This window comes from Sylvia atricapilla, chromosome 6 (assembly GCF_009819655.1).
Source record: "Sylvia atricapilla isolate bSylAtr1 chromosome 6, bSylAtr1.pri, whole genome shotgun sequence".
Lineage (NCBI taxonomy): Eukaryota > Metazoa > Chordata > Aves > Passeriformes > Sylviidae > Sylvia > Sylvia atricapilla.
In genome coordinates, this window is record NC_089145.1 from 42,605,915 (window position 1) to 42,676,993 (window position 71,079).

Sequence of the window (71,079 nt, forward strand, 5' to 3'; positions counted from 1 at the left end):
GCAAGCTATAATGCACAGCCAGCCAGAAACCCCTTTAAAAGCATGGGTCCTTTCCCTTTGTCCTTTTTGAAACTTGCTCTGAAAGGCTTTCTGTTCGCCTAAGTCCACAAATCAAATGTGTTTCATCCGCCTAATTAAAATAACCAGATAGAGAGCAGCACTTTGTCTACACCTGTGTTGAGTCTCCCAACACACTCTTTTCAACCCGTGTGAGAAGAGGCAGATTGTCGCTGGGATGGACTTCCCACCACTCTGCCTTGAAATATCATTGACCTAGATGCAGCGAAGGGTGTGGGATCCAGTCAGCTTTGCTTTAGCAGTGCAAGTGTTTCAAGCACACAAATGCACTGAAGTTCACCAGAATGACATGTTAATAGATACCTCCTGGTCTTCAGGCAGCAGTTTAAGTAGTGTTTCAGTATCTCAGCATCCAGTTTGGATCTATCCCCTTTCTGAATCATGGCAGCAATCTCTTCATTGGAGCGAAAGAAGGAGAGAAATGCTGTGGAGCATGGTGGAGTAACATGGCAAAAAAGACTTCAATCTCTGCTGGCACTCCAGGAGCAACTGAATAATTAATACTATACTTGACCCCATTACAGTTTGGATCTTAGTCCTCAAAAGTACAGTGAAGATATGAAAATGCAGAGGTTTTTCTTTTAAGCCTAAAGCGTATTCCTTAATTTAGGTGTGCTTTTGGCCTTTGTTCATATTTACAGAACAAAACCCAAAGCTCTGCTTTTACTGTGGGTGCCCAGTGTCCACTGAGAAGGTATTACATTTGAATTCCTTCACCATTTGCAGAAAAGACAAGGATAAAACCAGTGGCACCCAGGAGGTTTTAACTCGACCCTTGCCTGAAACTTTGGCAGGCAACATGTATTTGAAATGATTCCAGATTGCTGTGGTTTGGGCTCTGGAGAGCTGGGTCCTCAGCCAGCAGCCACTAAACAGAGGCAGCACCCAGCTCCAGAGCAGCCTCTTCCTCATCAGTGCAGTAGGGCTCAGCTCTTTGATCCCACAGCCACCAGCTGCTCTAGGAGAGCTCAACACTGTCCAGGGAGAGGAAATAGCATCTGCATTAGGCTACGCACCATTCTCCCCACTGAGAGAAGCTGTTTGTCATGGAAAAATATAATATTTAAAACATCCCTCTGACTGATTCTGATTTATTCTTAATGAAAAGGGACTTCCTGGCTGAGTTTCTTTTTGAAACCTTTAACTGGGCCATAAACAAAGGGCAGAGAGCACAACATCCATCATCATCTGCCGTAGTTTCAAGGAATCTAAGAGTAAAGATATTTTCCCAAAGCTAGTACAATTCCTTTCCTTCCCACCCTCCATGAGGGCTGTGGACTTGGTAAATTTCATTGTAATTATTCAAACTCTTCCTGTTATAGAAAAACTGCACATAAAACTATGTATGATTTCGAACCTGAACTCCTGGAGATGCCTCTTTAAAAGCAATGAAGTGACTTGAAACTTCCATCAACAATCTCCACTAACAGTTCTGCCAGAATTTGATATTTATGATGATAATACCAAAGAAAAACATGTGTTCTACATGATTGTACTGTATTTATGATATTGTCCTTAGGAATTAGTAGGCCATTCTAGATTTAATACCAGTTGAAAAATGATATTGTTTGGAAAAGACTTCACCTCTCATCATACAAAAAAAAAAAAAACAAAAAAAACAAAAAAAAAAAAAAACAAAAAAAAAAAAAAAAAAAAAAAAAAAAAAAAAAAAAGTTGACTTCTTGTAAAAGAAATATAGACTTGAAAAGTATTTCTGCTAAATCAATTTAATTTAACATCTGAATAAACCCACACATCAAATCAGTAAATTAGATGTTACTCTCCAAATCTTACCACTTAAATTGCTTCAGAAATATACTCAGAAGGAGGCTTTTCTTTGGACTTATAAATGTGATCTGAAAAAAGGTAAAAAACATCAATCAGCTAGAAATACATTTACCTTGAGTTTAAGAGATTTCCTAGAGCTTTTGTTTGTTTATTGGGTGAGATAATTTTTTTTTTGTAATGATATTATCAATAACCTTCACTGCTCAAAAATTATCAATCAAGTAATTGATAATAATTGCTATTGCCTATTTCAGATCTGTTTCAGAAGGAAAAAGAGGCAAAGGCATAGAGGAGGGACTTGATTTGTTTATTCCAGTTTATAAGAATGAATATTGAAATTCCCATGTCCTCCCTGTCTCAGATGGAGACTTATCCCTATCTATCCCTCAGCAGGGTTACTTCAACTTATTTCATTCTAAACCTCCCCTCTGTTTTTTTTAAGGCAGCCTCAGGCAGTGGATCTCAAGATCTTTCAAACTTCCTTATTATAAATGATTGACAATAAGGAATGAATAACTTTTCACTTCCAAGAACTTTGCCACTGTCTACAAAAAGTGGGCAGTCCAAGTACCTCTTTTGTTTTCTTTATTTCGGCCCTGTTTTCTCTCTAGGTGTTGTTGGTGGGACAGAGAAAAGAAGCTCCAAGCTTGTGTAGTCAGGTTCCACAAGCTCCTTGCTGCTGCTCGGCACAGCCCATATGGAGTTGCTTTCTGGAGAGAGAATAAAGCTCAAGATGGACCATAGAGATTGAGGAACACTTTCAAGTGTGATTTGTAAAAGGGAAAACACTTTTGAGGATGAATGAAATATGGTGCTCATTAGCCGTGGACTAATGTGAATTATTTAAGTGTGACAGCTCCCACAGAGGCATCCCAAAGGTTTGAAGCCAATTAAACCTGGAAGACTACTGCCACATTCAATTCACGGAGCTGAAGGCAGCAGATGAACTTAATGTGCTGCTCCAAATTGTTTTTGCTACTGCTGACCAGCTACACATTGGAGGATTGTGGTATCAAAACAGGGGATGCTGCAATCCAATTAGGTAAACATCTCTTTTTGCAAGAGATAAAGACTCCTAAGCCAAACATTGTTACCAGAATTGTCACAGGGACCTATCCAAATACAAACAGAAATTCGAAACCTGATCTTGTGCAACACAGGAACCTTTAAGACAGGATCTCACCTACTTTTGCTCTAGGAGAGATTGCAACAGTGATACTGAATGCATTGGGGATGAATCTCAGCTTGTGTCCCTGCACAAGAAAGCAGTCCATGGCTCGGATTTTTTACATCTGTGTTTATATATTTTATCACAGCAGCAAGTTCTTGCCCATGATGTCCCTTGTCTTGAAGATAAGCAAGGAAGAACAACTGAGATCTGAGTGTGAACTGATATTAAAAACTGCAGCAAAACTGGAGATACGTTTCCAGCCTTTTTGCTGGAACAAGACTTTAAAGCCCCTTTGGCACACAGTAACCACAGACTCTTAGGGTTGTATTTTTGTGTGTCTGTGTATGTGTGTGAAACACCACACAAATCACGTGGCTGTGATCAGTATGAAATGAACTTGGGGGCTTCCCTGAGGATACACATTCCCCAGCCCTACTGACAGAGTTTTCAGCCTCAGATCTTGCCTGATGAATCTTCTGGCTGTGCAAGAACATAAAAAACAAAGCAAAAGCTTCAGCTGAGACTTTACTCACTGATGATGTGCCAGCAGTTCATTAAGAAGAACCCACAGAACAAGACCATTCAAAGGATCTTTCCACTCCACACACTCAGTGTTTTGCAAACCTTAATCAGTGCAGACTCACAACACCCCTTTAACAAGTAACAAACAGACATTGAGAGGTTAACACAAGGTAACTTCAGAGCTTCAGCTCAAGCTTCTCCCAAACTTACTATTTCCTCCACTACCTGGCAGAGGACTGCCTTTCAGTATTTATTTTGTGATTATGATTAAGAGCAAGCAATGGGATCACGTGTGTGACCGACTTACGAGTGAAAGTTTAGTTCCCTAAGACCAGTGCTTTCCTTTGGCTGCAACAATGCATGAAGCCATCAGCCCAGTGTTACAAACAAGCACGTACGTCTCACCACATCAGAGGGGAGCTTCTGCCAGTGAAGCACCTTCATCCTCAGCATTGGTGTCTTCTTAGCGTGGGGCTGCTCCCCACATTCACAGGTGGCATGACTGCACTCAGGATTGCTGCATGGCTGAGGAGATGGGAGTGATGGGGCATTTATGCCAGGCATGGAAACAGGGGGAAGAGGCACCTTGCTCCCAGGAGGTAGTGGTGGTGGTGCAGGAGGCTGTGGAAGCAGAGATGGCATGACAGACATTCTTGGAAGCAAGAGGAAACATCTTTCTGAGAAGGTGATGTATTCCCTGGACAATGCTCTGACTTCCAGAAAGGCCAGTTGTAGGAGAAAGACTCAGGTCTGCACTGGGGTTCTCCTCTTCCGAGTCCCATATTAACTTGAATGCATTTGTTCACCTTTGGAAGAGATCTTCTAGACACTGTTTTGTGGCGATTTGAGCAGTGCATGGTTGATAGCAGACTCTCAATGGCTTGCCCCGGTCCCATTTTCCTGCTCTACAAGCAACAAAGAGGTGCATGGATTAGCAAAGTCACTCATGACTGCTCTCTACTCATAATTCCTACAGAGACACAGAAATAGCAGTGACCTTCACATTAGGGTAAGCGACAGGAATATTTCTAACTGCTTTAGAGGTGGCAGTTTGTAGCAGTTTCACTTTGGAGATTCAGGAGCAAGGCAGTCCTGTCCATAAGGCTCATTTTTGACTTCTCTTGATCCTTCTACATTCTTCTCATAATATATAAAAAAAGACAAAGCAAATGCTATCAGCATAGTAAGCCCCTACCTGGTTGTTTTTTCCCCCGTGTTGATCAGCCATTCAGTGGGATGAATGGAGGGGTAAAAGATGCCCCCCTACAGTTACTCTATAGAGGGGACATCACAAACAGCAGCGACACAGTCACTTAATCCTGAAATCCATGGTGCCACAATTTGTCTTGAGTGCAGAAGGGTGGAGGGGATTTAAGGAGAAACTCTCAAAATAGCCTAATAAAGTAAACAAGCTCAGCTGAAGAGGGTTCAGGGTGAGCTTATGTTTTTGTGACTACACATGGAAATAACTGGTAGGCATTTAAATTAATAAGATTATCCTTCCTATTTTGCCCTAAAACCAAATTTAATCTAGGAAAAATCTTTATATTTGTCTTGAGACTATACAGTTCTCTCAGAGCTTCTTGCAAAAGACTGCAGAAGTCCATATCTTGTATGTATGCCCAGTTTTAAACACGGAGACAGCCCTACCAAAGTTAGTAGAGCATTCGCTGGCTCAATTCTTGGCTTTGTTTGCTTGACTGAGCAAACATTTCTTTTGCAAACAATTGCATTTCTTGTGGATGAGCAGTGTCTTAGGACACAATCTCAGTAGCTGGAGCTGCTGTGTGATTTCTCTTTATAACCTCTACAGCAATGACCATCAAAAATGGCAGAAGCAGCACATGGTAAAAGGGGAGCAGTGAGCAAACTATCAGTGCTCCAGAAATAACACAGTAGGTGCAGCATTTTAGGGACTATATGTAGGCAGAAACAAAGCCCTCTGTCATCCCACTCTGAGTAAAGCACACAAGAATAGCATTAGCAGTGTTAACCAGGTGGGCAATTTCCTTACCAGTGTAGCATGAGACATTTTTTTGGTACATGCACCACATTATATTCTCAAAGAGCTAGGTTAATAATTATAAATGACCATTTTCCTCCTGACACAGCAATTTTGTGCAGCTACTAACACAGAAAAAACTCATTAAGGGATTTGCATTAAAACCTGCAATCAATGCATCTCTAGTCCATAGTATACTCATAAAGCATCTCCTATAATTTGGAACAGTTTGTCTTTGAAACCTAGCAGTTCATAATGATGATAGTCTCAGGTCTTACAGCCCCAGCAAAATTGTGAACCAATGCATCTAAGGCAAAAGAAAGCAATAAATGTTGATTTTTTTTTTCTAGTCCTAATTTAGTAAGAATGGCTTACATTTAAAACATTAAATGGTAAATCAGCCAGTAAATAACATTTGATTTACATACTAAGTGGTACCAGTTAAAATAGCTAAGCCAAAGGCCTATAATAGAAAACTAATATTCACCGTATTTGCCATTTATGTGAATTGATTTGTTGTTGGTTTCCATATATTTTTTTTTCCACGAATAAGCAGTTTCCCCAAAGGTAAAGCAGGCTTACATTTAATTTAAGTAAACAACTCAATGTACCCCCTTTAGGACTTCACAATCTTTGTGGTAAACTTGTACATATGCTTGTAATTACCGTAACAGGACAAGTGAAGGATTCAGCCCTATGAAAAAGCCTAATGAGAAATGAGAAAGCCTAATGTGAAATAAGCCATTTTCTCCTAGAAGTATTAGGAGCAAAATGAGCTGATTAAAAAAAAACTTATTAGAAATGCTCATGTTAAAATTCTGCTGCTTGTTTATTTTAATTAAGCTATAGGGAGAATCAGTAAGACTATTAATTAGGAAGTTCTTTTTTCTTTTAATCAGAGTGCTCATCTAAATTGCTACAGGGTTTGTGTAAGGAAAAGTCTTATTTTTAAAAATTCTACTAACAAGTAGTACTATACAAGAAACAGCTAATATGCTTTGAATGATAAATAGGCTTATAATAATGTATCTCCAAAGATTATACATTAGAGACTATGTAGAGAAATCCATGCTTTTAAAAAGATTAAAGCCTTGGTGTAATTTCAAGGCAGCTGTAACTTACATTGCTGATAATGTTCAAATGAGCTTCTGGGTGTATTTTAAAAAGAAATCTCTGTGTGAAATTTCTTCTTAGAAAGTGCAGCCTCCCCTCCCCGGTGAATACAAACTTAAATGCACACACATCTCAGTGCAGCCAGACAAGCACTGGCAATGGCACCACTTAGGCAGGGCAGGAAACAGAGATTGACTCAATACATCAGCCCAATTCTGATGATCCTGTTGAGTCAGTTAACTTGCAATTAACTGTGAAGCTGTTTTCAGTGCTCTCACCTTATGTTTTATGTGGGAAGCTGATGATGCTTGAGGACCACCACAATACAGGCTTTCATTTCCACTTTTTTATCAGACGACTGACATGCTAAAAAAATGGCACATTTCTTATTAGCCTTGAAAGAGGAGCTCTAATTTGACAGCATGGGGTTTAGAATTTTAAGTCAGATTAAAAAAATATCTTACTTCTGTGTTTTGGATCATGTAAACACTCCCAATTTTTCACTGCTTGTGTTGCTAATGGGGCTACCTTGTTTTGTAAAACTTGATTTTCTTTGTAATGGGATTTTCATTTATTGATCATTATTATACTATAAACAGGGATTTCAGTGAATGTTTCAGAAGACCTGATATTTCCCCTTGTGTGCTATAAATACCTAAAAAGTTTCTCTTGAGGGGGAAGTTGTTTAAAAGCTGTACTCCATGCACATTCAAGGTAACCACCAAAAGTGTAAGCAGAGAGTTAATATCAGCAGCATAGGATAGTTATGAGGGTATAAAGATGTTCTTCTTACCTAATGGCTGGAGTTGAGCAGCAGGATGTATAACCCAACTGGGGAGAGGGTTAGTCACTTGTTTATGCAGACAGCTACTCCCTAACCAGAACAAAGCTGCTGTTCATTAGCTCCCAATGGGTTCCACTTGCTCTGCTTTGGATTCAGGCACTGACTTGCATTAAGATGCTCCTGGTGTGATATTCCTCACTGTGGACTTTGCAGCTCTCCTAATTTATTCTTGATGATTGTGATTCTTACAAGGATAAAATAGGAAGTAGGAGAAAATAGAAATCTTAATCCTTTCTTGCACAAGCAATCTTCTCGCTATAAGAGTCACTCTTTTCCTTTCAGATACATTCCTAGGGAATTTCAAGGTTTCTCTGCAACCTAGGGTAAGAGAGGCCTTTGGGGAACAGTAATTCTTTGCTAGTTCCCCTCTTCCTTTTGTTTTGACTCTAGTATGGCTGCAAACAGTAAAGAGAAAAAGAGATTTTTTTTTTCTTTCTTACTAACAATATTTCGGTTGTGGTATTTTTCATGAATGTTTGTCACAGTGTTTCAAAGGAAGCCATTACATCCATTTTAGAGATGGGGAAACTGAGGCACAGGTTGTGGGCTTGGCCACAGCCTCTTAGGAAGCCAGTGGCAGAAAGTGGGTAATCTCAGTAGCTGAAGTGGCTGCCATTTCATTTCAGTGCTCTTCTGTCAAAACCCTCTTTAGTCTTTGCAGTCCACCTCTCATGAAGATCCAGCCACTGCTCTGCCTCCATTTTCTCATATCAAAAAGCTGGAAGCTATTGGAAATCGGAAGCAGTTGGAAGAGGTTGGAAACAAAGCGAAAGCACTCCCTTTTCGTTCTAACTGCCCCTGCTGCTGGCAGGAATGTGGCTGTGATGTGTGTGTGTTTAATGCCTATGGACTCTGTCCTAGGGACGGAGTTAATGAAAAAGTCCTGTAAGGGAGCTGGCTCCACTTTTTGGCAGCTGGTGGTAAGGCAGGAACCTTAGGATCTGCTGCAGGAGGAACCTGGGCCAGCAGCAGCAGCTATGGGTGGCAGATATTAGGAGGCACTGCTGCTGAGACCACTTTTCTGGTTTCTGGGCCCTGCAGCAGAGAGATGAGGCAGTTCAAGGAACCATGGAAAGGGGTTTGTAGAGTATGGGAATAGACTGTGAAAAGCAGGAGGCTGGGAGAAGATGTGTTGTAGAATCAGCAGGGGAATTTTTAGAGAATAGGGATGAACTCTTCAAAATTGAAATAAATGTCAACAGTTACTCCAGTTGGTTATACTCTTTGACTAGCTGAAGGGATTAAGGATGGGACATAATAGCTTTAATCTTTGGATATTTGCTAGGTTTGAGATAGGTCATGGTTTGAAGGGATTGCTGTGTTGGCTCTCATTTGATTTACACACAGCTGTGCTATGGTTTCCACCCAGGCCTCTGCAGGCAGCTATGCGTGTCACAGAACATGCCTTGTGGAGATGAGGGTCTCTTCTCTGTCCTCTAGAGCTCTAGCAAGGTAGAGCAGTTGAGAATACTTGGAGAGAGAAAACCTCTTTCTTGTGCTCTTCTCCCTGAGGTCTCTCCAATTAAGGAGGTATTTTAGAAAGACCATTTATCTGTGACTCAGGATGGGTTTGTAGACTGCTGATATGGTGAATGCAGTCACTTACCCGTGGGGCATATTCTTCTGTGTATGACACTGGTTCACCAAAGAGGATTAACAGACAGACCTGAAAGAGTTTCTGGACTCTTATTACTCCTATCTTTTCTACTTCTCTTCTATCTGCTTGTTGCTGAACAGAGAAACATAAAAAACATTGGTTGGAAAAGGACCCTGGAAATGGTTTTGTCCAAACTCCCTTTCAGTGGATCATCATCACTGCTCTGGTTTTGTCTAACTGAGCTGTGAAAATCTGAACAAGTGGAGGTACAAAACATGAAAAAGTGTATAGAAAAACCTGTTGGTCTCAAAGGATGAGTCCTGGAAAATGTGTGCTCCTGAGGGTTTAATTTTAATTACAAAATCAAGTTCTGGGTTTCAAAGGATGACAGGACCAGATTTCAAAGACCCGTTACCCTTTTTGCATGTGCTGCCTCTGCTTCTCCTCTTCCTTCATCTATTCTGACTGATTGACCTGGTCATTAATTGTCACTAATTCATCACTAAACTTACAGCAGATTATGCTGTATGAAGCATAATTGCCACATAAGTACCAGACAAACACATCAGGTTCTGCATGCCCTGAGCAGGGCAAACCAACCATAACTGTAATAATGTAGGTGTCATCAGAAAAGACTGCTGATCCTAGAAAAAAACTACTTTGACAGGCTGGGAGTGTATCTAAACTGACTTGATGGAAGCTGACTGCCACGGAGTGATTCTTGTCCTCTGACTTTGAGTAATGCAAGTTGAGCCTGCTTAAAGTCTCCATTAGGGAAGCACAGAGCTCCTGCTAATTCCTACCGACACCTGGCTCTGTGTGAATTGTCACACACAGCTCTTGCAGGAGTTGTTTATGCTGCAGCAAAGAGAGCATTAGAGAGTTCCTAATATGAATTAAGTGTTAGCACAGCATGGATGAAGGGGTGAGTTACTTCCAGAGCTGACTGAATATGCTGATTAACTTGCAGTGATCAAAATCTCCCCTGGTATTTAAGGTCTAGTACCTGCTCTGAACTAAGGAATTGGAAATATTTTTCTTTACTATGAACCTCATTTCCATTGCAAATCCTGCAAATCATCTGGTTATTTTGCAATAACACCATGCAGTAATTGCAAACATCTAGAGAGGTCCTGTCACTATCACTGCCTCCTTTTAACACTCTGTAGTCTCACTTCTAGTAATGGGGATGCTGTTTATCATATGCTGCCCAGTTTTGATTGACCAAACAATATGTGGTTTCTGATGGAGTTGGTTCATGTTCTCTCAGACACATTATGTGGACATAACCTCATGACTAACATGTTCACCCATATTTCAGGGGTGTTACCCATGTCCGTTACCACACAGACAGAATGAGCCAGGATTCCTACAGTGCTGATCTTTAGGATTGGTAAGCTTGCATGTTGTACTTGGTTGATCACTGTGTACCAGAAATATGAAGGTGTAGATCCAGGTTTTATGTTTAGACAAATGGAAACTGGTTAATTTTGCTGAAACAGGCTTATGCATTTTTTCTTTTATTTCAATTTATCCTGCCTCTTTCTGACTGGAACAGAAGGTGTTTATCAGCCCCCTTGGCTGTATGGAATGTAGGAGAGGACCAAATGGCACACTCAGCCCAAAAGACTGGCATAGCTTTGAGATATCAGCCATGCTCAAATACAGCGCAAAGCTGTGATGGTGCTCGTGAACTAGGTATAGCCCCATTCATATATCTTTTTTTTTTTTTTCCATAGAATCATTAACATTGGAGAAGGGCCTCAAAGTTCCTTAGGTCCAACCTTTGACCAAACACTGCTGTGCCAACTTAACCACAGCACTAAGTGTCACATCGAGTCATTTCTTGAACACTTACAGGGATGGTGAGATGTCATGTAGAGAAAAAATTAGGAAAGCAAAAGTTCAGCTAGAACTCAATCTGGCCACTGCTGTGAGAGATGATAAAAAGTGGTTTTATAAATATACTGCCAGCAAAAGACGGACAAGGAAAACCCCCATCCTTTATGGGATGTGGAGGGGAACATTATCCCCGAGAGACGAGGAAAAAGCTGCCTTCTTTGGCTCAGTCTCTAACAGTAAGACTGGTTATCCTCAGGGCATCCAGCCCCCCTGAGCTGGCAGTCAGGGAAAGAGAGCAGAAGAGGCCTCCCACATTCCAGGAAGGAATGGTCAGTGACCTGCTGTGCCACTTCAGCATTCATAAATCCATGGGGCTGGATGGGATCCTCCCAAGGGTACTGGGAGAACTGGCAGAAGAGCAAAACCATTGGTAATTATTACTTAGCATATATGACAATTTCTTATGTATATGACAATTAGGTGCTTTATATCGTATATGAAAAATATTAGGTTGTGATGATGAATTCTCATGAAGCATAGGTCTTCCCCATCCTCACCAGAGAAAGGAAACTCACCAAGTATTTCTTTTTATTCTAAGCTTTGAAATATTTTCAGTATTGAAATAAAAAAACCCAACCAAAACTTGCCAAAAACTAACCCTGAAAATCCATCTCACTAAACATAGCTGATTTTTTAATGTGAAATATTTGGAAAAGGCTTCTGCTGATTTCTCCTATACTTTCATTTTATCATATAGCCAGTGCTTAATTACAGAATATGCATTTATTTGGCAGCAAGAAGTTTATGAGGGTCACAGCCTGGCTTACAAACCAGATTCCATGAGCAGTTGTTGTAACACACAAGAATTCTATTTTGAGGTCTGTACTTATGGTTGACTTAAGTGACCACAGCTCTGTTGAACTGGCCTTGATATTCTTAACCAACAATTAATTTGGTCTTACAACCACTGAAAAATCTTCAATTGTGAGCTTTATTTCAAGCTCATAAATGAAACAAAACTGCACATCCCAATTGAATATCAGTCTTTGACCTGCTCTAATTCTTTTCTTCTGTTCTTCTTAAATAATCACTGTAATGGAAGTAGAGCTACTCTGGAGTAATAAATTATAAATGTTGTGCTTGAGTCTGCTGATTGGGATATGACTGAACAGATAATTTACAGATGACTATTGAACAAAGAACCTCTGGTGGCTCAAAATAACCCATTCCTCTTGAAAGCAGGGGAAAGATAGTGCCAAAACCCCTCTCTTTAAAGGCCAAGTTAAGCACACAGAGTAATAAAAACTCTGGCTGTGGAAATAAGCTGCTCTATCTTGAGTGGAAATGAGGGAAGCTGAAAGACCCAGATGGACACATGCTGTAGCCTCTGAAATGAGCAGCTGGTGGGGCATCAGCAGGAAAGGTTCCCTAGGGAACACCCAGAAAACCTGTTTTTTCACCAGTCCTGCATCTCCAAATGATGTTGTTCCTATTGATCAAAGAGTGGGGTGGTGAGGAGGAGGCTGGCTGTGCATTGCTAGCCTGGGCTGCAGGCTCTTCTGGAAACACAGAGCTGGGAGAATGTGTTTAATACTCAGGTTTTTGCAGCTTGGAGTCTAATCTAAGAGCAAAGGAGATTGAAGAGCAAAAGGATGGTGCTTGGGTGATGTGCTCTGAGTGAGACTGGAAAAAAGGGAAACCTGTAGATGTGATAGAGACAGTCCTGCAAATCAAACTTGGTGACATGGTTCTACAGGGAATGCTGAGGGTATGCCTGCTTCTGCCATCAGGAATGGGTTTTCTGTTGCAACAGGGCTGTGCTACTCCGCAGTGTCTCCTGCACCAAACCTGCCCCTGTGTCTGTTCTCAACTCACCTCTGCTTCTGTTGACCAGTTCTCAATATGCTCATAGTGAAGCCTTGGTTAAAGCAAACCACTGATTTAATTCTTGGTTTCACTTCTAAGTTTTCAGTATTACAAGGAATAGCCTTGCCAAGTCCTATTAAGCAAAGCAAAATAAGCTTTAGCCTGCACATTAGTTTAGCCACAGTAAGTTACCATATAAATGAACAGTTCTGAAATGTACCCAGCTCTTCCACTGGATTTATGTTTCAGCAGATATCACACCATTCAACAAACATAGATCATTTTAACTGGACAGCTATGTACAAAATTATTATACAGTGTTATTACAAAACTTGAGAAATAAAGCTCTGAATTTTGAAAACACAATACTGCACAGTCCCAGTTTTAAAGCCAAAGTAACATGATTCCACATGTTCTGCAGCTTGGACATAGACTCTTGAGTACAAGTAGCTGACAATGGAAGTCAAACCCAGAGGTTTACTATAGGATAAGCTGAAGATGTGTCCAGTAGAGCACTCTGGAAAACCTCTTCCTTTTGCTTTAGTAAGCGAAACCAGGGCCCTGGTTCTGCAAAAGTTGATGGATGCGTCAGCATGTGTTACAAGACTACTTAAGACTGATGCACTTCAACATAATTGCACATAAGCATCATGTAGGAACCAGACACTGTTTATATGGCCATATGCTTACTAAAATACATACTTTTTCTTTTACTTTTTTCCCCCCTGTAACCAATTTCCCTTGCTTTAAGTGATTCAGAGTAAAAATACATTTGTCTAATCTGGGTCTTGGACCTGGCCCAATATAAGTTGTCAGTGGGCAACAAGAAGAGGGACTTAACACACCTTCACCCATGATGGTAGAGCGACTGCTTAGTTTATACCTTTAATTTAGTTGAGGCACTGCTGTTTTTAACACTTCTTTGAGGGCTAAACCCTGCAGTCTGTTCTTGGGCCACACTCAGCTGTCATTTCAAGAGGAGTTTGGCCTAAGAGCAGGTTGAAAGACTTGGCTTCCAGGACAGATCTGACCCTTTCACCTCCACTATGCACAGAACCATCCCCTGACCCCACAGGTGCCCAGTGCAAGGCACAGGCTCAGGGGTCCAAAGTCTCTGGGGAGGCTCTTTAGGTCCTGGGGAGGGGAGTGAAAGGATGCATGAGGAGAGGCTGTGGGTCTTCATGGGGCAGAAGTTGTCCATGGTGGCATTTCATTGATGCAGAACTTGGAGTCCAAGAAGCTGGCAGCACTCCAGGGACACATGAGAGGTTCTCTCATATTTTCTGCCTTGCCATGACACCTGCAGGAAGAGGGGGAAATGCAAATTATTTGCAACTATGAACAAAAGTGGTGTGGTTTTGCATGTATGTGTAATCTAAAGGCTGAGGTGCTACTAGGGAAATCAGTTTCATCTCTTCTGCAGATAACCCAAAACAAGGTAATTTGATGTATTTAATAAAAGCCTCATGTTTCCAGAACCAATCCTGATGTTCCAGAGTTTGGGCAACTTTGTTTTTAAGTTTACTTCAGTAACATATATCCTTCTAGGTATGAAATTGCTGAACTAAGTAAATCTAGAGGATTTAGCAGGACTGTCAGAAGGATGGGGCAGCACACTGTAGCCTGTCTCACTCCACAACTGAATTAAATACTATTTCTAAAAGCAGACCTGAAGGAAAAGGCCTAGCAGGAAGGTGAGCATTAGATTGATGACATTCTCACAGTCCATTTAAAACTGCCTACAGGCAATTCTGGGATTGCAGAAGGGGAGGTGAAGCATCTGTTCCTTAAAGAATTAAAGGAAAACCTGGACTCTCAATCCCTTCTGCGTCTTTGCAGGGGAAGATTGATGTGTCACTGTGCCATGTACATGTCATAGCTGCCCTTCTGCCCTTTCCCTCCCTCCTCATGGGGCTGTGGTCTCTGAGCTGGTCTATACTCACAGTTTGGTTTTTCTTTTATTTTCTAGGGAATAAATGAAGTAGATTTGTGAGCAGTGAAAATGCTAAAGCCCAGTTGCTGAAGCCCAGTTGCTTATGGACTTGTGCTTTCAAGGCTTTTCTTTCCCCTAACCATTCCAAGTGACATGCAGATGAGAGGAAAAGGGAAGCTGCACAAACAGACCTGAACATTTGTCTGTAGGAGTTCTCCTGGGTCTAAGAGCAGCACTCTTGAGTTCAGCTGTTTGTACAGTCTCTCCTCTCATTTACTGTCACCTTTATAAAATGATTTTTCAAGCACTTTCTGGACTTGGTTGAAAATGAGTCGAGATGTTACCAGGGTGCACAAAAACAGTGTGTTTCCAGAGGAAAAACAGCTAAACCATTTCTTTCAAGAACATAAATATAATGTGGAATACCAGTCTTTAGGTGTAAAAGCTGGCATTTAAAAACATTATTACAGAAATTGCTGCATAACAAGGTACGGTCAAGGTGAGGCAAGAACTCAGTAGCTGATTACAGTCTTTCACTGCTCTGAAATATTATCACAGAGCCACAGGCTGCTCCTGCCATCTGGTGCTGTTAGGGAAGCTCTAAAACTCATAAAGGGTTTGAGTATTGATCCCTGCAGCTGGATCTGCACAAGAAGGAAGAAGTTTCCTCTGGCTTCACTGAGACCCATTAACTTCCACATCAGCAAATCCACCAGAGAAAGAAATATCCTGTACCAAAAGAGAATTAGTGGGGACCTGAACAGACCATGTATACTTGGGACAAAACATAAAATAAAAATAAAATTTTTAAAAAATCAGGTGGAAGTTCCTAGGAAAAAATATTGATTGGTAACACTCTAGGCTTGCTGAATTTGTCTTATCAGTAAGTTCTGTCTTATCTATCTCATCAAGACAGGAGCTGCATTTGGGAGAGGAAGCTCTCTGGCAGAAGACTTAGACAAGCAAATGGGTTTTTGCTTCTGCTGCCCTTGCTATGTGACATACAGAAGAAGAGGAAAAAGAGGTTTCAAGGTGCAGCTCATCTCTGCCCTCCTGGCATCAAATTCCAAGCGGGCTCTGCTGGTGCAATGCCAGGCACTGCATTTCAAGGATGCAGTGAAACTTCTGCTTAACTTGGTCACTTCATAAAGGTACTGTATGCCTATGCATGCCTCTGTGTTGCATTTCTGTAACTTCTTAGGACAAAGCAAATTGTGTTTAATTTTTTTTTTCCAAATATGACTTTTTTTAAGCTGCATGTTTAAAAAAAAAAATCTGACTTAAGCTTAGCCCAAGGTTCCAGCTACCCTTCCAATGTGTCCACTGGTCCTGGCGTACTTCACACCTATTCTTGTTATTATTTTCTGTTTCTATAGGAAATCTTCCTTAGAATTTTTAAACCATTAGAGCTACTTCCACTTCATGTAATCCTATGTCACTGCAGGAAAAGGGCCGAAAGGAAGGCAGGAGTAGTCAGGACTGTAACTACCCAATGTATATCCCATTCTCTCTTGCTGGCAGTGATGCTCCAGGTGCAGGAACAAAAACAGTCCTAGGGGAAAATCCTGCACAGATTCCTCGTGTCTCTGTGCAAGAGCAGGACTCTCAGCTGGGCTCATAGCCCCAGGGAATTGGGGATGCTGGAGAATAAATACATTCCTTTCAGGAAACAAGACAAAGAGCAATTTGATATTGATTTAGTTCATAAGAGATGCTCATCAGCATGGAAAGGACAATGCGTAACTATGCAATTTCAGTACAGTGGGTGTTTCAGATGTTTATTTTTCTTGCTTTTCTTTCCACTTGCTGTAAAAACAGGGGGAGTTTTGCAAATGAAAGTCTCACCCTGGAACTCCTTTTGACGGGCAACCATATGTTGCCAGCATCAGTGAAGGATGCAGGGAACTTGTGTGCAACTCTGGAGTTGAACTTAGCTTTGAGTGGGAGCTGGTATCTTGCCCCAACTAGTATTTGTACCTAGGTCCAATGTTTTATTCCCTTTTCATGATACCCATATTTAAACAGTGCTATAGAAAGTGGTTACCCACGAGCAAACCAAATGTTCTTTGCTGGAGGTAGGTACTGAAATTGCATTTTTACAGTGTTTGAGAAAATAATGTGATCAAAGCAAGGACTTTGTTCATCACATGAAGTTTGATTGTTTGGTTAGAATAATGGCTTTTAATTATCTGCAGGGAGAAGCAGTTTGGCTGCTGCTGACACAGAGGACAAACATGTGGGCTGTGACCCTGTGTTGAATGGAGATCAGCACTGACTCCACTCGACGCAAGATCAACGCCCTGGAGAGTAAAAATCAGAGTAACAAATTTATTTCACATGTGTTTGTGATTAGACACAAAGACAAAAAGCTTTGGTGGCATGCTGAATACTGATTAGGTCTGTGAAGTCCCAGTGCTGTGGTTAGTTCACAAAAAACCTGCTGTGTGATTTTACGTACCTCATTGTGCCACACAATCTTTTTTTGTTTTATTATCTCCAGTATCAGTCTCAACCTCTGCTTTCGAACAAAAGAGAGACACTAAATATATCTTATCATGGCAAGGCCAAGGTAGCAACAGGGAACTTTTTATGATGAAAGTATTGTCTAGTAGCAGAGAGGTTCCTAAGAACATATAATCTTTGAATGGTTTCGGTTGGAAGGGATCTTAAAGATCACCCAGTTCCAATCCCCTTGATGCCATCCCTGGATGCCCAGGGAACCCTGTGGCTTTTGCAGGCTGGGGTCAGTTCTTAAGCCAGAACGCCAAATTTCATGTGTCAGGAAAGAATTGCAAGGGCTGTGAGCATGGGATGCTCCCATTGCTGCAGCTTCTGCTCCTCCTGAGAACAAAGTTCAGGAACCACTGTGACAGGAAATCACTTCTCATTCTTGGCTCATTTTTAACTAAGGGAAAGTGGCATGTTTAGAAATGTAAATAACTACAACTCTGGGGCATGCTGTATTAAAAGGGTAAATCCCTCTGTGGTAGCTGCTCAACCTATGCAGTCTTTCTCAGCAACGGGTATTCAAACCCTCCTTTCCTTTCTCCTCAACCTTCCTTGAAAGAAAAAACATCAAAAAGATAGCCTGCCCATTTGTTTGACCTCAGGATCTTGCAGAAAACAGGCTTTGGAAAGTATATTTTAAGTTCTAAAGGCTGACTGACCCATCTGTCTTCCCTACGAGGCATCTCCAATTTGGGATTAAGGTGCCCACTCAAGGGGAAAAAGATCTAAAGGATGTGGACATTCTTCCCGGGTTTGGGACTGGCTGAGGACTTTTGGTATGAAGAGGGGGCCTGTGTGGCTCCAGCAGCTGAGCTCCCTCCCAGCCCCAGCAGGGCAGCCCAGCTGGAGGATGGATCCTTGGTGGAAGCAGCAGCAAGATGCTCTTTTTCAGTGACTGACCCTCTGCCCTCCCTCTGCAGCGATGCTTTGAGGGCCTGATGTTTAGAAGCCACCTAAAGTACCCCTGGGGCAGGCTGTCAGGCAAAGTGCTGTTGCAATGAGGGGAAAAACCAAACAACCCCAAGGCAGCATTGATGTTACTGCTTTTATGTATTTATAAGTAGTTCAGAGGGGGTGATTACTGATTAAGTACCCAGTATTAACTGCTCTTAATCACTGCTCTGGAGCCTAATGGAGCTCTTGTTTGCACATAACCGTGCCTTGTAGCTGTCTTTAGCACACTTGACAGATGTGCTTATTGCCATCTTTACTGCCTACATGTAATGGGCTTTTTAATTATTGATTCATCATTACTCCTTTATAAACTACTTACACACGTCACCAGAATGAACTGTGCTTGTGTTTTTCTTTTAAAAGCTCTTTCAGGTTTAAAAAATATAATAGCTGCATGAAACAGTGTGACTCTAGGGGCAGGGGGCATTGGGCCTTTAAGTGGAAAGAAACAGGTGTATACAAATCTACCAGGAAGGTCCCCACATTTAAGTCAGTCCTCGAGGGCTATTAATAAAATAGGTACCTGAGTAGCTTTTGCTGTGCCTCTTCTTCTTCTTCCGTTTCCCTGATGGCCTCTGCTTTTCCCTCTCGCTGTGGGTTTGCTCTGGGGGAAGTGTTGCTGAACAAGAGGAGTCGGTGGCCGGCTCCTCTGAGAAGGACTTGTCCTGAGAGGTGTCCAAGAGCGAGTCTGTACCAGGGTCTTCATTTTCCTTAGTCATTTCTTTTGACTCTGCCTGCTGAGCCTCACTGCAGGGAGCAGACTGAGCACCCTCTGAGCCATCAGCTGGGCATTCCTTGTCCTGCCCTCCTGACATGGACCCCTTAGTCCAGCTGAGTTGGTCTCCCAGAGCAGAGGCTGAACTGCTGCTTACAAAGCTTATCCTTGTGCCTATGTCAGCCACAGAGAAGGCAAAGGAGCTGCTCTTTGTGCTGGGCTGGAGGCTTTCCACGTTGTTTGCCTGTTCCAGCATGGTCTGATTGGCTCCATCAGCTTCCACCATGCTCACTGAGGGGCTCTTGGTCTGGGACTCCAGTGGCAAACTTCCTCCAGCACTGTTTTTAGATAATACCTGGCCTGAAGCTGAACCATTTGTAACGCCTCCACCTGTCTCCATTGGGGCAGTGGTTGAGGGAGGAGTGCTTTCTAAGGGATGATCATCCTTGTTTTGTTTGGTCTTGTCATCAACCTGCATCTCTGCTGCTTGAGGATCCTTAATGCTCTTTCCTGTAAACAGAAAATACTCAATCAGTTTCACCAGGAATCAACCAAGATGCACCTACCCTGCAGAGGTTACAGGTTAGCAGCTGCCTGTGGAGGGAGCACTGAAGCTAAAGCAGCTATGCAGAGGCAGCACCAGTTTATCCTCCCTGTACCTCCTCTCCTTACACCAATGTAGTCATCCCGGCTGGACTCCCAGGCTCCAGCCCAGCAAAGCCCCTGATTTTTTTTCAGCAGGTGTTAATTTGTTTCAAAATGGCTGCAAAACAGCTCATTTCAACAGAAGCTCTGGGACTTGCAAGAAAGTCTGAAAGTCTGCATCAGGAATAGAGAACCTGCCTGTGAGGTTCTGGGAGCAGGCTAAACAGCTGGCTTGGCTGTGTGAGGATTTCAAGGCTGCCTATGAGCCAGCCTTAACCTGCCCTTGCAGAGCAGGTCTAGGAGAGCCATGGATAGACCAAGGTTCTTGGACTTGCCTGACTGCACTGACACTGAGGTCCAAAAAAGAGCTAAACCCATGGGCTGTCTCCTCAACAAGCACCTAAAGGACTTGGGCTCTTCTGCAAATAAGGTTTCTTTTTTAAAGGGCTTCTTCAGTCTTCCAAGTGTAGACTAAGATGGGATGGAACAGTTTCCAAGGCAGAAACAAGCTGTGCTACTGAGACTTGAGAGCATGGAGGGGACTTGTGTGGAGATGACAGCAGTGCCCCATCAGCATGGTGTCATGGCTGACACGTGGGTCAACCATCTCAGAGGGTTCATCAACACAGATGCAGGACCATGCTGCTCCAAATTCCTGCTAATTTTGTGACAGACCTGGCTAGCAACAGCTTGGCACTGGCTGCAATGCCTTCTTAAATAAAATGCCCCAAATGCAAACACAAAGGCTTCTTGCTGGTGCATGCCTGGCTCAGGTTCAGAGGCAGATGGGAATGAATAGCTGCAGGTACAGTCAGGTCTGTGTCCTTACCAGTCTGGCTCTCCTCTGGGCTCTCTGCAGACAAGGGTTTAGGAACTGCATCTGACTCGTGCCTGTTCTTTGTCTTTCTCAGAGTGAAGCCTTTCCTTATGTCGGCGAGCAGGGCGTCGATGACACACACCTCCTCCTGCTTCATCAGCCCCTTCTTGACTGGGTGGGGAGAGAGATGGGTGTTAAATGTGCTCTGTGATCCCACAACACTATATCCTGGCTGAAGGCAAGGGATTTGCTCCCAAGTCTTGGTGCTACAGCCTGGCACCAGTGGCACCAGCTCTGCCTGGACATGTCCCTGGTTGTACCATGACCTTGAAATATTCCCTGTTTGTTATCAATGTTGGTGGGAACTTTTTTTTTTTTTTTTTTGAGGAAAAATAACTCTAATTTTTCTTACCTCTCAGATCTTCTAATTATATTTTTCAGCCTTTCATTTTCATCCAGAAGAAGGCATATTTAAGTAACATGCAAGAATTTTGGGACAACTGTAGTAAAGAGGGACTATTCAAGTGTATTTGGGGACCTTGGATGGCGGATAAGTCAAATGTTTCTTTTTAGATTTGGGATTCAGAAGTTATGTTTAGAAATTGAAAAAGTTAACTAAAATACTTAATTTGTGGTGGTTTTCTTTCTTTGCTGTTCAGTCAGCAAACCTAAAATTAACTTCTCTGCCCAGCTGCAACTGTGGAAAGTCAATTCTTAGCTATGGCTGAAAGACACCTAAAAGCCTTTAGTCAGCCAGCACCTGGAAACCTACAAAATAAATTACAATTACTGGTCCATTAAAGCAGGACCACCAAAGAGCTCCTATGGCTCCATCTCTATTTTTTGAAGCCATTTTAGATACTCACTGACTTTTCCATTTTCTCCCTTCTGTCTCTTCCCCTCTTCCTCTTCTAGCTGTTTTTTCCTCTTCTCTGCTTTGGCAGCTTGCTCCTTTCTGTCCTTGTTTTCCTGCAGTGAGGTAATAGTGGTATGAGAAGGTTGGGTAAATGTCTGCTACAGAAGCTGATGAAGAGAAAGCAGATGTATAGATGAAGGAAGAGAAATTCTGGCCTGGTCCTGTGCAATAAATAAAATGGGCATTGGGAATAAGGGCTGTCATACCAAAATGGTGAGAGAGAATCGCTGACTTGGCCAGGACTCTGCCACGTCCCAGCTGGAGGTGGCAGTGGTGATATGCCTCACACAGCTCCCTGCAGTTTGCTCACCTGCCTGACCTCTAATTGAGGTGAAAGTGGGCGATACTGCAGCCACAGTATTTTCCAAACAGGTGGCTTTTTTACTACATATCCTCCTTCTGAGCCTGTTTGCTCAGGTTGGAGCAAAGGGTTAAGTTTTGTAAGCTCCCTTCTCTAAGACTTGCACACTTGGCGCAAAAGTCACAAAATCTTTGTGGCTCTGCAGCTAAAGTTGCACCAAAATCACAAATCCCTGGTGTTTGGGCCAGGCCCAGCAGCACCAGAAGTGCATGAGGATGCAGTTTGGGAGGGATCAGACATTGCTTCACTGGGGGACCTCATGCCAAGTGCCAAAAGCAGGAGGCTGTAACCAGGTTCTCCCGTGGATTCAGGTGCCCATCCCACCCCTGTCCATCAGAGTGGAGGCAGCTACCAGCACTAGGGATGCTCAGCATCCTGTGTGCAAATGCCAACCTTCAGGGCTCGGATGAAGAGATCTCTGAAGGTTTTCATGATGCTAAATATGTCTTCTAAGGACAACTTGCTTGGGTCTTCACAGAGATAGTTTGCAAGTTCTTCTCTCTTCTTTTCAATGGTTTCAAATTCCTCTTCCAGCTTTCTGGAGGCATCAATGCTGTCCTGAAACACATTAAATGCACACAGTAAAACATCATCCAGAGGACAACGAGTGAAGTGCACTCACAGAGAAAGGATTAGAGCTTAGATCAGGACTCTGGGTCCTGGCTTTAAACTGCAGCAGAGCTTCAGGGAAACAGGTGGGAAGAAATTAAGATTTGCAGATGATCTTTACTCTTGGCGTCTGTGCTGTGCCAGTTTACAGGAGTGGCTTGAGCAAGACATGGAAAGCTCCATGCAAAGCTTAATCCCAATCAAAGGGCTTCACTCTGATGATCCACACAGAAGGTGACCATCTTCTCTTAAAATGAAGAGTCACACAAAAGCATGGACAGAGCAGTTGAGGCACACACCCTAAGAAAGGGTCTCACCAAAGGTGTCTAGGTTTGGGGTGCAGCTGGCAAATGCACATTTGGGTTGTGTGGCATTGCAGTCTATTTCCAAATCTGAGAGTATGTCTTGTGGCAATATTTTCTCCCTTCTCATGAGGCGGCTCATGAGAGGAGGCTGCAGATGTACCATGCTCCACCTCTCTGTGTAATGAGGGAGATGTGAGACAGCTCCATTACTGACCTGGATGGGTTTCTCATACTGTTGTTTCACATCCTCATTTGATGATAAGACTTTCCGCTGAAGCTCCAGCAACTTCTTTAAATTGGTACCAGACTCCGTGCGTATAATATCAAGATTAATCCTGAAATCACACAGAACCCTTCCATCAGCTGACACTCTAGCATCTTGAGCTGACAAAGGAGTGGAGAAGTCTGAACTCGTGGTCTGGTCACCCCTCTGCTTCCCACCACTTCACTGGACTGAACCCTGTGCTCTGAACTCTCTATATAGTCCAAGCTCATGGAAAACAACTTCCCTCCTCCACAGTACTTATGGAAAGGCTGCCAGACCTACCTACAATTTTGTGTATTGGATAGGTGAATGCCAAAAAAAGCCCCGCATTCAAAAGGCTGTTCTCTACCTGCCATGCTCAGCATTAGTTCACTTTCCCTGCCTGGAGGTACTTCAGAAATGCTTCTGGGTAGCTGGCCTTCACCAGCTCCTGCCACCACAAAGGCAGTGCACATTTCAGAAGGGTCTGGGAGGCAGTTTTAACTGACTGCTCTGCAAATTTCAGTCCTAAGTGTTGCCAGCTGTAGTACAATTATTACATATTAAAGGGCTTTCAACATTCATCAACCAAATCTTTCAGTTAAAACTATGTAAGATGCCATCTTGTTAATCTCTATACCAGCTGTGTGTGTCCTAATTTCTGGTACATTGTTGATGTGCATGGGATTTATTTTTGTGTTTAATTCAAAGGAAGTGACACACAATTTTACCCTGCTGCTTTTGAAACATATTCAAGATCCTTTGGCAGTTCCAGTAGGTCCTTGTGGCTGTTTTCTACTTCCTGAAGAGGAAGAGAGAAAGAAGTGTTATTTGGTGTGTGGCAGGAGCTGAGGGGAAGCTGGACAGAAGTGTCCAGGAAGGATGACTGTGCTTTGTTCTGCTACTGCCCCTCTGTCTGTAATTTGCACATTCAGAGAGGAAAGGCATTTCCTCTGGCTATAAAAATGTAGAAGAATGCTGAACCCTGAGAAATACTCATAGTTCAAAGCAAAGCAGAGCTCTTCTTGAGCATGGAGGCAGGCAGGACTGTGGTTTGATGCAATCTGACACTTCCTACGGTCCCAGAAGGGTACTAAGAGGCCTTGAATCTTAATTGCATTTTTTACTTTCACAGCTGTCCTTGCTGAAGCTACTGCCAGCTAAAGCGGGGCTTGAGCATGGGTAACTGAAACCAAGGGACATTGATGAATGAAGGTGGCAGAGCAGAGCATAGAGAAAAAATGATAAAAACAGCATTGCGGGGAATAGGAAAGCCATGGGGGCTTGGAGAGAAGCATGAAAAGCCTGAGCATAGTCTGGAGGAAAAGTCCATGGAAAGGCAGAAAGGCTGAATGAGCCAGGACAGCTTTGTGCTCTGTGGTTTGCAGCTGCTGATGTGCACATTGCACAAATAGGAAAGGAAGTTGCAGAACTGTGGGAAAAGATGCTGGAGGGAAGCAGAGCAAGTCTTAAAATAAGGAGTAGTGCCCACAAGCAGCCCCCACCAGAGTCACCAAAGTGATTCAAACACTCCTTACTTGTGACTCTCTGGGGCTTGCCAGGGAGGACGTGAGTATGAGCATGTGGCATTAGCCAACAGCAGAGTAGGAGAAATGTCTCATCTGTGATAAACCCTCCCTCTTCCCTACTGTTCAGGACTTGGCAGTGGTACCTCTAGAATATGGTGGAGCAGCGTAATGCGGGTTTGGTTTGCTTTGGTTTCTGTTAGTTTGAGTAAAGTGCTGATTTTAAACCCATCGGCATCACCTGTGTGACTTCCCTACAAGAGAGAAAAAAAGCAGATGTAACTCCTGTGTCCATCCAAATTATAACCCCAAAGGAGATAATTCACAGACTGTAATGGGGGAAGGAGAAGACAAAAAAGTCCTTACATAGTTCAGGAAGTTTCCAACTTTGAGAATCAGTTGACAAAAGACTGGCAGGCGATGACTGGTCAGAAGATCTGAAAAATATAAGGGACTTTTAAGCTAAAGCCTCTGTTACACCAGAACTTTATTTTATAAACCAGAAATTTCCTAAACTGCATTGAAATTGGGATTCTGAATTCCACTAATCAAATTTGATATTTTGGCTTTGCAGCCCAATGCCCAACTGGCAGAGAAAGTGACTCTATGTAGATTTCAGTTCCATGGGTTGTAAAAATAAAAGTCTTTGTTGACTGATGTTTCTTTCTTTATATATGGTCTCTCATTTCCTAAGGGCAAATAACCTGGAGTTGGACCCTCCTCACTAACAGCAATCAAAGTCCTGCCTTCTTTGCAAGTTTCCCATTGTGGGCAAGGGTAATGGGGCTGCAAATTTAATCTTGCCAACTTCATTTAGCTGTGCGTGAAGCCAGTTCTGACTGTCCTATGATCACCTGTCAGCTTCTAAAACCAGACATGTTCCCTGTTCCTGGTCTCTCATGGTAGAGGTGATTATGGACCAGATATGAAGGGTGATTGACAGATATGTCCTTGCTCTTACAACAGGGTGCTGCAGTGCTGTGCTTTCTGAAGCACTCAGCTTTGAGGCAGGAACAGCTCCAAAGGAATAACTGGGCTGCTGGGAAGTCACTTCAGGGGATTCTTCAATTTATCCCAGCAGACAGCTGTAACGCCAGCTGGAGAAACCCTCAGCGGGAGTTGGGGGAACTGGCTCTGTAGGACAGGTGACACTTGACAGTGCCAAGAGGAGCACACTGCTCTCAGAGGAGTGGGACCAAAGGTTTCTGCCACAGGAAGCTAAAATCTATTGCATAAACTTACCATATTGGAGCACCAGCAATTTATAACCCAAAATAACAACCTTTGTCTTCTGGTTCCATTTCTAGGCAGGAAAATACTAAAGCATTGCTACTTTAGGGAAATTTTGGGGTAGGCTTTTCTGACAGCAGAAAAAATTGCTGTATGAAGCTCTTAATTTGGGAAATAATGCTGGATGGATGAATTAGCTGCAGTGCAGCCAGCTCTGCTGTCTAAATTCAGCTCCTTTGAAAAGGCTGATGAACTTTCAGCACTTCACCATTCAAAGTGTTTCAGAGGAATACATCTGCTGCAGAAAGAAAGGGATGAGGGTGAGAGAAAATGATCTTTGGTCCTCCTAAAGGCTTTGACCATTAGTGGAGATACCTAATCTGCATCCCATTTTCAGCAAACCAGTGAACAGACCACACAGGAGTTCTTTAGTTTTGGGTAGTAGTATTGCAGAGCTCCAGGGGGAGTTTTGTGGAGGTTAAAATTTCCTGTCTTAAAAGAGATCCAGAAATAAGTTCAGGCCATCAATACCTTCACAGGCTCTCCGGATGGCTTCAGCTTTGGGCTGAATCATGTCGAGCACGACAGTGGTCTCTTCACAGATCAGCATACACTCAATGCGCAGCTGGTAGCTAAGGGTGGAGATGGATTCACAGCATAAAGGCACTGAGATCTCAGCACAGGAGCCCCCTTCCCACATCCCCAGCAAGCCCATGCCACCCCACAACACTGCTGTCAACCACATCCATACCAAACCACTGGTGTGGCCTGTGGAGGCAGGCGAGGGGAGCTGCTTGCCCTGAGGACCAGCAGGGATGTAGGTTCTGCTGATGCCTTGTGGACAGCAGAGAGAAGTTTCCCCTTCTTGGCACTGCATTTGGCACTGCCTTTCACTAAGTTATGGAGTATCCTTGCACAGATCTGACCCTGAGTCCCTGAGAGGGAGAGGAGGTGCTGGATCAGGAAGATCATCTAAGGGGTAATAGGGAAAGGGATAGCTCCAAGGGGGAAGGAGAATCCACCAGTTATATCTATCAGTGTTGGTCTGTGAGGTTCCTATAAAGAAACTTAAAACTTCCCAGAGGAAAATCAAGAAACAGAAGTTCATGACCAACAACCTTACCTAGGAATCTGAAGGAGGAGAAGATAGAACTGATCTGCGTTTGCCAGCTTTGATTTCTCTTCTTTGAAGGCCTTCAGGTTTTCTATCTAATGAGAAATAAAGAATCAAGACTGCAGGGCTGCACTATGTGTTCAGCTCTGTGAACCAAGGGTACTGTTTTCCTCCTGACCTCATGCTTTTCTGGCAGCAGCTTCAGCAACTGCTTCAGAACCTCAACATCAAACTTGGTCCGGTCTCCATTCTGGATCATGGCAGTCACCTCTTCATTGGAGCTGCAGGAAGGAGGAGGAGAGCCAGCCATCAACCAAAGGCCACTTTTCATCACACACTACCAAGAGATTTAGCTGCGCAAGCACTCTGTGCTTTCCCTAGTAAAGAGTCACAATAATCCAAAAGGAAAGGTATTTTCTCACAATTAATTTAGAATCAAGACCTGGATCCCTGCTATGACCCAAATCTTATTTCTGGCCCTGATCAAATGACTCAAGGCCAGAGATGAATCCTGCAACTGAGATCCTGCCTCTGAGCATTTGTTTATCTTAAAAGAAAATTGAACTCTTCATTTGTCCATTGGCCCTGACTTGATGAGGGATTTGATCTCCAGATGTCTCACAGTCTGTGTCACCCAAAGAGTCTGTGCCACAACTTTATCTGTAAAATGTAGACGTAACTCCTTTGGCAGCATATGGGGAAGTTGTATGTCAAAACATAATTAAACCCCCAAACTCAGTATTTTAAAGACAGTATAGGACAAAATGGGGAATGTTCAGATGATTTAGTAGCATGGACACCAAAGCACATTGGCTAGTACAGATTTCGTGAGGACATTCCAGATACTGCAAAACCTGCTCAAAAGTTTTGTCAACTGTCATGAAAACTGGCCATATCTTACCATTTAAATTGCTTCAAAAATATGTTCAAATTGAGACTTTTCTTGGAGTCCAAAAATGTGATCTTCATTAAAGAAAAAGAAGATATCTCATATTAGATGAGCTGTCTGCAGGGATCTTTACTTGAAAAAACGAGGGGGGGGGCCTCCTCACCTCCTTCGGCTCTGCCTTCACTGGTGCTGCTGTCTTCTCCTTGGGGGTTGGCTGTGGGAAGCAGAACAGCTGCTCAATGCTGCTGTAGTTGGGCTCTATCATTTCCTCACTGCTGCTGCTCACAGAAGCCCACATTGAGTGGCTCTCTGAAAGAGAGACAAAATGTTCAGAAGTGTTCAGACTGGCTGCAGGGACAGCTGAAAGCTCCTGGCGCCTGGGGCAAAGTGAGCTGCTAGCAGGGACACTCTTCAGAACGTCAATGAAATAAGAAGAGACATATTAGTCCTGGATAAATGCTCATTATTGAAGAGGGCAAGTGTCACAGGTGGGATCCAAAGGCCCTGGTAAGAGGAGGCAGCACTGGGCACACAGAGGCTGTACGGTCCCATCCCTCCCTGTAAAACTGCGTTTTCCTCCATGGTGGGAGGAAACAGACATTTCGTTTCTATGTCCTGGTTGATATTATTTTTGCTTCCTTGCATCCTAACAAAGGGACTGGGCACAACTTGGACATTTCCTGACTGTATGCTTCTCCATTTCTCATTTTATACTCAAGTCTCCTTGTATAATGCTGGTTACAGGACTGCTTGAATTTATTTCTACTCCAATTTCTTATATCTTAAAAAAAATCATCACCCTAACATGCCTGTAGAAGCCTCTACTGAAATAATCCCAACATTTTAACTGCTCTTGTGATTGAAGACATGCCTTATTTAGATTTCACCTCTGCCTACTTTCATGCAGTGGATGCCTTACTTGTCTAGGACAAAGCTGACACAGCTTGTACCAGCTTCTTCTCACATTTCATGCTCCACTTTGAATCCACTAGTAGAGGGAAATGTAACCCAAAAATCAAGAGATATGTGATGTGATCCTCACATGCTCTCTTCCTCATGACTTTAATATACCCAGATGCAAGCACAGATGAGATGGGTAATAAAAGTTTGGGGAACTCAGATCAGAGCCTGATCTAAGGCACATCATAGTTAATTAGGAAAATATTCCCATCCCTTTCTCTTCTTTTAAGTTCCAAGTATTTTAGTTATAAGCAAGCTATTCCAAAGTATTAATTCTGTTAGAATAGTTACTATTACATTAGTAGTTCCATGTTATTTTTATATCAGCTCTATAGGTCAAAAGTAAAAGAAATCAGAGAAGTTCTGTATCTAAACAGAGACAACCACATCTGACGAACTTTAAGATAGTGTTTCTTCCCCTGGGAAGCAAAAGCAGCAGTGTAAAGCACCCCTAAAGCAGCAGTGACTTTATGTGAGAAGCACCCACCTCTCACCACGTTGGAGGGCAGCTTCTGCCAGTTCAGCTTCTTCATTCTCAGCGTTGGTGTCTTCACTGTCTTGCGGGGAGGCCTGCCCAAGCCAAGGGAGCAGCTGTACTGGGAGGCCACCACGGCTTCTATGTGATCTCCTGTCATGCCAGGGAGGAGGGGTGGAGGGGGAGGGATGCCCCCCATGCCAGGCAATGGGGGTGGAGGGGGAGGGATGCCTCCCATGCCAGGCAATGGAGGTGGAGGAGGAGGGATACCAACCATGCCAGGCAATGGTGGAGGAGGAGGAGGGATGCCCCCCATGCCAGGCAGTGGAGGTGGAGGAGGGATACCAACCATGCCAGGCAATGGTGGAGGAGGAGGAGGGATGCCCCCCATGCCAGGCAATGGAGGTGGAGGAGGAGGGATACTAACCATGCCAGGCAATGGAGGAGGAGGAGGGATACCAACCATGCCAGGCAATGGTGGAGGAGGAGGGGGAATACCCCCCATGCCAGGCAATGGGGGTGGAGGTGGAGGGATGCCAGGCAGTGGAGGAGCTGGAGGTGTATTTGTCATGGAGGATGTGTGGTTCATGGCTGCTGTGCCAGAGGGTAGGGGTGGTGGGGCTGGAGGCGCCGGGTTGGGAGCAGTGTTGGAGGGAGGGTTAGATTTCTCTGGCAGAGCACAGCAGGCTGTGAACTGGCAGGATGAGATCTTCTTTTCGTTATCCAGTGGCCCTGAGGATGCCACTGGGGGCCTGGTGGGGTTTGATGATCCCACTGGACATCGAGCTGCACGTGCACATGGTTCTGGTTCACCCTGGGTGCCTGCAGTTGCACTCCCAGACAGGCGGTTTTCAGCTCGCTTTTGTTTGTTTGGATGTTTTTTGATAGACAGTAGCCTCTCAATGACTTCTTCCACTGTGTTCCCTTGGACTAGAGAAATGAGCCAGGGTCAGGGAAGGGGATGAGGCCCACAGGCTGGTTCATGCTATTCATCCCTCACCAAGCAGCAGCTCTGGAGCCATGGAGAGTCCATTTCCTGGTGTCACTACACAACTACACTTTTGGCTTCTAGGCAATTTCCTTTCCATGTGCCCAGCCCACAAACACTTTGAGTACACCTGCCAGCAGGACAGGCCAGCACTAGTGGCAGGCTGCCAGTGAGAACAGATTCCCACTGACTGCCATGAGCCAAAGCTCAGGGATTAACCATTAAAACAAGACTGGGAATCCCAAGCCCACTGCTAAACGTCGCCACCCACATGGATGAGGCTTTACTTGACCTTATACAGAAGGTGTAGCTTCTGTTCAGCTCTTACCTAGTCCCACAGATTATTTCCTGCACATTGGGGAAAGACTTTTATAGGACAAGGGAAAACAAGAGGAGTGTGCGAGGCTGAGTGGTCATTCTTACTGTCATTGGCAAGTAAAAGGGCTCTGTTCACTACGGCATCCAAGGACTCCCACAGCAGGAGGCTGGAGTGATGAGATGGTTCCAAGTGCAGCAGGCTCTGAAGGATGGACAGGAGCTGGACAGAGACTGGAGAGCGGCTCACCTGGAAGACAGAGCAGCTTCTGTCACAGCAAGGCTGGTTCAGAGCAAAGTGGATTAACTTTGCCATTGTGTGTGACCTCACACCCCATGCAAGGGGAAACTTACTTTATTGAAGAGAGATGAAAAGACCTCATGATGATCGTTCATGTTTATCCCATCACATATCCTTAATAATTCCTCATCATCCTCTATTTTGAACTCCTCAAATGTGTCACACTGGATAAGCAGATCCTCCTCCTCGATGTCTCTGCAATATTACAGCATTCATTTTCATTGGAGAGACCTTCACTAATTTTCAGCTGACCTTTTTTTTGTTAAATGGCTTTTATCTGTTTGCCTCTCAGACTCAGCCAGTTGGTGTTGAAAGTACCCAACTCTGCCTTACTTATAAAGGATGAGATGCCATTAGTGCATCCTTTCTTGAACTGAATGTACTTCTTCCTACAGCCAACACATACAAAGGAATGGCACTTCTCATGGCATTACCTGGCCCTGTATAGGCTTGCTATGGAATTCTCCTTGGAGCTGTAACAATGGAGTGGCATTCTGATCTTTTTGAAACCAGGCTGCCACCTTTACTTTTTTAAAGTCAAGACTAATTGAAAGTATTCCAGTGATGTTTCTATTTGAAAAACCTCCCTCTCTGTTAATCAAAACTGGATTTAAAAATGCACAGACACTCTAAAGCTGACTTTTTCAGCATTCTCAAGACCACTCAGTGTTAGAATTTTACAGTTGCTGCTCTGTAAAAAAATTTTCTCTTCCCTAATTTTTATGGTGTTGGATAGAGTAATTCCAGTTACATGGATAACTGCAACTCACATAAACTGCATTCTAGAATTTATCACAGATGTTTCCGATAGAATATAATTTTTAAATTACATTCAGATATGCATTAGTAAATTGTTTTAGCTGAATGCTTCTGGGACCAACAGCAGCAGTGAAGTGGTTTTGAACACAGTGAGCTGCTCAGTGAGCCTGCAGCATTGCTTCAGATTCAGTCTGAAACAGCCTCAATGAGGACATTGCTACTCCATCTGTGCCCAGAGCCTCTGTGCATGCCATCTGTGCCAACAGCTGTCCCCGTGACACTATGGTTGGCAAGAGCATCTTAACACTGTCCAAATGCCTCTAGCTCCCATGGAATGGGTGCATACAAGCATGGTCCACTCCACCCAGGCACACTGCACTCCACACAACAGGAGGTTGGATAAGTATTAAGTTTCCACAGCTACTTCACTGTCAATCTCATTTAAAAAAAATATTAAGTAGAGATCCTTACCTTAGCTTGTCTAAAACATCCAACAGCTGAAGCCCTGGCAGGTGAAAAAATAGATATAGTTGCGTTATGACCCACTTGGTACATATTTGTTATGATCTTTATATGTGCTATGCTCATAAACACTTTTTGCAGAGAGAAAAAGTGAAAATATCTTCAAATTAATCTATCAAAGTGGGTAGAGTCAATGTGGTAAATGATGACACACCACAGCACAAATCTGGAGCACCTGTGTGAACCACTGCACAATCCCCCTGGGATTACAGAGGAACACAGGCAGTTTTGGGGCATGAGTGACCTCAGTCCAAATTAGATATCTGATCTGATAGGTCTGATATGGTCAAATATTCCTTGATGTCCATGGAGAGAAATGGAGCCCAGGCTGACCAACTCAGAGGCATCCAGTATGTGAGGTGAACCCCAACAATGGTAGCTAGGAGCCTGGGATTCTAGCAGTTGGAAAGAACCTCTGAACCATGGGACAGCCTCTGTTGGCTCAACTGAGTAGACACAGAGTGACAAAACCTTATCAACTCTTACAAGTATTGGAGTATATGGAAATGTGGCCACATAAGATGGTTAGTTATAGAAATGTTCTGAAGAACCTCAAGTGATACAGTGCTGCTGGGATTCCAGAAAAGATCAAAGCTATGGGAAAGCAGCCAAGCTAAAAAAATCTGTTGACAGAAAGGCTGTTGAGAATAAAAGTCAAAATAAAGAAGAAAATTAATATTTGCAGTTTTGCTCCCCAGCTTCCTCAAGCACCTTATCACAGAATCACTGGGTTGGAAGAGACCTCCAAGATCATTTAGTCCAACCCAGCCCTAACACCTCAACTAAACCATGGCACCAAGTGCCACATCCAATCTTTAAACATATCCAGGGATGGTGACTCTGCCACCTCCCTGGGCAAATCATTCCAGTGCTGTACCACCCTTTCTGTAAAAAACTTTTTCCTAATATCTGATATCTAATATAGATACATCTGAATAAAAACCCATTTGGTAATGGACTTTCTCCAGGGAAAGGTGTGACAAACATCCTTACCTATGAACTCGTTTCTGATTTGTGTCCTGGTTCTCAGCTCCTCTTTCCCCAGGATGATGGCATTGATAGCACTGAGCAGTGTCACCATGTATGGCACATTGTCTGTGTTGGAGAGCTCGTTCATTATGATGCTGAATCGATACTGCTGGTTCTTCACACTCTGTTGGTAACACAACTGATATTATGACAAGAATGGTCTATTTAGGCATAAATGCCTATGACTGTGGTGCAGGCTCTCAGATAGAATTAGCACCTGAAATCCTCAGCTTATCCCACTGTGCACAGGACAGGAGGACACAGGTAAAAGCAGCACTCCTCCATTGTGGTTGGCAGAGAAAGCCATTGAAAACACCTCTCAGATCCCTTTGTGCTTTCTGATAACTGGTGCATGTACCTGAGCTCGTGGGCAGTGAGACCTGTGGATGTGGCAACATTTATTGTGCTGGTGGTGCATTTGCTGCCAGAAAGCACTTTGTGGCTGGCAGTCATCTGTCCACACAAGTCACAGAACAGCACCACAGGCCTACGCTGACCACAAAAAACTTCCTACAACTTTCACTTTATAAACCCTTACCTCTCTTACCAAAACAATGCAAAGTAAACCTTATTCCCACTCTTTTCTGTGGTACATGGATCTGTCTGCATGGATCAAAGCTGAGGCATTCCTCCTAGTCCAACCAAACACTTGCCTTGTAATGGTCCAAGGCATCCAGAGCCAAAGAGTGGCCATCTGATGAGTAAATGCACAGGGCAGCCAGGAGCTCAAATATTTGCTTTTTGACCATGACATTAGTTGTGTCAAGCGCTGTAGGAAAAACAGAACAAAAAAAAGCAAAATTTACAATGACATTTATGTTCTGAATATCAGTGTCTTCTGCTACATGGATTAGGAATAGTAGTAGAAAAGAGACTGAAGGAGAGGACCCATTACAATGGAAGATGGGAAGAGAAATATCTTAAAGAACAGATATCCCATCCCAATAGCATTATGTGATAGTAACTTCTAGTGGTAACAGTAAATGCTACAGGTATCCCACTGGCATTTTGGTGTAGCTTGTAGTTATTCATCTTTTCCATGTCCCAGTGATATGCTGCAACAGCAGCCACACACAGAATCAGCACTCCCAAAGTTTATTTCCCATTTTCACATATGAGTATTATCTAGAACAGCAACTGAATAATTTTCTTTGATTAATGACTCTTATTTTTAGTGCAGAAAAGCTCAATATGCATATGAGTTAGAGCAATTGTTCCAATGGGTCCCCATGTATTCCCATTTTGCACTACTCTTTCTCTGTGAGCCCTGAGAGCTGGGAGGGAGTGCATTAGGCTGTCTTATTTTTCCTGTATTAGAGCACAAAGAAGCTCCAACACTGAAAAGTCCAGGATACCCCCTGATTTCACAGTACAAAAATGCCAGGTCTATATTTTATATAGGCTAAGAAAATGCAGGGTGAAGAGGAAGGAAGGGGACTTCAAAACTGAAGAGGGAGGCAAGTCAGCTTTCAGACTAAATGCACTTCAAAAAGCTATTAATAAAGGTTTCTGGGTACAGCTGTGATCTCTGTGGAGCAGCACAGAAGTTATCCTTCCAGCACCAGCATCACTAAGTGCTGTACAGTAAGTTCTACAAGATGCCCAAATGAATTTCAAAGCTAATGACCAGCCAAGTGAATGGCAGGAGAATGTAAGTGGTGTTACCCACCATCTTCCAGAAGGAGCAGAGTGAGCACCACAGAGAGCAGGCTCTCTTGAGTCCAAACATGCCACTTTCACTCCTCTTTACAGGCTACAAGACTCCAAGCCCTTTCAGTTCCTCTCCTCTGCCCTTGGAGCTCTCAAAGACTGAATAGCAGTCTGCTGACAACCAAAGGGTTGAAGATTCCTCATGCCTGTATGCAGATAAGGCTGAGTTTACCCCCAGCTTCTCAGTAAACTATGACAATATTTGTGTGGAAATAGCACTGGGTGGCAAAAGCAAGGTGATTTCATAGCAGTTCTATTTTAAAGAAGAAAACAATCTCATTAATCAGTTGTGACCAACCATTTCCAACTAGCCTGGTGCAGGGCAGGAGGATAAGCAACAGGAAAGTGCCCCTCCCCACCCCCCCCCCCCCCGATGCCACATGTGATGGACGAAGCAGGAAGACGCCTTCTCACCTTGGAAAAGTTTTCTGACGTAGCCCTCATTGCTCACAATGTACTCTATGCCTTTGTGGGAGTTCATGACTGCTCGCACACAGCTAATGCAGGTGAGCTGGAGCAAGGCATCAGATATCCTGGCCACTCCTCGCCCAGACAGCCTGTCCAGAGCCTCCAGGAGGAGATCCAGCCCAGACAGCTCCAGGAACTGAACCATCCAGGCATCGTCGCTGTTCTCCAGCCTCTTCTTCAGCCCGGAGTAGTTCACCACTGAGGGCATTTGCAGGAGACGGATGCACAGCTCTGGCTCTGCATTTTCCAGGTTGGCCTCTGACTGGTCGGTCTCCTGGGGTCCGAGTTTCTCCTTCAGGGCAGCCCACTTCTTGTGGGCACCTTCCTTTTTGATTGACATCATGAACAGTTTGTTCTGAAAGAAAAAAGAGAAGACAATGTGAGAAGTTTGTCTGGACTGACCAAAAACTATCCAGTAGCCTGCTTTTTGTCCAGTAATTGGGATGTAAAGCCCAATTACAGCAGGTCCCAGATCTCCAGCACTTAGGGCACACACTGCGACCAGTCCTCTGTTGCAGAAACTCAATATATCCTCACCTTAACCATACACATTATATTCAGGCTCTGAAGACTCTGTGGAGAGACTTTTAGCACATCCAAGCCAGCAAATACAGCTTTAAAAGTGGCAAATTTGCACCAGTCAATTGCCACTGCCTATTTTCATGCAGTGAAAGGATAAGGTTGGAAGCAGCATTATCAGCTCTGAACTCCTAATGCCCATTAAACCACTTCAAAATCTCACTGTGCTGGAGAGGCAGTGCAGTTTCTAAGCATTTGTAATGGGATGGAGAAATAATTTTGAGCACATCCTGCTCATAAGAGCATCTGATTACCCTGTTCCTTTTCCGCTTTTGTTTCTTTTGACTGATGTTGAGGTTAATTTTATAGCACTCACTTAATCCCTTCCTGTCTGCTGTAATAGCAAATATGTTTGTACACATGGTGTTTATGCCTGATAATGTGAGAGCCTGACAGGCTGTGAGTGCAGGTACAGCAGCAGGAGACTTGCTACAAAAACAGTAGAGCACTTTTTTGGAGATGGGGAGCAATGGCCCGTTCTCCCTGGAGAACACGGCCTGTCCAGCCAGGCCATCAGCAGCAAGGAAGGCCAGGAACTGAGTCAGCACAGAGAAACTGCAAAGCCAAGTGTAACTCTTGGTGCCAGACTTTATGGTTTTAGGCAGGTTTATTATTTTTCAGACTCACAGGGACCAAGTCATACAATGCAAGTCCTTTTCAAGCTGCAAAGCTGCAGTGGCCAAAAGTAGTTTTGTCCACTGAGATTAGCTCAGCTGGTCAGAGCTAGGTGCTAATAATGCCAAGGTTGTGGAACTGATCCCCATATGGGCCATTCACTTAAGAGTTGGATTTGATGATTCTTGGGGATCCTTCCCTACCCAGTATTCTGTGAAACTGTCATTCTGTTTTAAAGCTGAATTGCTCCCATAGATGACATTTTGCCCATAAAAATTGATGCTACCTCCCTGTCCTGCCACACCACCAGTATCTCTGTTCCCCTGGGCTGCTGAGCTTGCAAAGAGCTCAAAATAACCTGGGGCAAGCTGGCCCTAAAACTCAGCACTTAGGGGATGGAAGGGATTATGGGAGACTCTTATTTTCCTTTCCCAGCTCAAGTACAAGGCTTTCTAGCCCAGTGACTAGGGAAAATGCTTGAAAAATCTAAACTAAGTAATCTCTGGAAGGTTTTTCCAGAAAGCCAAGATAAAGGATGGAGACTTCACAGTGGTTGGAAAAAAATATCTTATTTTAAAGCCTGCTTTGTGATTTTTTTTATGGGGACTGTGCCATTGAGCAAGGTCCTGGCTCTTCCCTGCAGCAGAGCTTGTACGGCTTCTGTTTTACCCAAAGGGTAATTTTGGCAATTTTCCCTTGGGAAATATACAGCCAAAAGATTTCCTCACTGATTAGTGATAGGCATGATATTATAGGTTTAAACATGCCTCTTGGAAAGATGCAAAGTGTGATGGGGTAGGACACTTGAAAAATTTCGCTGAGAAAATGTGATGGTGGGATTTTCTGGCAGCTCACATAATCAAAGCCTGCATTGAGAGGTCAGAGGAGTGGAAGAGTTAGCAGGGTATGGTGACAGAAAAGCCATTTAAAGAGCTCTGGAGAAACCCTCTTGCAGAGTTTTCTTTTGCTTCAGTGGGAAAGAAGCTGGCCAAGCACCCAGTTGCTCCCTGTTCTGTTAGCTGAAAAGATGATGGTCACGATCCAAAAACATGAAGTGGCAAATATACCATCTGAGAACACACTGTACAGCTGAAAAGCGATAAAAAGGACCATAAAAAAACCAACCCAACCAATCCCCAAACAAACCTCCCTGCCAAAGCACAGGCTTGAGTTTCCAAGATTTGTCATCACTCCCAACAGCCCAGAGCCCTTACTCAACTCTTGGTAAAATTCTTTTTGGGATTAGTTAACCCCAGTCCCTCCCCTGTATTCAAGCCCAGGAATTTGGCTTAGCCTTAATGCAAAGGTAAAGAGAAATCCTTCCACACTGGAGGGAGAGAAGCAAAAGTTTCCTGCCCCGGGTTCACAGCTCTGGGGATGGGGCAGCATCCTACACCTCCCACCAGTCATGGTGACTGCAAATCTACAGTCACGGGGCTGCAGAGGTCCACCTGCAGTCAAATTCTCCTCCAGGCTGTGCATGGAGCCCGGCCATCCCTTTGCAGTGCTGGGGTCAGGCTGGACCTCCAGAGTAGGGCAGTACTGAGGACCATCTGACCTAGGTGCTGGTCAGCCCATGGGGCTGCAGAAGTGGCTGCCAACAGCAAGCTCCTCTCTCTTGTGTGACTTCTTTTTATACTCAGGAAATCACGTTTTTTAATTTGAACATGACTAAACTTTTCTCAGACAACAAAGCAGGCTGACTTTTTGCTCCCAGATGTATGAATGCCTCATTATATTGTATTTGCATTAAATCCTATCAGCTACAGCAAGTCAGAGAAACTACAACAGAATTATTGACCTCAGGCTTAGCTGATTCCTGAAAATTAAGCTTCACCAGTGCAACAGGAGACAGGAAATACCAAGAGAGCATCCTGTTTACAGCAGATTTGTTCTGAATTATCCTTCCCTCCCACCTGCTCCACACAGATGTGAAGAGATGAGAAACAGAACCAGGCAGCACCTCTCCAAACAGTCCTGCCTTGTGGTTTTATGCACTAAAATTAACAGACTGGATTGATTAAATATTCTTCCCCACAGAGAGTGCATTCTTTTTGTGGGAAAGAATAAAGGTAACTAATATATCTAATTGTAAAAAGGGAATAAAATAAACAGGAGCTGTACTATATAAAGGGAAAGGAAATGAACATGGAGGAGATGGCAATACGACTCTGCAGATGGTGTGATAGATCTGTTTACAAACACAGATATGAATGATATATTGTGAATGCAACATCTTCCCATATTTTCCATGAGGAAAAGTGTTGCAAAGATGTTCGGATACATCCTTAAAGGGCTGCTGCTTTTGCCTTTTATCTCTGACCACGGGAGCTTGTTAGCAGGTAAATGATCTCAGCAGAGTGAGACAGACAAGGATTGAAATGGAACACATCTATCTGGCTGGCTCACAGAGGCTATTTAGACTATGCTGGCTGAGGGAAGGAAAGTGCTCTGATAAAACCAGACAGGACAGCTGAATACACCTCACCTCTTGGCAGCAGAAGGCCACAGGGAGCTTTGCTTTTTGTTTCCCAGTGCAGAGAGGGGGCTGTGACGGTGGGAGCAGTGTCCCCAGACCCTGTGTCTGACCATGCCTGCAGCATCCATCCTCTGCCTCCCCAGCGGTCTGCTCAGCACTGGGGCTGGGTGCTGCTCCCTGGAGCACAGCCTGATACTGTGTCTGTGCTTGGTGCTGTGGGGGCACTCACAGCCACAACCAAGAATCACAGAATAGTTTAGGTTTGATAAAAGACCTTTAGGATCATCTGAGTCCAACCATTAACCCAGCACTACCAAGCCCACCACTAAACCAGGCCCCCAAGCGCCACATCTACATGACTTAAATGCAATTCTCTCCTCATCTTCTCATCCTCAGAGGTTGGATAGCCCTGACAGGGAATCACAGAATGTTAAGGGGTTAGAATGGACCCTAAAAATCATCTAGCCCCATCCCCTCTACCATGAGCAGGGACATCTCCCACCAGACCAGGTTGCTCAAGGCCCCATCCAGCCTGGCCTGGATGCCAGGGTTATGGCATCCACAACCTCCCTGGGAAATCTGTGACAGTGTCTAGGTACCCTCAGAGTAAAAAATTTCCCCCTCTTTCAATCTGTACCCATTACTCCTTGTCCTGTCACTACAGTTTCTCATGGAAATTCTCTCCCTGGCTTCCCTGTTAGCCCCCTTGAGATACTGGAAGGTTGCTATAAGGTCTAATGCAGCATCAATGTAAAAGTACTCTTAATTTTAGGGTTTATGATTCCTTTGGGAAACATAAAGGTATCCTGAGAGCTTGTGTTCTTGCATGTGGCAACAGCAATATCTCAATTCATGGTGTGAACTCCTCGGATCACTGGGTTTGCAAAGTTGTAATGTTCCCTGCATTCATCCAACCTGGTCTGTAAAATTTCCTCCTCCTTTCTTTCTAAATCAAGTGCTTCTCAGATTCAGTTTTCTGTGCCTCTCTGTCCTTCAAGTCCACTCCTAGGGAGATGACATCTGTGGGAGATAAATCAGGGCACATCAATACTTCCTCCATCCTGTGAAGCTGTGGAGAACAGAGCTGCACAGCACAGCTTTCAGTCTAAATTATTACATGCCTCCAGGATGACACGGATCACAGCAAGGACTGGGGAGGGCATGTAAAAAGAAATTTCTCAGGGCAGCTATGTATAATTGAGTGAAAACAAAAGGGAGAAAAACTGCAAAGGTCAAAACTATTCTGGTTTTTTTTTGGGGGGGAGCAGACCCACTGCCTATGCAGAAGAATGGGACTGTGGGGCTGGTGTGTGTGTGAGGGGGAACAGCAGCTCCTTGCTGCCCTTTGAAGAATTCTGGGAGCATCCCAATCACACATGCTGCCCTCACAGCCCTCTGCTCCCATCCACAAGGCTGCCAGGCTGAGAAAAACTCCTTTATGCTGCTCTGTCCCCCCTCCCTTCCATGCCTGTTCCTGGCACTCAGGAGCCCGTTCTGCCTGGCTGAGTGCTAATGACAGGTTTCGCTTCTGGGTAGTTCCAGTTTTCCCTCTGCTGCTGGGAAGATGCCAAGCCTTTGTATTTTGCAACATGTCAGACTACTCAGTCCCAAAAAGAAACAACATCCTGGCTTTGTGCTTTCCAAAATCACTTCTGGAAGTGTGATGTGTTTCCTCCACCTCTCCTTTTGCTTTCATTTGTGCTGTTGTTTTCCTGTGCAGTGTCGGAAGAGCTCACCTACATAAAAGCCAACAAACCATCCTCCCATGACCCAAGATGAGCTGGGGGAAACCACAAATCTCTATTTTAGACACCAGCCTGATCCCTTGGTGTGGGCCCAACAGTGTCTGAAGGAATCAGCAGCATTCTCAGTCTCTCAGGGCAGCTGAGGATAAGGGCACGGTGGGGAAATTCAGGCAAGCAAACCAAAGGCATGGTTTGCACAACAGACCTTGCCCCAGCATGCAAACCAAGTGCTGCTCCATCCTTCTGCTGCTATGGCCAGTAGCCTCAGCAGTCTTTAGATTTACATATTTTGTAGATCACCTGTATCAGAGGCCAGAATGTGTGATTTATGATCAAAAAATGAAAAGGTTTTGGAATGAGTGCCCACTCTTGCTCTTCAGTACTGAGGAAGTTCGTGAGGTCTCTGGCACATGTGCTTTGCTTTGGCACAGCCTCCAGGAGCTCTCACAACACAGCCCAGGTCAGCTGTGTTCTAAGCAGTGCTGCAAACCATTATGGGGAATATTTTTTCTTTAGGAAATGAGGGAGCATGGACACACACCCTGCTGCAGCTGGTGGGCAGGAACTGTGCCAACCACACTCAGACTGAGCCTGGCACAGGGCTGGCTGGTAGCAAATCCCCAGAAAAGGACTTCAGTGCATAGACAAAGAGTGGCCATATTGGTATAAATTTGTACATATTTTGCCAGTATAGCTTATTCTTTCACAAATAAAGAAAAAACATGTTCTGGTTCAGTCCCACTCACCACCATCAGGATGCTGGGTGCCGGCACAGCTTTTCTCTCCTGGGAAAATACAAGCTACAGTATGGTGTGGTGCCCCACAAAATGGGTAAATGTGTCCACTCAATATGTATTGGTAGCAGTGGAGTTACAACAGCTTTAACCCCACCAGTAAAAAAAAAAAAAAAAAAAAATCACTGGTGCCTTCTTCCTCAGTAAAATCATAAATTAACAAACAAATTTCTCATTGGGCTGCTACAGGACCACAAACAAATCAAGCTCAAGTGAGATGCTCAAGGATCTTTATGTAAGGATCTTCAGTGGCCTCTAAACCCTTATTTATAGGAGAGGTTCCACAAGCTTAACTTCAAATGGGCTTGAAACCACTCTTTGTTACTGTAAGCGTGAAAACACTCAATACTCACTTCCCTTATGGTGGTGAGCCAGGTTTAAACCAGACTGGTGCAGCTGTCAGATTTTGTTTTCATGGTGGGTGTGAACCTGGACACCCTCACAGGCTGCCACAGTGGATTCCACGCTGGAGGGATGTGAGGTGGTGGCCAGCACTGGCCCCATGCAGAGGGTACCAGCCCCCAGGTGTAGTGCCCCGAATGGGGCCACCAGTGCTCCACCCTGGCCCTTGCCCACTGCTGCTGTCAGCAGGCCCACTGGAGCCAGAGGGGCATCCTGACTCCAGCCAGAATGGAATGGGACTCGGGTCCACACTCCACAAAAACTCTGACTGGGAGTAAGGTGGGTCTGGAGACTCCCCTGATCCAGAGCCCACACACTCAGGCAGAGGCAGCAGCTCCATATGGCAGCAATTCCAGCACCATTCAGCATTTTGGGATTCAATTTATTATTATCATTTGGGGTCATGTGAGGTGCAGAAACTGTTACCCAGCAACATGGACAGTGCAGTGGTAACTTTCTAAGAGTCTTGGCTTCTGCTCTGTGGGAAGCTGTCACACAAGCAGATATAAGAGCCAAAAGCCTTTTCTTGCCTGGGGTATTTTTGGTGTGGGTTTTTTTGTTTTGTTTTGTTTTAATGTTTTTAAAAACCTCCCCAGGATGCCAACAGGACAGAGAAAACTGTCAGAGCTGAAGCCAAATTATTCCCTTGTCTCTCCCACATGGAAGGATACTTCTCAACCAGTTGTGTGAGCCCTCCCTTCCCCAGCCAGCTCCTTTTCTCCTTCTCTCCACCAAGCATCTTTCAGCCAACATAGTGTAAATCCCCAAACTAGTGTCTCTCCAACTCAAACACTCTAAGAAAGTCCAACAGGATGTCAGTGTCTGATAGTATGCAAATAAGTGCAAGGAAGTGACTTTTCTGTAGCCTCCAGGGAAGGCATTTGCATGTCATTTGTCATCCTTCTCATTCACTCTGTGCTGGTGGCTGGGAAAGTGGGAGCCTTGCCCCCACTCCATGTCTGCCTGCCAGTACGAAAAAGCACTGCTGGCATGGGGTGACTCTGGCATGGGGTGACTCAAAGCAGGGAAATGACCAAAGCAGGGTGATGATCTGGCAAAGGAAAGGAAAAACAATGAGAAGGGAAAAAGAGGATGCAGAGTGGTCAGGGTGGTGGGATGGAGAGTGTGGGTGTGGGCGGGGACAGCCCCTTGCATCTTGCATAAGCTGTGCTGGGTTTTCCAGCTCTGTGGCACCACAGCTTTAAACAGTGCAAGATCTCATGGGTCTTTGCAATGCTGGAAGAACCTGGACAGCTTAAAATACTGAGGATTTGTAACCCAGGGCTGCCCATCCTGGGAGAGAAGCCACATAGCAGAGGCTGGGAGCTCAGGCAGTGTCCTCTGGGCAGGGGCTCATTGACAAGAATTCTGCTCTCATCAGGGAACCACTAAGGTCCTGCTGAGCTTCAGTCCAGCCCAGCTTTTATGGGCTGAGCAGGCTCTGAAGACATTATAAGCTCTTTTAAACAGAACACATCTCTGTTCCTTTCTGGTTGACATTTCATGTGCAAACTAGTTTGTGAGCCACAGCTGCAAAATGCATCCATTCAGCCTCTTGGGAGGTGTAAACTGAAACCCAGTCATTATTAAATTGTGAATATTTCAATATTTCACATGGCCTGTTTCAGCATAGGCCTCCTGCCTGGCTCAGGGGTAGCAGGTAGGCTTCAAATTTTTATTTCTTACTCTGTGAGGTTCTACCCTGAACTGAGCCTCTCAGATCAAAAGTTGGAACCCACATCAAAAGTCTTCCTGCCTTAGGTGGGAAAATAAGCATTGTGTACATGAGCACGACTCCACCAGTATTAGAAATACAGTAATCTGTCTGCCCTTTGGTCCAAATTCAGTTGGCCTTTAAGAGACCAAATTGCCCACGTGCTTTCTAATTAAAACAGTTTCACCACAACAATGTAATGTCCAGGGAAATGACTTTGCATAATTCCCCATCCTGCCATAGGAAACACTCTGGGGGTGTGTCCATACAATCCAAGACTATTGTTAATTCAGGATGGGTTTTACAACAGCAGATGAATGTCCCTTTACATTGCATGCACTCCTGAAGTGTAATCCCCAAGTCCTCAAAAGATTAATTGTTAATCTGGTTCTTGGGTGCAGGACCAGGCTTACAGCAGTTTTTACGGGAAAAAGTAAAATTTCAAAGAAAAAAAACCCAACAAAACCTTGCGAAGAAAGGCTTGTGATGGTGCAAATTCCTGTCCTTGAAAACCATGAAAGCAATGTAAAAGGTTCCATCAGGTTTCATCTGAAGGCTGAATCTGAGAAATTCCAGAAATGTTTCTCCTTTTAGTTCCATCATTTCTGACAAGAAAAAAAAACCCCACCCAGCAAAACCCCACAAAAAACCTAAAAGCAAAAAAGCAGAAGCAGAGAAATTGGGCTGAAAGGCAGGAAAACCAGCTCTCAGGCTGCACTGTTCCTCTGTAGTTCATGTCCTCATGGACACGAATTTTAAAGTTGCTTAGAGGGAGGGCTAAATAGTTTTCCCCCAGCTAATCAGCCCAATTTTACCCCAATTTTCTAGCAAATGATTTGATGGTCCTCTGAATATTAACTAATCCAAAATCAAATAGATGACATCAATAACTAAGAGTTTAGTTCCATGTTAGGTAAAGTGTGACTAGACCCTCTGCTCTTTGAGTATCACTCTGCTGCCTCTGAATCACAGTGTTATGACTTCACTGCCCACATGGCCAGTCCACAAAATTCAGGAATCCAATTAAACAGACATAAATACTACCCATTTGCCTTTAGGAATTAGATTATTCTTAATTACAGCAATCAGTGTCTTCTTGCTGCTCTACATTTCTGTGACAAATTTATTCCCATGCCAGTATCTTTTCAAGGAAGTCATGCCAAGGGTTTTGGAAAGGGGACACCCAGCTCATTTCAGGCTGGCAGAGAGACCTGTGCCAGCCAGAGCTCTGCTGCAATGGCTCTATCTAGGTGATCCTGCCTAAAATGCCTCATATCACTCCCTTCTAAATCACTAAACATCAGCACAGAGAGTATTCAAGAATCTGAGGTGTGATATTCACTTCTGCATCTCCATGACGGGTTTTGTTGGGTACTCTGGCACCTGTGGGGTCAGTGATAACAAGTACATCTCTACAGGGAAAAAATGAGGGAAATAAACTTGGATAATTCAAGTTTATTGAGGGAAATAAACTTGGATAATTCAAATGAAATGGCACTGAAGGGGAATTAGGCATGGTGAAGACATACAAATTTAGGGGGAGACTCAAATCCTCCTCTTGCCCACAAAGCATCTGGTCTTTGAAACACAACCTTATGCATTGGGGGCAGCAGGAGACGCCAGAAGAGCTACTAGGATGTAAATAGGGTGAACTAACAATGACCTTCCCAGGTATTGGGAGAGCACAGTGACAGCAGCCAGTTTGCTCCCTCGTGGGGAGCAGAGACATCTGAGCATCCTCGGGAAACCACAGGAGCAAGACAGGAACTGCAGAGCTGACTGCTGCTGGCTCTTACTGAATTTCTCTACTCTCCTTGAAGACTGACATCCCTCCAGCTCTCTTGTCACAGAGCAGCTCTCCGATTGCTTTGTGGCTGAATGCATTTGCTTTAGAGGATGCTAAAAGGAGAAAAAAACCTTCTGAAGTAGTCTTTATCTGATGAATACTTCAGAGAACAAAAATAAAGGACTCGGATGCTGCCAGTAGCATATTTCTGGGAACTTTGTATCTAATGGGGTTGATCTGCTTAAAACATCCATAACATTTGCTCTGCAGTGCTTTTGGTAGGAAGCTTCTGCGAGAAAGAAACAACACCCTGTTTTGGGGAGGGTGCTTCCACCTGAGGAGATTAAACCATGAACTGTGAGGAACTTGGAGCTTAATTTGGAAAGGTGTTGACAAAAATCTCTGCCAAAACCCCAAAACTGCACTGGCAGTTCTGCCCAGAGCACAGACCCACGTGCAGGTTTCTAAAGGATGTATGTATGTGCTCCTAAGCATAGGTAAGAAGCCTAATATTTATTGTTTATTTATCCTGCATACATATATTGAACCTGTGTTAAGGCTGCAGGGGAACTGCTTAGGCATTGCCAGGATGAAGGGTGCCACAGCAGCTGAACTCTGCTCCCTGGTACACATGCTGGTGTTGCAGCAGCAAGAAGATGTAATTACAGAAAAAAGACCTTCCAAGCCCTACCCCAGAGGGAGAGAGGCAGGCAGGTCCTGTCCAGGGTTTACCTGTATCCTTCCAGCACAAGCACAAACCATCTTCACCTGCACAAGGGTGAAGATCTTCAGGCAGGCAGTAGCTCTTCCCTAGAAAGCAGTTTGATGGTAGAGGTCCACAGGGGAAAGGGCTGAGGGCATCACTAAGCCAAAGAGCTACCCTGACCCATATTATTTACAGACATCCCTTCTAAACAAAGCTACCAAGATACCAGGATGGTACAGAAAGGAGAAGCGTTTTTCCAGCTGTTCTCCAAACAGGTTACAAACAGGATTCCCTTCTACCGAGATCAGCTTTTCCCTTCTGCTGCTGCTGAATCACAGGGCTTGGTATCTTATCTGGTGAACGGCCCAAATGCAAACATCCTGAGGGTTTTTGTTCAGATAAGGCTGACCATAGCCAGGATTCCTAATGGCATGGGCGAAGCACTATTGCACACATTAAGGAGAACAGCCCCAGATACTGTCAGGTACCTCTCTTCGTGCTTGTGTGAATATGAACATTACCAAGGGTAATCAGAGAACCTGCTCAGCTGCTAATGCAAGAAGTTAAGCATTTGAGCTGTTTAAAATAAATGCTTGAGGAAGGCTGGCTTAGCATGATTTCAACATTAATCCACTCCAAAGATGCCTTCAGAGTATTTTCTCTAGTGCTGGGCAAAAAAGTTTGCAGAGCCTATTTTATAACGCAGTAATCCTAAAACATTCAGGGGCTTAACCTTTCATTTTGCTACAGTACTTGTTCCAGCTGTTTTGAGAGGACCTAACACTGTCCTCCTAGATGTTACCTTTCCAGTTCTAACTAAGTCTTTGTATTAATGTGAAGAGTATGGCCCAACAAACTGGGGATTATGGGAAAGGTCTCATGCTTGGTCAAAATGACCTTACTATACACGCAGGATATCTTATGATTATCGTTTTGACCTTTTTCAGTTTTTCCTTATCACTTTAGATACTGTTTTGTTCTTTGCAAAGAAATCAGTTGTTCAATTGTATCCTCAGGTTTGCATAGTCCAAAGAGTTGCAGTGCTTTATGCCACCTGAACATGTGGCTGTCATCAATCTTCAAGAGGAAAATCACTATATTTGTCTGAAAAGTTCATATAAAATGAATATTAGGATATAATTTTATAAGTGATTCATCGGCTTGCTACACATACGGCTTGCTTTCTTACACGCGTTATCAGTACAGAGGTCTGGGAATTACAGGCTCGTAACTCAATTTAGCTTCGTGTTAGTCCTTTCCCTCCCTTCCTAGATAAATAGAGGCCTTATTTAGGGCTTGGTAATGTTTGTGGAGGTTCAGTCCATTTCCAGTAATGGAAACAACAAACCCCAGAATTTATCCCCAGGCTTATAAAAGAAGCCTCAGGACTGGGTAAATATAAAATAACTCATGAATATTGGACAGCTTGTTCTGAAATGAGGAACTACAGCCCATCAGTGCATAAACAAGTGAGCACAGCCAGGCAGGCTGGAAAGCAGCCTTCCAAGGGAGAAACAGAGCAGCTCAGCCAGGTTTCAGATGAGAGCTACTCAGGGAGCCCGCTACCACATCAGCATGACAAAAACCAGAAAGGAAACAAATTATAAAATGTATCAGAGAATAAAAACATTTGTTCCTCAGTTCACCTTCATGGCAGGCTCACATTTGCACCATTTGTTATGTAAGTCAAGATGAAGACACATTTACAAACACTTTCTAAATTGCAGAGCCCACTGCTGACATGACAGGTAAATATTGTAACCCCCAGTTTCTTACTCCGTGTGAACTTTTTTGCTCTGGCTCAGAGCAGATTTGCTTCACTGCATTGTGCACACAGTTGAAAGTTAAGCCGACCAATTCTAAAGGATTTCTCTCTTTTTTTTTTTTTTTTCTTTTCTAAATAGCAGAAGTAATTAATCTGCTTCAGAGAATGAATCAGCCTTTTCTGAGCTAGAAACACACAGAGGAGATTGTGGCTGTTTCTGGGGCAGGAGGGAGGCTTACTCACATAGCTGATGCAGCGGAGGCAGCCACCCAGGATGTACAGCTGTGGGCTGTACAACCCCATTGCTGCAGCCCAGAAGCCCCCAGTGCCATCCTGTGCCCCCAGGGGACCCGCTGGGACAGTGGCAATGGGCTCAGCACTGCAGTGCTGATGGAAGAGATGACCAATGCACAAGGAATGGTCCAGGGAGCGCTGTGCGGCTTTGCCACTCCTCCTGCAGTCCCCTGGGTGGCACATCCAGCCTGTGAGGGGCTGCACCAACTCCTGGGAGTAAATCCTTTGGCAGCAGGGGCCATCCTTTTATTTAGGTGAAGTACCTTGATCTGGGCCAGAAGGTGGAATGAAATGATTTGCCACAGTTTGACTCCTCGGTAGGCTGTGGGAAGAAAAGCACTGCTCACAAAAAGCTGCTGCCGGGTACTAGGGGAACTTCTGTTTCCAACCGGGGCCTCTGTCAGAAAATAAAGCTAATGCTTAGCTCACTGCTTCCAGCCAATGCTCAGCAATGACTTAACAGAAAAGCAGGACAGGCAAAGAGCAGACAGCTCCCAGAAAGGGGAAACCAGCAGAACAGAAGCAGTGTGGAGATAGCTGTCTCATTAAAAATAATGCAATTTAATCCTTGGAGGGGAGCGTAACACAGTTATGCTTTAGCTGCACTGACAAAAGCAGAGCTGCTCACCAAAAATATAATAAATAAATAAATAAATCAAGATGATGCCAACCTCATTCATTGATCTGGAGAGAGGAAAGGGGCTCTCTGCTGCTGCTGCTGCCCTGGGGGCCGCTGCTGCTTCCCTCCTTTCATCCCCTCTGCTGGCCAGGGTATGCTGGGGTGAGGCTGTGCCTCCTGCAAGCAAAAGGCTTGCCTTGCAATCCCTGGGACACCAGTGGGGCTGGAATGTCCCTCCCTCTGGGAGAGAAGGGGTGGGACAGGTGGCCATGGCTCCCTGTGCAGAGCAGCCGGGAACAGAGCCCATTCGACCTCTGCAATGGCAAAATCATCAACATTTTCCATTTTAAAGCACAACTAAATATACAGGTTTTATAGTTGCAGGCTGCCTCCTTTCCCACACTTTCCCGGAGTGATCTCCAAATTCCTCTGATGTCCTTGCTTGTTAAAATGTGACTCAGCTTTCCCATCTGGAAAAGTGGAGACCCACACAGTTCCAAGGTGGCCAGCTGCCACTAGTGATGTCCTATGTTAGCATTAGCCATCAGCTTGGGAGCAGCAGAAGCAACAGAAGGCTTTGCAAGTCGGGTTTGGGGTGAAATCAGTGTCAGAGAGCCTGCAGGTACTCTGTGAGCAGCAGTGCAAACCATCAGCTGAAACTCCCCTTGTGTACCTTGTGGGGAAGTCCTCTCAGCACCGAGGAGTGACTGAGGACACCTGCTCACAAACTCTAATGGAGCAGGAATGCAAAAAGCAAATCCCTCCTCTGCCCTCAAACATTTCACAAAATGAATACTGTTCACACCTCAGCTGAGTAATGGTCCTGGTAAAAATAACAAGTGGGAAGTCAATGCCAAGTAGCACCACCTGGTGATAATTACTACAACCATGCCAAGTTCAACATCAGACCTTACCAACTACAGCACTTGGCAGCTCTTCATTTGTCTGTACTTGATACTGGACCTAGTGCTGGAGCAATGTCCCTTCTGAAGTGAGCCATTTCTTCTGCGGTGGTTAAACATTTTGGAATCAGCTGAGTGACTCCAACGCTGGAATGAGGACTTCATCCACTGTCTTTCAGTCCTTTCTGGCTTTGTCTGGTGTCATTTATCAGCTCAGCTGGTTTTTCAGAGACCTTGAAATATGCCTCAAATGCTACAGAGCTTTTTGCAAACACTATTGCTTGCTTAAGATTCTCATTGATCTGTGGCTCCAGTATTTCCAGCACTTTGAAATGCCGGCTCAGGTATTAAAATTGTAGAAACAGCTGAATCCGTGAACAATACGTGTTCATTACATCAAACAGAAAACCCACCATGCTGTTAGATGCTCTCCTGATGCTTTCTGCAGATGTGAAAGGCTATCTGACAAAGCAGCAACAAAAGTTCATCTGCCACATCACACAATCACTTACTTTTAATTTTGGGCACTCCTGTAGATGCCAGACTATGACTCAGGGGCTCATGCTTGAACCCCACACCCTATTTTCTTCCTTATTCAGTTTCATAAAATCAGCTCATCTACCACTGACATTATCTGGTAGCAATCATAAAGCTTGCCTGTTGCTCATTACTTATTTTTTACCTAGGGAAAAGGAGCCAGAGGATACTTGCCCTTGACAAGGAATCTGAGAGGCACTGAAAAGTCATTCAAATGCTTTTTAAAGCATTCTCAATTTGTGCTTCACTCCAGTCCTTAAAGCATGCCTGCAGAACTGGAACCACTGGAATGGTGTGACAACCCCATACCAGACCTGTGAGTGTGAAGCTGCCTTTTGTTAGGAGACCATCAAGGCTCAGAATTTGATGTGACTTGTTTCCTTCCCCAGATTTGTTCTTAGCATTTTGGTTGACAGCACAGGACTGGAGAAATCGCAGTAAAATGAAAACACAGATTGTTTGCCCTCTCTGTTGCAGCACTTGGTGCTCTTAGTGCTTTTCCTGGCCATTGGGAGATGAAGGCAGCCTCTGCAAGACCCAGCTCATGAACACTGTGCGATAAACTGCTGCACAGGCAATGCTGAGAAACAGACTTGAGCTTGGTGGATAATGCCAAAGGGATTATTATAATGTATTAGGTTAGAAGCAGGTAGTCATGCACTGAACATGAGTGGTATCATGCTGCAGGGCTGTGTCTATGTTCTGCAAAATATTTAGGTACTTTTCACCTAGTTACATAAAAAATAACATACAATGTTAATGAATGGAGCAGGGATAACTCCTTATGTTTATCAGCACCTACCAACTGCAGTATTTTGGACTGAGCAGAGCTGGATTTGTTCAGTGTCACTGCATGACCCCACGACCCGACTTTGTTGATTCGGTGGTATTTTCTCTGAATCATTATTGATAGACCTTACTGCAAATATTAAGAGCAAGGATATTAAAGTGGGAGCTTAACCTGAGCTCAGATATGAGCACTGAGTTTGTCTGAAGTTCCTTCAGCTGTTTCAGCTCCATGAATGTTGTTCACTGCCCAATCTGCAGCATTGTGTTGCTACCCGCTGCTGAATTACACCCATCTTCTCCTCATGGCTGGTTATAGGACAATGCGGGGATTAAACATCCCTCATCAACAGGATAATCATTGCAGAAAACCCCCACATCTAATACTCCATGCCACGGAAGTAAATCAGGTGGAAAGAGGGAAAAAAAATGCAACTTTAGCTTGCTTTGGTAAGAAAAATTTTTGCTCAGCTACTCTGAGAAAACTATCCAGCATACCTGGCACACAAGACAGGGATAAAGTTCAGCTTGCAACACATTTGAAGCCATTTGCTATGCAGTCCAGTGATATCAGAAGTTTGCAAACAAAAGATAAAATTTTGTAATAAACAGGGTACAGACCTAGAAGGATCAGACAGACAGTGAAATGGAAGAGGTCAGTCTGAGTCTAGCAGGGGCACTACTGCAAGTGAGGGAGACTCCATCTGACTTCTCCCTTCATGCCAAAGCAAGTGGGAGAAAGCTGAGGAAATACTGAACCAGCACAGAACATTGGGATATGCAATAAAAATGGGATTAATAAAATGACTGGAATATGATGAGAGCTGACAGCAGAAATGCAAAGGCAGATGGACACCTGGAGAGGAAAATCCCAGCTCCCCACCCCACATCACAGGACAGGAGGAACCTGAGGAGGAGGTTAATTGCAGCACTTACCTGATGAGGGATTTATTTCTAGGTGAGGTGTCAAAGAAAGAGAGGCACAGGACAGACCTCTGAGCCTTGCAGCTCTGCTCATCCACAGCGAAGCTGGAGATTAAGAAGCCCAGCTCACAACTGCCAGGGATCAGCAGAAGCTGGAGCCTGCTTCAGGAAAGCAGACAGCAAGCTGTAGCTTGTTTGGCATTGCACAGTAAAGAGAAAAGCATGCAACTCCTATTTCTACACTGATAAGAGAAAAGCACCCAACAGAGAAAATTAAGCAGCCATAATGCAAATACAAAGTAAGAGAAAGCCATACATTAGAGAAAGAATTATTATATGAGTTCAATAAAGTTGTGAGAATTCCCCTTCCCAGAAGACTGGCAACAAATGAATTACATTCACTGTGTGCAATAAGGAATAATATCATTCTGGGTTTAGATTTGCTGACCTGCCAGGTCTCTTCCTGTCCTACATTTAGATTATCTTTTATACAATGGGTCTTGCACACTGCTTGCATTTTTTTTCAGCAATATTTTTGGACGACAGCCTAGAATAGGATTATGAACTTATAACAGGACAAAAAAAAAAAAAATCTCATATCCTCACAGATTCCTGCGATCCCCTCCCCCCTGCCCTCTAGTTTTGGCAGCCTCTATTTAGTGGAAAAATAAGCTTAAGTCGATGGAAGAGAAATGAGATTAGTGGCCAGACAGCCCAAATTCTGAGCAAGTTCAGTAGGGCGACAGCAACCCTACTGTAACTCTGCTGACTCCAACTTTCCTTTTCAACTAACTTAAGCCAGAAGTTTCCTTGCAGTCTACCAGGGAGCCTGAGATGTTTTGCACTGTGTTTACCCAGAGAAATTCTTCAGTCTTAAGAAGCCAAAAAAAGAACATACACTTCACAGTGTTGATTTGGTACAGGGTGGGACAACCACGAGCACCGTTTTGGGGTATTTCTTCTAAAATCAGTCTGTCTGAGCACTCCTTCCCCGCCCACGAGCTCTGGAATTCAGCTCTGTATACTGATGTTGCAAGAAGCCATTTAATCACTGCGGAGTTATTGAGCAAAAGGGAGGATGAGGCTGGAGAGAACTATGTGGGAAAACCGGGCAGGACTTGGACTCGGGAGATCTTGTCTGAAAAGCACTGGATAACAAAATCTGTCAGAATAAAAGCCTGAAAGTGGCGCAGCCCAGGCACAAGCACACCATCCATCCGCTCCATGCCGGGAGATGCTCTGCCAGCCCCAGGCACAGCAGGACCACATCCCGCCTGCACATCACACCTGCATCCCGCACCACGTTGCACCTACACGTGCAGCCTGGAGCACGTCACACCTGTGCACCGTGTGGCTGCACCTGCCACCCAAACTACATCCAGCATCGGCAACCCGAGCCTCAGGCAGCCCTCACACGGCGTGTTTGCGGCTGCGGTCCGGACCCGCTCCCACCTGTGCGCTCCGCTGTGGCACCTGCAAGCCGGGCTTCATCCCACCGACACACCGCGCTGCATCTGCAACCCGGGCCGGCTCCCACCTCCCCCGTGTGCCATCAAAGCGGCAGCGCGGCCCCGTCCCAGCGGTGCCGCCACATCTGCAGCCCAAACCGGGTCCCACCTACATCTCCCTGCTGCTGTCGCGCCTCCATCCATCCCCCTACGCTCGGCCATCCCTCCCGCAGCTCCGAGCTCCGGCCCGGTGAGCTCCTTCCTCCGCGGACACCCGCCCCGTCCCAGAGGCGGGCGGCGGGGCACAGCCGGGCGAGGGGATGCCCAGGCGGGCTGCAGCCCCGGGAGGGAGGTTTAGCCCAACTTCTCCCGATCGAGAGCATCCCGCTCCCGCGATCGCCCCCGGCGGAGCTCGGCCTTACCGCGGCGGCTTTCCTGCGGCGGGGACGGCAGCGACCGTGCTGCGGGCAGCGACCCCCGCTGCCAGCGACCCTCCGCCGGGCTGTGCCCGCAGCCGCCGGGCTCTGCCCGCCCGCGGCAGCCGCGCCCGGTTCCGGGGCGGGGCGCGGGCGGGGCGGGGGTCCGGACCGGCCCCGCCGGGGAAGTTTGTCTCCTCCCGGGCGGGGGTTCCGCCGCGCTGCCCCAAAGCGGTGTTCTGCCGGGTGTGTTCCTTTGGCAGCCCCGCTCCCGCGTTCTGGTCTTGCCCGGGCACATCATCCCCAAGGGACGAGCTCTCCGCGGAGCCAGCGCTGTGCCCTCCTGGCTGCAGAGGGACCCTGCCCACCCCGGAGGGCTCCCCAGTGTGCCCTTCCTCCTGTGTCCCGTGGGCATCCTGGAGGCGAGCGCTGCCCCCGCCGCAGCGTCTGACAGCCCCGGTGTGAGCGGTGCAGCCCCAGCCCGGGACCTTCTCAGCCCAGCCCTGGGGTTTGGATCCGGGGCTGGGAGCTGAGGGGGAATCACAGCTGGGGACAGGCTGCCCAGGCGGTCAGAGACCCGAGGGATCCTGCCCTCTCCTCTAGGGACACCGTACCCTGGTCTCTGCAATGTAAGGGTTTCATTTTTAACGTGGAATCATGGCATCGATCAGCTTCGAAAATACCTTTAAGACAGTCGAGTCCAAGCGTTAACCCATCATTGCCAAGCCCACCACTAAACCACCTCCCCAAGTGCCACATCGACATGTCTTCTAAATACTTCCAGGGATGGTGACTCAACTGCTTCCTAGGGCAGCCTGTTCCAATACTTGAATCTTGAACTTTGTACTGGGCTAGTAAACCTAATATTTGAGCATTTTGCACAGATTTTGAGTGTATCACCATGTAAATATCTAGTCAGATAGAGCCTAAAACTAAAGTCAGTACGAGTTTAACATCTCGTGGTACTTCAGCTCGATGGGCAGTGGGCCACCCAACACAGCAGAAGGGAAGGATGCCTTTTCCATTAGTAAAACACATCAGCTACAGATATGAGCAACGAAACACTGGAGTTAAGCTAAATATTAACAGCCAAGTGGAGAAAATTCGGTGGAAAAGGATTTCCATTCGTCAGTCAGAAGTGCTGTCTCCTATAGGCATTAGAGGCATGAGTCAGTTCTGATTTCAGGCAGAGCCACTCAGCTTTGCCATCCACAGAAAACCTGGGAGGGAAAACCATGGAAGGGGGAAATAACCAATAAAGTGTTTTTCAAAGGGCTGCTGCAAGCCACTGAGAGCTGAGCTGAGACCACTGAGAGTGGTTACAGGCAACTGGAGGATAGTTAGAGTAAGAACACAGGGCTGAGTACTTCTGAGACTTCAAATTGGAAAATGAGCTGTGAGCTTTCACTGTTTGCTCATAAAACACTCCTCTCTTTTTAGTGGAAGAGAAGGCAAATGGAAAAAAAAACCGCCTCTCTTGGAGATGGCAGTTAACCAGAGTGGCTCATCGTTTCTTCTTTTGCCCGAAACAAAAGTTTCTAATTGGTACCTTATGCAATACTCAAGTGGTACATACTTAGCTTTATAAATGGATATGTCCCCTGCAATCTTTCTCTGAAGGGTATAAAACTGTTTTTGAAAGAACTGTTTGTTTTTCAGGAAATAGTAATTGTCTTTGGCTGCTGCTGCTGCTCTTGCTTTAGCCTTTTTTCCATTGTCTTCAAGTTATTGGTGCTTTGGTGTATGAAGAAGAAGAGGGAACCCGAATCTTTCCTGCTTAAGAGCATTTTTCTACTTCTTTGTCTTTGTCTGCTGCCTTTGTATTCTGCAGCAGCTTTGCCCGGGTTTGCCATATGGAAGTCAGGTGGGACACCTTGATGTGGCCCACGTGGCTTCCCCTCCTGCTGCCTCATTCATACACTTATTTCAGGCATTTTCAGCATCAGGTATGTGGCCTCTGTCCCACATGGTGACTGTGAGCACTGGGGCAGTAGATCCCTTAATCCACTTGTCAGCTATGTCTATAGGAGCATGAGGAATGGGACCATGGGGGAGCTGGGTCACACACAGGAGACCTGCACTCACAGTGACCTTGTACTCAGGGCAGATGAGAGACAGGGAGTTCTTCTTTCTCTCTTTCACTGCTTTATTCATTCTTACTGTAATGCTTGATACGTGCCAGTCCTGCTTGGATGTAGAAGGACCATACAAATGGCTGTAAAAATTGCTTATGGAGGACAAATTATAACTGCTGGGCCATAACTCCTCATCATGTAGGAATGAGAGGCAAAGCTCAGAAAAGACAAGGCAAAGAGAAAAAATGAAACTCTGTGTAAATGCTCTGCATTTTCACCAAAATCCCTTTTGACCGAAGCAGATATGACTGCGGGGGTGAGCAGTGAACACACAAGTGCTCCTTTGTTGGGATAAAGCCACACTGTGCATGTATGTCCAGAGCTGGGTGCACACATGGTGTGACCGAGGGGGTGCAGTAACTGGTTTGTTTCCCCAGACTTGTATCTGTAGTGTGCTTTGTACTTTGGAACCTTGCACCCACAAAATTTAGGCTAAACTCTCCCTGGGCTCTCCATCTGCCTGCCTGGAGGGGCTATGATCACTCAATTTGTTGTTGGATGGTCCAAAGTGCCATTTCTATTTGGTGTAATCACTGCCAGTTATGTCAGAAATGTGTACTTAGAACTCCACCACATGGACCAAGCTCTTCTTTGGTTCTTCATGGTTACACCATGAGCCACTATTTGCTCTTCTAACCTCCATCTGGCTGTTTTTATTTTTCTTTGGTTTGGACAAAAGAGCTGATAGCAAATTCATTTTTATTCAAAAGCATACCTGTGCTTGGCTGCTTGGTCCCACAGTGAAAAGGCTAGAAAGAAATACCACAGCAGCTGGAAGATGGGGCATTGAAGCTCAGGGGAATTGTTGCCCTGGCTGGATTGAGGTCCTCAAATGCAACTTTTTCTGTGGAGCAAGCTTCTTCCAGCTCGTTCTTGGCTTGTATTACTTTGTGTTCTCACTACCTACACTAATATTAAATAGAATAGGATAGAAGAGAATAGAAAAATTTCAGTTGGAAGGTACCTACAATGACCATCTAGTCTAAATGCCAAAAACATGAATTGAAGTTTTTTTCTGATTTTTTTTTCTTGCTGTCCACAGACCTATGTCAGGTTCCTGATATTTTACCTGCAGTTATGCCCTGCCCTTCAGGTTGGCTGAAGCGTTTATTTGGTGTTTTTGACATGAAGGCAGGGCTACGGTAGAGCTCAGGAATGTAGAGACGTGAGTGTTTGTGCAGACATTCCTTTTCCTTCGAAGCAGCAGAGTTTTAGACAGAGCTCTGCCATGCCGAGAATGTAATTTCTGCACAGCTGCAGGAATTGTTGTCCCAAGGTCTGATGACGAGAGTTTGTTTTGTGTTTGTCCCTGTTCAGATTAAAGCAGGACTCATTTCCAGTGGTGGTGAAGGTTAAGAGCATGTACTGCACAGAAGGATTCCTGATCTTTTGTTTCTTCACTAATGCTTTGTGACACAGTGAAGGTCAAAGCACAGAAGAAAAGAGCTTTTTGGTTTTGAGTCGCAAAGCAGTTGTCAAAGAGTTGAATTTTCCTGAGGGAGAGGCCTTAAGAGAGTTGAGAACCCTAAAGGAAAAGATTCTATCTGTATTATCAAGCACAAAATAATCTTCGTGTTTTAGTGTTCCCTGAACCACAGGAGACTGAGTAAGAACACTGGAAAGCAATGTGGTATTTGTAAGTCAGTAATGGTGCATACATATACGAGGATTTAGGCACACATTTGCAGTTGTAATGGGAGGAAGATAAACCTCCCCTCTCATTTAAGAAGCCTAGAGAAACTGAATGGGTGAAATGCCTCAGATTATGTAATTTAGATAAAGACACACAGATGTTCTAGTATATAACACAGCTAAGCACAGACAATTTTTCTAAGATGTTTTCAGTGACTCTGCCTCATGTTTTGTTTTGTTGGAGGCTACACTTGGAGAGCGAGAGTCCTTTGTTTCATCAGGGCTCATCTGCTTCTCATGCCTCCTCCCCACTTGACAGTGTTTTTTTCTTCATGTGCCATCATGTTTACTTCCCCAGCAACAGAACTGCATCTCAAACATGACTTCATAGAGATTAAGGGCTTTCAGAACAGCAGAGACTGAAGTCTTCTTCCCTTCATAGCAATTTAGGATTAATGGATGTATTTCCCATGTAATGGATTTTTAAAGCACTGTGGTTTTGGCACTGATTATTCAGGCACACTCAAAGCACAGACTAACGGGATGTAATTTTGTACTGATTCAGTGCTCTGGTTTTCTTATAAATCTCTTTCTCCTTGCTCTTCCTGGTATTCTTCCAGGTACACAGCAAAGCTATGCTTGCTGTCACTTGCTATTGATGAGGGAACTGGTTGCAATAGAGGAGACAGTATTTATCCAGGTATCCCATTCACTGATGGGATACACATCTGTCAGCCAGACTGGATGGACAGGAGATGTGTGGTTCCCTGCTCTTATCACTTATCCTGGTGATGTAAAGATTTCTGAGTCTTCCAGAGCTTGGAAATGTTTCCAGTTCTGTCAGGAAAACCTTCTGCTTTTATGCCCAAGTTGATGGAGTTCAGGTTCCCATTGCTAATCATTCACCTAGGAGCATCCTTTGAAATCCTGTATATAATTCTTGAATAATTCCCAGAAAGGTGAATTTAAAGTGAGACAGATGCTGCGAAGGGGGATGCTCGTGGGGTTTTAGAGCATGAGATTAAAAGACTTTTGGCTGATAAAACATAACAAAATGAGGGTTGAGAGGGCATGTGATCAGCTCTGAATATCTCAGGAAAGGTGTCAGTGCCATGCAGGAGCAAAATACCCCTTGACTATTCAAGTGTGTGAACTGTGCTGGCACAAGAACAAATGGGTATTAATGAGAAATAAACCCATTTACACTGGAGAAGAGAAGAAGGGCTTTAATGGTCAGAAAAGTGTTATCTCTGTCAGGAGATGAAAGGCAAAATTTCTAGGCTGAGTTAAAAGGGAGCTTCATTTCTTTATGAAAAGTGATTGAAGAGGGATTTGCCTGCAATAGCTGATGCCGCTTTCAGTGATCACAAAGGGGTCTGATCCTAAATTCTCCTTTCCTTTTACTTAAGAATTGGTTTATAGGAAGGAGAATGTATTTATTTTGAAGGAATGAAGAAAGGCTGTGATATATAGTTTGTCCTCCCATTTTGGGTAGTTATCAAGAACAGCAGCTCTCACAACATGGGGGTGTTTTCAGATAGTTACCCCTCCTTTGGCTCCCTCCCTTGTTCCTCAAATACTCACCACAGGCTCAGCCTACATCTCTGGCCTTGGTTGTGGTTCACTGTTGTCTTTCCTTCTCCTTTTGCATCCTGAGTCTTTTATACACTTTGAGGCAGGAGTTTCTCTGTAGATTTGCCTGTCTCTTTTAATGGAAACTCCCTCCATCAGATTTTGGATGACCAACTCACTGCCACAGAAAGGACCAACCAGCTTAAGGTGGGTGTAAGTGGTTACAACAAAATTACTTCATTAATGACACAACTCCTACCTCTTCACCCTTCCCAGAATACTGGACTTGCAAATATGGCAAAAAATTATGCTCCATTTCTGGGAAAAGATTTTTGCAGGCACTTGAGTCCTGTGATTTCATCCAGCAGAACAGAATTCAGCTATTTTGTGCCTTGTCCAGTAAAGATTTAGAACTTCAGAAAAAAACCTCAGCCAACTAGCAGAATACAAGTTTAAGGCAAATAACGAGATGCTTCTCACAACAAAAGGTGACATTAGTAATGAAACTCTCTGCTGCAGGATGTTATCAGCAGTAAAAATCAGTGGAGACCAATTAATGCAAGAAAAATAGACTGAGGGCTATGGAGATAATATTTTTGGCTCTGGAAGTTCCTATGGTGCAAAATATTTGAGACAGAGGAGGTGTCATGGGTGGATATGACTATATGCTATAATTAATTATAGCATAATTATTTATTATTAGCTTGGTATTAATAATTGTTAGACAGGGCTAGCAACTATGAAGCATCTGGTTTGGCCACTTACAGAGAATAAATGTGGGTCTAGTTGGATAGAAGTTTTGGTGTGGCCCAGTACAGCTTGTCTTATATTTTGGGCTTTCTTCCAGTCTGCTCCTCATAGGTAGAGGTAGCCCTCCACCACCTGCAGAGCCTGGTTCACTGCCCACTCTTTTAATCAATATCTGTGAAAGTTTTAGCTAAGTGACTTAGAAACAGACTGATTAAAAATATGTGATAGCTGCAAAAAGCTGTCGTATCTTTCCCAGAAGGTCTTTGTTCTGGTTTTGAGCAAGGCATGGGGTTTTGTTTCCAGAGACAGCTTGGTGCTAAGCTGGCACTGACTCAGCCTGAGATGGTGGACGGATGGAATTACCATGGCAGGACAAGACATGGTTCCTTCTCCTCTAAAATCACTGTTTTTACTGTCCTTGCTCCCAGAGAAGCAGCATGTTCTGCATGTTAAGTATAACCATGGCACAAGGTTTCATGCGCAGTTTTGATAAATAAAATCTGTGTTCTAAGCAAAGGCACTGAAACAAAGCTCCTTTGTGAGAGCAAGACTTAGGCCCAGTGTATGTCTTTGGTAGAAATGCAGAATTCGTTTTGGGGAGGGAAACTGATATGAACAGCAGGCCATTTTCCTCCACAAAGGCTCTCTTTCAAGGCTGGTGCATGCAGCAGAACAAAGGCTGACCCCATAATCTCTACTCAACAATAGCTTGGGATATTTGATTTGATTGTACATGCATACATCATGCCTGGCCGTAAATAAATAGGGGCATGGTTTGATCCACTATGAGGATAAAGTCAGCCTGTTCCTCTTGAAACCCTCTGGTTCCAAGGAAATGCTTATTTTGTATCTCTGCCTTCTCTTGGCTGAGGGATGTCCATCTTGCCCCCAAGGCCAAAGGGTCTCAGTTTTAAGCCTGGCAACAAAGGCACAAAAGGTTTTGCCACCCTTTTATTGGTGCCAAACTGGTTCATAATTTTTTTCCTAATCCTTGTAACTTCTGGGTTTTTAAAGGACCTTTTCTTGGCTGAATTCATGACCAACAAACAAGTAGGCCAAGAAGAACTTGGGTTTTACAGGTAACTTGAGGCCCATGCTGTGGTAAATTATATTATGTTTTGACTAACTCTCCACTTCTGTTCCTTGTGTGTAAAAAGGAGGAAGATACAACTTCCAAAGCCTATCCTTGGATGCCTGAGGTACTCCTACAATAGAAAAATGTCTCCTGCTCAAGTACATAAAGCAGTGGCAGTATGCAGATTAGTGTTAGTTTTTATAAATTGTCCACAAAGTTTTGTGGGAATGAAACATATTTGCTCATCACATTTTGTGGTTATACTCATAATGCAAGGAAAATTTGGGTTGTTGCTTTGGAAACAGCAAACCACTGGCCTAAGACACAGTGTGTTTGCAATGTAAACATTTGGGCCCTTGTTTATATAATTGCCTGTAACTGGAAAACAAAGCAACCATAATGAGAGTCTTGTCTAATGGTCAGTTGTTTTACTGGATGAACAATTTTTACGTGGATGTTTTTATCCCATTCAGTTCATTGGTTAGCATTAGGCAAAAGTTTGTGCAGCGACAGCTGTCAGAGTCTGGCATGAATAGTGTCCTATGGCATAACATCACATGGCATAACAACACACAAACATTTTCTAATAACGTCAAAGTCTTTACGTATCCTTTAATATTTGGGCAGGAACACAGAGATCTGTTTCAGCAAAAGAGCTGATGAAATGTATGAGTCAGTACATGGAATTGCCTCTAAATACAAAAGCACTTGATTATCATCAGCAATTACCCTGACAGTTTGTGACATTTCTATAAATTGACCATTTTTTTAGCATTTATTATTTGCATTCCTCAAGTATTTTAAGACACAAGAGTGATGAAAGGGCAGATTTTCTGGAGATCTTAACGTCAGAAAAGTACAGGAAAACTGTGTGAGGTTTTGTCAGATTGTCCTTGGAAAACTGGTAGAAAAGAAAAACAGAGGATTAAACTAGTAGTCAAAGGGGTAAATATGAAGCCACTTCTATGGATTAATGATTGGTTAAGGCATATGTAACAAAAAAAAAAAAATTGACAGGAATGGACTTAGAGCTGGTTCAGCCTGGAGAGGAGGAGACTGAGGGGAGACCTCAAGAAGAATTTGGACAATGCTCTCAGGCATATGGTGCGAATTTTCTGGTGTGTGTGCAGGGCCAGGAGTTGGATTTGATGATCTTTGTGGGCCCCTTCCAGCTCAGGATATTTTAGGTTTCTAGCAGACTGCTATAGTGATTTATCTTGCGTTGCTTTTCTTACATATTCATAAGTGATCTACAAGAGGAGTGAATAAAGAAGTGACAGCAGTTCCAGTGATACAGAGTTGACTGAGAATAACAAAAATTAAAACTGACCGTAAAGATTAAGAGGAGGATCTCACAGAGGTTGTTGGATGAATGGGAAAATAGCAAATGCAATTTATTTACTTAAGGGAAACAAAACAATCCTAACCATGCACAGTGGTAAGGTCTAAAATTAGCTATTGCCACTCAGGAAGAACTTGAGCTCATCATGTGTAACTCCATGAAAATGTCAATTCAATGCTCAGCAATTTGAAAATGGCAAACCAGATGTTAGGTATTGTTCAAACAGGAAAACTGCACAAATAAAAAAAACATAACAAGCTACTCTAGAAAGGTTTTGCACTCCCAGCTGGGAGGCTGCACACCTAGACTGGTTCTTAACTTCCTTGCTGAAAAAAACCCCACCCAAAATAAAGTGGAAAAAAATGTGGAGAAAGCAACAGGAATAATAATAGGAACAGGACTTCTTCTCATGAGAAGACTTTTTACCGAGTAGGAAGAGGGGTGATTGAAAGGATCTGTGGTTGAAGCTGCAATGTCATAAGTGCAGTAGAGAAGGTGCAATAGTGAACAAAATTACCCATCTTTTTCCTTGTCAAATGAGAGCTCAGGGTCCTAAGATTAACTCAGTTTTCTTCAGTAATGGTTTTTAAACAAACCCCCTCTTTTTTACACGGTCAGGCTTTAAACTGGAGAGTTCACTGTACATGCTCAAGAATAAAGTTCTTCAAAAAGTGGTTAGAGAAATTCAAGGGAGAAAAGTCCATTGAGGCTATTAATCACAAAGGTCTAGTGTGGAACAGCAAGTCCAAAAGATGCACATAGATTAGAAAAGTTTGGATTGAATGCCATGTCCTTATTGCCCAAGTGTTCACTGCTATCAATGACACGCTATGGTCCTATCCATGGGACATAGAGCGTGTGTGGTCCCACAGCAAGTGTTCTTGCCTTCTCCTCCAAAGCTGTAAAGAGCTCAGAAAATTTGGTGCCAAACTTCTCTTAAAAACTGACCTTCAGGTTGGTGCTGGACTTTGAAACTCTTGAAACAAGGTTACAGAGGAAGAGGCTAACAGAGTCTGCAAGAGAACTCAAGTCTCCTGTGTTTCCATGGGATCATGCACCGTGGGACAAGGCAACCTGCCAATGAACGTGCAGTTCTGCTTCTGTTCTTCGCAATTAAGGCACCATTTAATTTTCTAAAATTTTCAAACCATTTATCCCCTGCCACTGACAGGTTTTGAGCTAACTGTGGTACAGAGAAGCTGCTTCTTTGGAAACATCTGAAAGAAGTCACAAAGCTGATGTGACAGAGAGTTTCCATAGCTTGCTCTTGCTGCATAAGGTTTGCTTCCTTATGACTCAGCCACTAATGTGCTTTGGTTACTCATCAGAAAACTGCTTGAAGAAAAGACTAATTTTGAGATGAATTTGATAAATATCTTAACAGTGGATCTGGGGCAGAGACTCAGAGCTGGAGTTAGCAATAGCATGGGGTAAGGAGGACCAACAGCTTTCCACACTGCATCGGTAGAAGCTTCTGCTTTCGTACTAAACCCTTCCTCCTTCCAGGCACACAAGAGCTGCACTGAGCCCCAGGGGGTTAGGTTAACCTGAGGAAGCAGTGTACTTAGTCCTGTAGCCTGCTCAAGGGACCTGCCTGCTTGTGTTCTTGGATGCCTATGGGCTGATGTGATCCCTCCTGCAGCAGGTGAGCTGTGTGAGGACTACACCACATCCCCACCCCGTGCCTCTGGGGCCAGGCAGCTGAGCCAGCCTGAGAAAGGCTGTTACTTAACATTGCCATGGGCCAGCAGAAAATACTTCTTTCAGTTGCAGGAGGAAAACAAAAAGGGAGTGGTTATTCTCGGTGAATCTGAGTCATAAGATTTGAGAGGGTTATAATAGGGTAGGGCAGGATGTACCCCTTACATGATGGAGAACTTCAAATCACTGCCTAGTTCTTGTTTCCTTGCTATTACCAGCCTGTGCTGCCTCGTGCTTCTTTCATTTGCACTATATTGCCTTGCCCTTGGCCTGACTGTTTTGATAAAGAGTGAAAATCATGTTCCTGCCCTTGGTGTTGTGCAGTGAATTGCTTCAGGCTGGACAAATCTATTCTCCCCACCAAGGCCAAGCTCAGAATGAAGGATGGGTCATTGCAGGGGGCTTTTGTCAGCAGCTGCAAAGCCAAAGCAGTGCGGGCACTTGTGTGCACTGAGAAATTCATCTGTGTCTGGTTGTCTCTACCTCTTCTTTGTAAAACTTTAACTGCTCCCTGTCCCCTACATGTCTGGCAGAGAGAGAGAGAGCAAAGTGGAGCTGAAGCTGGCAAACACAGGAGGGAGAAGCTTCCCTGCAGAGGTTGGTCCTTGCCTCGCAGGCAGCAGAAGCTGGCATGAGAGGGAAAGCTGGAAGGCGTTTCCAGCATCGTCTTTCTATGCTTGGGTCTCACACAGGTTTCAGAGAAATGGCTGAGGGGTCGCAGGTGGCTTCACAGCACTGGAGCCTGCTTTCCCCAACAGGGCTCTCTAAAGATGGCTCATTTCAGGCTGCCAGAGCTGAAGGATAAGTAATCCATATCATGTCTCCCAGTTGCACAGCACAGATCCTGCAAAGCACAGCACTGCTGGCTGTTCTTGGCTGCAGATCTGTGACTCTTTTCCAGAGCAAAGACCTGAATTCCAAAGGCCATTCTGTAGGAAGTCAGACCAAATTCTGTAGGTGCTGCTGAAAGTTGTTGAGAACACTTGAATATTCATGTAGCCGAGAATTGCCTGTTGCTGTGACACTCTGAGGATGTAATCCATATGAAGCACGCAGGGAGAGAGATCTTTTGTTATACTGACTTCAGTTTTCTTTTATTTATTAAGAAATATGTGCAGGGCTTAGGAAAACTGGTCTTTAAATCTGTCATCGTCTTTTAAAATACAAGCACAAAAGCTTCAGCTTACTGTTATCTGACAAACTTGTAAAATAAAGGCTGCGGAGGTGTGTGGATGCTGAGCTCTGTTTTCCAACTCCATGAATGAAGCTGTAAATGAATGGGGAATGGATAGGTCACATCTCACACCTGCATCACCACCTCTGTCAGGAAGAGGCCTGTTTCTCCACTGAGCTCACCTTACTAGAGGTACTTCAGCTGGTGCAGGACAATGCCAAGTCAGAACAGCAGATTTGTTCCATCTCACATGCTGGCCATGGGATTAACTCATTTGACTTCTTCTTTCCATTCCCTCCCTGTGGAGGCAGTGTGTTGATGGGCACTGTTGTAGCGTGGTAGTTTCTCTGTGTTGGGATCCCACGTGTCTGGTGCAGCTGCTTTGCTTGGTCTGTGAATTCCTCATCAAACACACAGAGGCGATCCCAGATGGGAGCGTGGAGACAGAGTCCTTACAAGCACCTTGCATTCATTTTCCCTCCAGGAACTCCAGATAAGTTAACATCAGTCATGAAGTGGTTTCTTATGAAAACAGCATGTTGTCTGCCCTGAAAATGAAGAGCCTTTTCTCTTTACAGAACACAGCATGCTAAATATTTTGATTTCAGTATGTTTTTTGTGGGGAATCATTTCCATTTAGTTTCTTACCACAGTGACTTGGGGGCTAAGAATAACTAGAGTCTAGCAGTTCCTAGCTGGTGAGACATGTATTTTGAGAACTAGGTTCAAACTTGCATTACTCATAAGATGTAGAGTCTGCTGCTGCACTGTCCTCAGAAACATGCAACTACTCCAGTCTCTTTGCACTGAAGGAGCTTGACAACCAGCAGGACAGTGATAGCTGCCTCCAGCCCTCTGGCTGGGAATAGCTGATATTTCCCAGATAGCCACAGCTGGGCTTACCCACACAGAGCTCATTAAGTGCAGCACTTCTGCTCTGAAGGGTTGTGAAGATGGTCTGTGCACACAGCTCTGTGCAGATCAGTGCAGGGAAGCCTTTGGCAGGCAGCAGGTCTGCAGTTCACTGGGGGCATGACCTGATCCTGTGCTCTCTGAGGCAGCTGGAGCCTTCCCCCAGCCTTGGACCCGTGGAGAGCCACCCTGGATGCAGCACTGTGCAAATATTCCTGTCTACACTGGCTGCCTCTTATCACCTAGCAGTGTGATAAGGTCTGATGAGTTGTGGAAATACAGCTGCTCTCCACAGAGCACGAGCCAGATGAAAGGTGTGATCTGGTGGGTGAGCTGCTTCCTCAAACAGCTGGATTAAAGCTGTCACAGGTCTCTGGACTGCTGTCTCACCTCTGTTTTACGAGGATGGACTCAGTTAGGTACCCTTGATTGGTCTTGGAGGGGGTTGTGGTTTTTTTGATCTTCTGATCGTCAGAGGAGGGAGAAGGGAGATAAGGGAAATGCGTTTCAATTCAAGATGCTCAACAGGGCTGTGTGCTCTGGATGCTCAGAGTGCCCAGCACCAGCTTTCAACCAGGCAGTGTTATTTGTACCCTGGAGCTCCACAGACTGGGCATTTTCAGACCCTTGGAGCTGAAGGGAGCAAATGAGGACAGCATGGAAAGGTCTGGGTCGCCTGTAATGTGGGAGGTGAGCAGAAATGCCAGAGGAGTCAGGCACTTGGAATGGGAGGGGGCAGATAAAGCCTGAGGGACTGCCTGGGAGGGGCAGGAGGGAGTGTAGGAGGCTTCACTGCCATGTCAGGGACAGGGGAGCTCTAGAGTGTTCCAGTTTTCATCTTGGAGGTGAGATTGAGAACCTCAATCCTTCTTGCTTTCTTCAGGCCAGCAAAAAAAATTCTTTTAATTTTTTTTGCTTGAAATGCAGGTTTTATGTGAGCAGAAGATAGAAAAGAGAAGTAATTTGGGTCAAATGAGAAAAGGAAGCAGAAGCAAAGATGTGTGCTGAAGTGTCTGAAATGTGGTGTGAAATGAGTAGCCAGTTGTGGAGTTGATTCTGGCTGAAGGCAGTGTCATTGCACTGAGGTGAATAAAGTTTATTAGATTTCTCTGCTGTAGATAAGATTACACCCCCAAGAAGTCAGAAAGGAACCTGTGAATCGTGGCCACTTTTAGAATCACAAACCAGTATAGCAGAGAGGAAGTTTGGGATCTGATTAAAAACAGAGAATCACAGAGTCTCTGTGAGCAAGGACTCAGCTCTTCAGTGCAGCTGGACCAGTGCCAGTCAGCTGTGGTCCTCTCCAAGAGGGTGCAGGATGATGCTGATATTGATAAAAAGCAGAGAAGTTTTCAAGGTTTTCAGCTTGCCTTAAAGAAGCACACTCCCTTGCTGTAGTAGGTATTGGTGTGGGGCAGCCACTGGGGAAATGATGGGGGCTACCAGGAGGGCCAACACCTGGCCATACTTCTGGAGAGTGGTGTGACTCCATTTTCAGAACTCACTAAGTGTCCAAAGGCCTTTGGAGATGTTTGTCTTTGTCCCCATGTCCTTCCACTGAACATATACATCTGATTTGCCTGTGTTAAGTGCTTTGAAGTCTGCTGAGCTGGTAAGTTTAGGGTTATGATCTTTGCCAGTGTCTCTGTGGGATGTGCAAGGGACCTGTTCACAGACTGTGTGGTCACTCTGCTCCAGCCATCATAGCCCTGGGAGGATCTGAACATCCAGACCTGCCAAACCAGGCACTGATGATAAAGATCAGAGAGGGTGATGAACTTTGTTTGGACTGACTGTTTGAAGGAAGATATAAAAGGCCTGCTGACAGTTACAAAATGAACAGCTATGAGTATCAGGAGGCCTGAGAGGATGCCTGCACAAGCTATTTATCTTTTTTTGGAGTTGCTCACATTTAGTAAATACTAGCTGGGGAGAGCTTAAGCAATGCCTTCAGCTTCTGCTCTGTGCAGGTCAGATATGGAGTTGGTGGAATCAGCAGAGATTCCACTAAATCCTTCTCTGAAGATCAACCTAAAAGTGGCAGTAACTCCAGCCGTGCTGCCACAGGCCAGGTGGGAGTTTAGTGCCACAACTGGAAAAGTGAGATTGGAAAGACCTAGCCCATTGTTTCTAGCCAAGACTCGAGCACATTTGCTTATTGTGCCTGTAACTGGATGTGAACTACCTTTTTGAATCCTTGCTGATTTAGAGGAAAACAGCCCCATTTCTAGCTGTCCTTGAACACAATAAAAGCACTGATTTAGTTCTTTCATGGTACATTTTTTGGGTCTGGATCCAAATGGGGCGGAGCAGGAGGTAAGGTCCCTCAGCCGTTTGTGTACCTGGCACAGCACACTCAGGGCTCTTGTTCAGCACAGTAAACCTGGCTCCAGGTTCAGAAACGTTCAGGCAGAGAGGTGCAGGTGCACATTCCCCACTCTCATCCCCATCTGCTCTGTAGTGACCACAGACCGAATGCTTTCTTTCTACTTCCCATTTTTGCAGCTCTGGTTTCATTTCTCAGCAGGGCTGACCTTGCTGGGGGCTATGGATGCTCTAACAAGCCCCAACTGCTGTTTAGGAAGGGCACCAGGTTTCAGCCCTGGCTCTCATTTTTTGAGTAAAAGCTCTTCCTTCTGGAGGAGGAAGGACAGAGTATCTTAGGCCTGAACACCTGCCTGTGATGCTGGCAGCATGACAGACCCTTCTTTGTGGTCTGGGTAGAAATGTGTGTTAACTTTCTCATCAAAATTATGTTGCATGGGGTCACATAAGCACAGAGGAGGTCCATGAAATGATCAGAGGGGGCTGGAGCACCTCTCCTAAAAAGTTCAGCCTGGAGAGGAGAAGGCTCTAGGGAGAACATAAAGGACATTCCATTATATAAAGGAGATACAAGAGAGCTGGAGAGAGACTTTTTATGAGGGCACATAGTGATGGAACAAGGTGTAATAGCTTTAAATTGAAAGAGGAGAGATTTAAATTAGATATTGAGAAATTCTTATCAGTGAGGGTGGTAAGACAGAGAAACACAGTAGCCAGAGAACTTCTAGATGCCCAGTCCCTGGAAGTGTTCAAGGCCAGGCAGGATGGGGCTTTGAGAAGCCTGGCTAGTGGAAGGTGGGCCTGTCCATGGCAGGGGAGTTGGAACAAGATGAATTTTAAGGTTCCTTCCAATCCAAACCAATCTGTGATTCTGTGAAATTGATCTTAGCAGCAGGAAAACAATTGTCAAATTTTTGACTGTCAAATTTCAATCTACATGGAAAGGGAGAGGTTCAGACATTCAACTGGGTAAGAAGAAAACTTGGACTTCTGGGGTCTTCATTCCTCTTGTGCTCTGAGTCATCACTGTCACCCTGGTGCAAAACCTGACAAAGCAGTCACAGGCCTATTTAATTTCTCAGTTTTCTGAGAACATAACAAATGAGGTCTCTGACCCTTTTTCAGCAACAGCTGAAAAAGCTGGTGGTTTTTTTTTTTTTTTTTCACTACCTTTGACCTGCTGAGGAAACTCTCTGCAGGGCAGACTGGGTTTTGGTTTGACTTTCTTCTCTAACACCTGTAATGTTGTGGCTGCACAGGTGTGAGGAGTACCCAGAGAGAGGAGAGCCCCAACCCCACTCACCACTGAGCTGCCTGCACCAAAGACAAGGAGGATGGCCCCTGCAGTAGTGCTTGGGATGAACACTGGACTAGAGAAATGAAATCACTGTCTAAAGCCCCCTCACTTGCTATTCGAGCACAGAGGCTCCGTGAGGAACCTGGGGTGCAAATTGTGACCTCCAATAAACGTCCCTCCCGGGGACTTTCCTAGGTTACGCTGTGAAATGAGGATATGCCCAAATGAAACATGCCTCAACTTGTCCATTCCTTCTTGGGGCCAACAAGTGAGTGCCTGAATCATCTTCCACAGTGCCTTTGTCCCGGTTGCTGTAGTGCAGCTGTGGGGCTCACACTGGAGTACATCTCCCTCTCTCATTTGCAAAGGAGTTATTTACTGCCAGAGACTGCAAGATGGTGAAGTGGCTCGTGGCAGCCATGTAAAATGCCTTAACAGCTCATTGATTGCCACAGATGAGAAGACAGCAATTACACTATTTACACCACAGTTGTTTTGTTTTACAGCCTAATTCGCATCCACTCCCCTGGAACAAACTCCGAAGAAAAAGCAGCCCTTCATTGGTGTTACTCATCTGTGTAATTAAACAGTAAGTGCCTGATCTGTCAAAGAGATAGAGGCTCATTCAGGTTCTGCTTGTGTTTGCTCAGTGGCAGGGTGGAGCTCCTCAGGATTGGCCCAGCCCCGTTAAAAACAGCTCTTAAATGGAGGTCTGGGTAGTGGTTGGAACCCTGGAAGCTGAGAATTTTAGGCTTTCTGTGCTAACAGGCACTGACCCTCATGAAAACACTACATTTCACCTAAAGCCGTGGGACAGCTTCCAAAATTGACTGATAGCGCTGGGATTATGGGTGTGTAGCTAAATAGAAGAGTGTAATATCACAGGGTGGAAAAACTTAGATGTTAAGGTTTTAGTATATGGTAACATATGTAAAGCAAGATGGAGATTTTAGGGTATAGGCTAAGTTCTTCTTTCACCTTCTTATTCATGGGCTTAGGTGGTATATTGTAACTGTATAGAATAATCTGCATTGCACACCACGGATGTTTGGTTATTGGGTTAAAAGAAAAAATAATTTAGGTGTCCTTTCATAATTGGGCAATTCGTGCTTAAAAGACCTCGGAAAGAGATAGAGACAGAACCACTTTTCACCTTGTTAGCTACAACTCACAACTTTTGAGACTGTACCATAGATAAGAATTAATGAACAACTGAGTCCAAACACAAAAATCCATCTCTCGAGCATTTAATCCTGGCTCTAACAGAAGAAAAGAAGGTAAAAACCCCACAGGCAGTCATCCAGGCTGTTCTTATAATGGACACAGTGCTTATTTCAGACGACAAGCGCTTAGGTTTTGGGGCTGTAATAGTATCCCAAACTTCCCAGGCTGAGTGGCCTGAGCATTCAAACTGCTTCAGACAAAGGCAGAACCAAGTATGTCCCCCCTCTCTGAGCCCTTTCCCAGGGTGCTGGAGAGGATGTGAGGATGACCTCTTCCCATCTTAAAATCTGAACATGACAGTTTCCAAATGGGA

At 44.6% G+C, this 71,079-nt stretch overlaps 1 protein-coding gene and 1 long non-coding RNA gene across 6 annotated transcripts; both read right to left on the reverse strand.

Moving 5' to 3' along the window:
- Positions 1–1,680: 1,680 nt before the first annotated feature.
- LOC136363217 (uncharacterized) lies at positions 1,681–8,288 on the reverse strand. Of its 2 annotated transcripts, none has more exons than XR_010743931.1 (4): positions 7,468–8,288; positions 3,958–4,464; positions 2,438–2,576; positions 1,681–1,934 (listed from the first exon to the last, which is right to left on the reverse strand). It is a non-coding gene; the product is annotated as an uncharacterized lncRNA (long non-coding RNA). The 2 variants fall into 2 exon arrangements; XR_010743932.1 differs by lacking the exon at positions 7,468–8,288 and adding an exon at positions 4,755–4,866.
- Positions 8,289–12,880: 4,592 nt separating this feature from the next.
- LOC136362827 (inverted formin-2-like) lies at positions 12,881–53,754 on the reverse strand. Of its 4 annotated transcripts, none has more exons than XM_066321674.1 (23): positions 53,634–53,754; positions 35,063–35,471; positions 33,592–33,707; positions 32,903–33,062; positions 31,859–31,892; positions 30,682–30,823; positions 30,436–30,577; positions 29,037–29,954; positions 27,753–27,898; positions 27,602–27,663; positions 26,879–26,981; positions 26,710–26,795; positions 26,118–26,218; positions 24,723–24,793; positions 24,503–24,610; positions 23,562–23,632; positions 22,801–22,921; positions 22,066–22,230; positions 21,262–21,364; positions 20,408–20,566; positions 18,742–19,443; positions 17,215–17,271; positions 12,881–14,123 (listed from the first exon to the last, which is right to left on the reverse strand). In XM_066321674.1, exons 2-22 carry the CDS (start codon positions 35,457–35,459, stop codon positions 17,216–17,218), a joined length of 3,963 nt encoding a protein of 1,320 aa, XP_066177771.1. In that variant the 5' UTR covers positions 35,460–35,471; positions 53,634–53,754; the 3' UTR covers positions 12,881–14,123; position 17,215. The 4 variants fall into 4 exon arrangements, with proteins under 4 accessions (XP_066177771.1, XP_066177770.1, XP_066177772.1 ...); XM_066321673.1 differs by having other exon boundaries at positions 17,215–17,274; XM_066321675.1 differs by lacking the exon at positions 17,215–17,271.
- Between the last annotated feature and the right edge of the window lie 17,325 nt (positions 53,755–71,079).

What these genes read in the sequence shown, in the direction of transcription:
- LOC136362827 (XM_066321673.1), bottom strand. Translation starts at nt 35,459, where the DNA reads ATGATGTCAATCAAAAAGGAAGGTGCCCACAAGAAGTGGGCTGCCCTG. An exon ending in ATGCCTTGGACCATTACAAG is followed by an intron (nt 33,063 to 33,591) that starts GCAAGTGTTTGG and finishes TGTTACCAACAG; the next exon opens with AGTGTGAAGAACCAGCAGTA. An exon ending in TTGGAAACTTCCTGAACTAT is followed by an intron (nt 24,611 to 24,722) that starts GTAAGGACTTTT and finishes TCTCTCTTGTAG; the next exon opens with GGAAGTCACACAGGTGATGC.